The following is a 70,590-nucleotide window of genomic DNA, read 5'->3' on the forward strand; positions in this document are numbered from 1 at the left end:
GTTCATGAAGGGACTTAGAGATGGGCCCGTGAAGACCTATCTCTTCCAAGAGTACCCGATTACTCTCGAAGCTGCAATCACCCTTGCCATGCAAGAAGAGTTTAGCCTGTGGCAGGCTAAACTCTATGCAAACGTGCCGAGGCCGCAACCGCGCCCGGTAGCGAGCACGGGAGGCCCAGAACCAATGGACCTCTCGACCGCAACGGCTGCTGGTCACCAGCAGCACGGAAGTAATGTGCGATGCTTCCGTTGCGGAAGGATTGGTCACTTTGCACGGGAGTGCACAGCTCCCATGCCCCGTGGAGGTGGCCATCGTGGTGATGCTAGGCATCGCCGCGGGCCAACAAAAAAACGCGAACATCCAGTAGGCGCGGGGCGCCCTACTGGTAATGCAGTCGCGCGTGCCGACATCGGGCACGCGACACTGAGGACTGCAGCCCCCAGTGAGACCAGCTCTCACTGCAAGAAACAAGATGACAGGCCGAACCTAGTCATCTTGGAGGTTTACTCGAAGAGAGCGAGTGACTCTCTTCGAGCTTTGGTAGATTCAGGCGCGTCGAACAACTTTGTTCGACTACGAAGCCTGCCGAGACTTGACTTCGAGGAGGTAAACGCACCTCGAAGTCTTCTGGAAGTGCGACTGGCAACAGGTGCCATCGTGAAGACCGAGAAGCGCGTCGTGAACGTGCGCTTCTCGTACAAACAACGAGTGTTTGCCGAACACTTTATCGTCCTGGACCTGGACGATAAGTTCGACGTGGTAATGGGCATGCCGTGGCTTGCACGGCATGATCCGGTGATAGACTGGAAGAAGCGCACGCTCGTGCGCTTCGGCCGCGACAACGGAACAGAGAGCGATGGCCCTGTTACCGCAGCGCACGCACCAGCAGGTGCGCGTGGCTCACCAGTCGAGACAGCGCTTTATGCTGCTGTCCCGGAGTGCCCAGGAAGTGCGCGAGGGCGCGCACAAGTGAGACCCACGTCGGCAATGCTGCCGACGTCGGAAGAAAAAGCTGTACTTGTTCCGGGAACCAGTACCCACGTTCAAGCGTGTAAGGGACAGTCCCTGACCCGAAGAGGTCAGGTCGACAGCGACGCGTCGGCTCCCGGAGCCGACGCACCCTCGGTCATGAGGGGCTCCGCCAATGAATGGCGTCGAGGTGACGAAGGCGTGTCAACTCCGGGAGTTGACGCTGCAAACAGTGCGGACGGTTGCAAACCGACCGCACTGACGCAATTTGCATGCTGTCGTGCAGCCCGGCTGCACGACGAAGCGCCTTGCGATCAAGCCGGGCTTGATATCGCGCGCCCGCAGACAGGGTCCGCCGGCGAACAACTGTCCACAGCCGGGCCTGGACCAGAAAAACAACTGTGTGGAGCCGGGCTCCGCACAACAAGAAGACGGCGCATGCGGAGAACGCTGCGCAAGTCTCGTTCCGGGACCGAGACGCCACGAGAACAGTCTGCAGAGCAGACTGAGGCGGTGATGCCGGACGTCGAGACGCTAAGCGTCTTGACGCGCACCGATACTGGATTCCAGCTTCGTGAAATGGAGCTCGCTAATCCTCCGACGACGGCGTCGGAGTTGACTTCGCTTCCAGCCATGAGCTGGAAGCGCTTCACACGCGACTTGCACGATGGACGCCTCGAGCAGGTCTGCGTTCTTTCGAACAGCGAAAGAACGGAGAGCGAGAGCGAAGAGCTGAGACAGCTCTTCATGGGAAGTACCACTGAGAGTGAAGACACTCTCAGTGCGAAGACGAAGCGAGAACGCTTCGAGGAACAAGGTTGGGACTCGCTGAAGTCGAGTCCCTATTACGAGTTACTGAGGGAGTACAAAGACGTACTCCCGGAAGAGATTCCTGCGGAACTTCCGCAGGATAAGGGCATTCAGCACGAGATTGATCTTGTGCCGGGCACGAAGTACTGTGTCACGCGGCAGTGGCCACTGCCGCGAGAACAAGTAAAGGAATCGACGACTTCTTTGAAAGTCGTCGCAAAGCAGGACAAGTGCGGGAATCAAAGTCCCCGCACAGTGCTCCGATGTTCTGTGTCAAAAAGCCACAGGGCGGATGGCGCATCGTTCATGCGTATAACAAGCTGACGATGCGACGGTACCGGCACAGACGCCGATACCGCGAAAAGATGTTATCATCGATTCGATGGCCGGGAGCACCGTTTACAGTGCTCTCGACTAACGAGATGGATTCTATCAGATCCTAATGCGTGAGAGCGATATCCCTCTCACGGCAGTGAGCACGCCAAGTGGCATGCTCTGGGAGTGGCTAGTAATGCCGCAGGGGCTTACGAACGCCACTGCGACCTTCAACAGGTGCGTGACGCACTTGTTGAACTCGGTGCGCGACTTCGCGCCGAGCTACTTCGATGATGTGTTCATCCACAGCCGGGTTGTGGACGGGAAGACCGACGTAGAGATGCACAGCGTACATCTCCGGAAGCTACTTGAGCTTATGCGAAAGCATAAGCTCTATGCGAACCTGAAGAAGTGTATCTTCGGGGCGAGCGAGATACCCGTCCTCGGGTGTCTCGTAGGGAAACATGGTGTTCGCCCTGACCCGGAAAAGGTCAGAGTGATTAATGAATGGCCAACGCCTTCTAGTGTCAAGGAACAGGCAGTTCCTTGACTTGGACACGTACTTGTGCAAGTACGTGGAGGATTACGCAGGCAAGATCCGCCCGCTGTCACAGCTTCTTAAGAAGGAAGCTGTGTGGAATTGGACAGCCGATTGCCAAAAGGCATTCGATACAGTCAAGCGGGGCTTGACTGAGGCACCGATCTTGGCAGTGGCTGACCAAGATCGTCCATTCCACGTCGTTTGTGACGCATCCGACTTCGCGATCGGATGTGCGTTGATGCAGCACGATCACGAGAGCCGTGATCGTGTCGTCTACTACCAGTCGCATCAGCTGAAGCCAGCTGAGCGTAATTATCCTGTACATGACAAGGAACTGCTTGCCATGAAATATGCACTCGCAAAATTTCGAGTGTATTTGCTTGGAAGTAGACCATTTGTGGTCTACACCGACCATGCATCACTGCGCACTGCAGTGAAGTCACCACACATTTCACAGAGAAGGGCGAGATGGCTCTCATTCTTTGCGGAGTATAACTTCCGGGTCGAATACAAACCCGGAAGATTGAATGTGGTGGCCGACGCGTTATCACGTCGGCCGGACTACGCAGACGCTGCCGACGCCAATGCCATTGACGTCATGCGATCGAGCAAACCCACATCGTCTCTGTTGGACGATGTGAAGGCCGCGTACGCGCACGACGCGGACACGAAACACTTTGCTGGCCTATGGCACAGCGCCTTCTGACAAGGCTCGTCAGATGCTGCCCAAGCACCTTCGAGCGCGTGCACACCGCTTTCGTGTGCACGAAGGGCTGCTACTTTACAATGCAGTCGACGACAACGCGGATCGCGTTGTCGTGCCGAATGATCATGGCCTGCGACTCAGGATCATGTTCGAATATCATGATGCCCCGAGTGCGGGACATCTCGGACGTGAGTAGACATACGTCCTTCTCACGCGCGACTTCTACTGGCAGCACCAGTATAAGTGGGTGCGCAAGTACATCCGTGCTGGCGAGGTATGCCAACGCGTAAAGCCTGCGCCATTCGCTCAGGCTCCATTACAATCACTACCGGCTCCGTCGGAGTGTTGAAAGTCTATGGCTTTGGACTTCATCTTTGGTCTTCCCCCGGACAGCGGAGGGAATACCGGTGTTGTGGTCTTCGGCGACCGCTTCAGCAAGATGGTGCATCTTGCTGCGGTGCCGACAGAAGTGACCGCGAAGCAGACGGCCCGTCTGTTTGTCGACATGGTGTTCAAACACCATGGCATGCCGACCGACATCGTGTCGGACGGAGGCCCGTGCTTCACAGCGCACCTGTGGCAAGAAGTGTATACACCTCTTGGGAGCCAGCTTTCAATGTCGACTGCGGATCATCTGCAGACGGACGGTCAAACCGAGCGCGTGAATCGCGTGCTCGTCGATATGTTGAAGAGCTACGCTCACTCGTTCCAATACTGGAGCGAGTGCTGATCGATGGCAGAGTTTGCCATCAACAACTCAGTGCATGCCTCGACCGGGCATACACCGTTCTACGTGAATGCCATGCGGCATCCACGCCTACCGAGTTTACTCGGAGTGATGGCTCCCACTTTAAGTGGGGGAGGATCTACGACTGCAATACAGCAGCCGCAGAAAACCGCTGACACTTGCACAGGATCAGCTGCAACAACGAACAAAACGCATGAGTCTGCGCACGGCGCAGACTCCTCCAACAACAAGGACAAAGACCACGGGTCTGCGCAGGGCGCAGACACCGCGAAGAACCACGCAGAGGCCGGACCTCTAGCGGAGAGCGAGCTGAATGACTTCAGCTCGGATGCAACCATCTTCATTACCAAACGACAAGCCGTAATTCGGTTTGTCCAGGATGCAATAGCAGCTTCTGTTGATCAACAGAAGGTGAAAGCAGACAATGCGGGCAGAGGCAACACAAATGAATTCAAAGTTAGTTCATTGGTTTTGTTAGCTGCTCAAAACCTGTCTAAAGATGGAGTTTCGGATTTCGGAGCAAGTAAGCTTGCTCCGCGCTTCATCGGGCGGTTCACTGTGTTCGCACGGCACGGCAACGCTTACACGCTAGACATACCGTCTAGCATGCGCCTCCATCCGACCTTGTACGTCGGGCGGCTGAAGCCATACCTGCAGCACGAGCCACCTAGCTCGGCTGACCCGAAGCCTCGGCAGTAGCCGAGGCAGAAGCGGAAGCCTTGGTCTCGGCGACGAGCAGCCTCTCCTCTAGCACGCGGACGCGCTGGGGCAACTCCTTCATCCGGGTCCCCAACTCGATCTGGATATTCGACGCGGTCTGCGAGACCGCCGCGACCTGTACCTTTTGGTTCGCCAGCTCCTGCTTCAGGGCGGCGAATTCAGCACCCTGCAGACGCTCCACGGCGGTCACCCGGTCGTGGAGAGGCACATACTGATCAGCCCGGGGCTGATCATACCCGGGGAGTGTTCCCACCCCCGCCACCGCCGATCCGTGACGCCCGCGGCTCAACCCGCTGGATTGTTGAGCGGATTGTTGACCATAGTATCCCGAAAACGAACCCTCAAGGGGCTCGTTTTCGTATTCGTTGGAGAGGATTTCCTCCCCATCGAGATACATGGGAGCCGCGGAACGTCTTGCTGGAGGACGTTCCGGAAATGGTGAGGGCGTACGAAGAGCAGTACGCGCTGGCGCAGCGGAAGTAGTGCGAGCGCTGCGGTCATCACTAGCGCCCGAACCCTCATGTGCTAAGAACTTAGCACGGAGCTCTTTCATAGATGATAAACAGTTTTAGCAGATTTAGGAGGAACAGAACGCACATCGCCGACGTCAGGCTGGTGCAGATACGACAAGATTGTTAAGCGATCTCAAATATGGTTCTCAGTGAACGCCTCCTGGTCACCTCCACTGATGGAGCGGTGGACGACGTTAAAGTGACCGATGCGGTCACAAGGGTAACCAAGAAATGGGAATCATGTCTACAAAGGACGCCTGGCGTCACGTTATTATCCACAGCGAGTCCCACTGGGTCACGTGAATCATCGACAGGTTGACCTGCCCTTTGGGTGAAGGGCAGGAACACCCACGACAGTGCGCTCTGAGCCAGGCTCATCACCGGATTCACCTTTCGACTTACACGTTCAGCAGAACCATGGCGATATACATACTACTACTAACCAGTGCCACTACGATGAACAGATAGCGATCGCTGTCGAAGGATCGAGGAAAAGACAACACGGCTCAAGGGGCTGTCATTGCCAAAAGGATCTCGGACGATACGGATATAAGTGCAAGTTCTGAGAGTCGTTCTACAACGACTTCGGTTTCCTGCATGGATTGACGAACTAAGCAGGGCATAACAATCCAGGATGGCCAACTTGTTCGCCGGGTTGTGCACCTCAGAGGGGCACAACAAGTCCAGGACAGGCAACGAGTGACAGACCTTCAACCAAAAGATGGCAGCGACAGCATTCGTACACAGGCAGTTCGGAACGCCAGACTCGATCACCGCGACCCGGATTTGAACTCACCACTCATGGATACATACACACGAACAACCAAGTGAACAGGAATCAGCCAGTTCCTATACCGAGGCTGCGCAATATACTAACTCTCGTCCAGCTCAGCGAGCCACAGGACCCGCTCGTACGGGTCAATCGTCCGAGGATTCTACATCGGGACAGAAGCTCAGAGCTTCAGGATCCAGTGACGACCGACAAATCGGTCGGAACCTACCGAGGGCATTGCGTCATGGAGCACAGCACGATCATGAAGGACAAGCACGACAGAAAAGCGAACCCATCAGCCTCAGAGGCACATTCAGTCGACACATTGTTCGAGACCAACAAAGGCGACCGAATCATGAATGCGTGACGGTCAGGTACTACAGATCTCTGGACACAACACTGTGTCCGGTCAGAGCAGCTCAGAGCTGCCTCCCAGTCCGCGCAAGTGGCTAGCCGGAAAGATGGTCCTGGGTCCCTACCTCACATCGATGTCAAGAAAGGAGACAGTCAAGAAGGCGAAGACAGCCGGCAACAAGGCAGCTGCAAACCCATGGATCTGTCCCCGAAGAACTACTCCTGTCACTCACTCTGAATCAAACGCGCCTATGTGCTTCTAGCATCCGGCAAAGGTGACTTGGTCATCGAGCCATCGAGAACATGGTCCAATTGGTTTCAGTGCACAACAGGCTACAACCATCATGATCTGCGACGCGGCAAGTAACACCATTAAGACCTCGGCTTGGGAGTGCCATGAGCCAAGTCTCATATCGCTCGAGGGGGAACCAGCGAGTCTAACTCTCCGAGCTAATCAAGTCTACTTGCCCCATTCGCAGTGAGTCACGAAGGAGGAAAAGCTCAAGATTTCGCCGGATGGACGCCCACTACTAGCATTGAAGCGCTACAAGCCCGTGATATCGATTTCGTTCAGGAGAAATTTCCTAACGAGTCCAAGGCTGCGATGAGCAGTGTCGTAACGTCTTTACTGGAAGATGCAAAAACAAATCTAGGATGTCCTGCAAGAAATATGCGCACAATCGCCAGGCACTGCGCAGCTCCGAGAGAACGTTCTGAGATTGATTTTCCAATTTACTGCGATACCAAAGCAACGATAAGTCCGAATTTCCATTGAATGGGTGTTGATTGATCTATATCAAGGGTTACCGTACGCTTTTGACATTTCTTCATTCTAATATACCCGTTGAGGGGAAAAAGAACTCCCAAGATAGAAAAGGTAATTGTGTCACCTTGATGCCGGCTCCGGCATAAGATTAGTAGCATAGTCTGCTCGCGTTCGACACCTACCATTTCAGATTGCCGCCACAGCCGAGTCGTCGTAACTCGCAGCCTTATTGCCATGGGCGCCAAAACCTCATTACTTCAGGCGGCAGCTCATGGAGACGTCGCCTTAGTCAAGCTAGCGCTCGAGCGGGGCGAAATTGTCGATATCAAAGATGAGAATGGCTGGACGCCCATGCTTTTTGCGGCTCGTGAAGGTCACGAAGGTGTGGTGCGTCTTCTTCTGTACTACGACGCGAGCCCAGACATCCCCGGTAAAACGGGATCTACGCCGCTCATGTGGGCTGCCTTCACAGGGCGGGAGGGAGTGGTGCAAATTTTGCTCGAACATAAAGCCAAGGTGAATGTTCAAAACATGGTGGGGGCAACGGCCCTCGGTCTTGCGGCCCAAAACGGGCACGCTTCGGTCGTGCTGCTTCTTTTGAACTGTGGCGCGATTGTGGATCTCGCGGATTCGGATGGATGGACCCCACTAATGCAGGCTGCGAGAATCGGGCATACAGATGTGATTCGTCTTCTCCTCAACAACAAAGCCAAAGTGGACGCTGTAAACGCCCAAGGCAAGACAGCGCTTCAGATGGCTGCAGCAGAGGGGAACAACGGAATTGTGAGGTTGATACAAGAGTTTGTGGCTGAGCTTCAGCAATGCGAGACACTTTTGGCTGATTCAACTTCTATCGTTGATGCTGCGATGCAAGGCGATCTGAATGCAATACAAGAAGCTATTGACAGAGGGGATGATATTGAAAGTCAAGACAGTGACGGTAACACACCCCTTCATCTTGCTGTGAAGAGCGGATACCCCGATATCGTCGAGTATTTAATTAAAAATGGAGCCAAGGTTGATTCTGAGAATGATATGAAACAAACCCCGTTATATATTGCTGCGAAGCAGGGGAGCTTGGAAATCGTTCACTTGTTGATTGACGTTGGTGCTGCAGCGATCGATCGATACATGCCAACTATATCCCACTAAGTGGAGATGGTTTCAAAGTTGTTTAGCGCTCAACGAAATGGGTAGATGAAGGGGTCGGGTGGAGTTGGGTTGCCTTTCTCGAAGCAAATTTTACTTGGGTGTCAAAACAGCACTCGAAGGACATCGATAATGAGGATGAAAACGGCAGTGAACGGTGCACATCGCTTGATATACACGTATTCACACCGGGTTTTAGATAACCTCGGAGGGTTGACTTCTCCTTCATATCGAGGTGCTAGCTTTGACGAGGAAGCTTCCAAACCACTGAAACGAGAAGCTTCCCTGGTTGAAGCCGTGACCTGGGACTGTCCAGGCTTAGTATCATTGCTATTGGCTCGCAAACTACGAATGCTGTACTCACGAAAAGGGAGAAGGTCAAGCTGCCGCTCATAAAGATTTTTCTGGTGACCGCGAGCAACAGCTGCGATAACCGTACGGTGCCGCTAACACGCAATGCAACTTGTGCTGGACGGGTACGCAGACACAACTCTCAAGTGCAAATCCGGTAAAACTGCAAACCAAAATTGTGGAGCAGCATCAAGCCCCAACCAGCTGAAAAACCTTCGCAACTAAACAACGAAGAAGAAAAAAAAAGAAAACTGTTCATGACGCTCCTTTGTGTAGGATTTAGTACTCCCTAAACTTTCTACCAGCGGATCAAATCGGGTCGCGCCGCTTCACTAGCCCGACACTAGAGAGGCGCAGGCTGCATCAATAATTATTCTTCCTAGATGGCGTCCCCATCGAGTGCCAAGATCCCTGTCGGCAGCAGCACCAAGCAGATTCGTGCCAGCAAGCGAGATGTCGGCGGTCGCTCTCGGGTCATAGGCGCTTCGTCCGTGTCCAATTCCAGTCGCCGGGTCAATGGCAGCGTGGCCAACGTGAACGGAGGCGCTTCGGGCCACGGCTCGGGGCACTCGACTCGCGTGTATCTCGATGGGGTGGACGTCACCCCGCAGTCCTTGCTCGTGAGCCGCATCAAACCGTCGACTCCGAGTGGGGGCTACGACCCCAAAGGCAAAGGCAAAGGAGGTAAAGGCAGTCGCTCCAAAGCCGTCCACGGTGTCGGTGCATCCGTAGCTGGAGCCTCAATGGCTGGTGCCAGTATGCTCTTCAGCCATGCGTCATCGTCTTCAGCGGACAATGACTCGGACAGTGAAAGCTCCTCGTCCGTCGTGGCGACGGGTGCACGAGGCGCCCGCAAAGAATTGAGACCCAGTGCGGGGGATCACTCGGTGTCGAGTTCTGCCACGCCGACGTCTAACCAGGAAGAGGACGAAAATTCTCGTTTCGTTGCTGCGTCAAATGGTCCAGCGGATCCTGAAGATCACGAGGACGGCAAGGACGACGGGGTAGATCCGCTTCTAGCCAATTCGGGTGGTGCAGTGGATCGTGCCGCTCCTTTGCTGGTTAGCGGCAAGTCGACGTCGGTCTCAACGGGGCTCGCGTCTGCCAGGTCTCGTCGAGTTCCAGTCACAGTGACGCTGGCTGAGACTGCGACGGAGATGTTACTGGAAATTCGTAGTGTCTGCGTGGCGCAAGACGCACCGTATCATGCGGCGGTGACGGCCAGGAACAAGCGGTACCAAGCTGTATGTGCACAGAAGAAGGGGAGTGACAAGTTCGTCGAAGGCAGAGCGCAGACATTGCAGCTCGCGCAAAAGGCGAAAGAGGTAATGACAGCTCCGCCGGCCACGCGTGATGTGGCGTGTGTGGCGACCGATTGGGATATCTACGACTGCGGCAAGATGGAGGACGAAATCAACAACGAGACCGACGAGGTTGGTGTCAGCGAATCTGTGCCAAGTGCCGAAGTTCAAACTCAGACACAAACCACAGGGACGTCAAGTGAAGGTCAGCCAAAAGACCCAAGCGATGCAACTTCAGCGGCAGGAGCCGCTTCTTCGGGAGCTGAAGGAACGGGTGCAGGTGGTGTAGGCGATGTTCAGCTCAAACAACAAGTGGAAGAGATCGTTGGGGCAACACTAGCATCTCCGGGTTGTGTGCTGGACGTGGATGGCGATATTGTCGAGGATCTTCGAGTAAGACAGCATCAAGCTTCGAAGCCCAACCGGAAATCTCGCGATAAACATGGCCAAAGCAACGCTTTCAGCCAGAAATCACGCATGTTTGACAGCCAGCGATCGACGGTGGTGACAACTGCGGTGTCGGGAAATTCCAACGCGTCTGTAGCGATTGGTGATCAAAGTAGCGGCAACGTGTCAGCTGGTGCATCACAAGACTTCGCCGCTCTTACAGGGGGTGAAGCGAGTTCGGGTAGTGCTGCCACCAATTCCCAAGTGGGTATGAGTGTGGCTAATGCTTCACGAGGGGTACTTAGTGGAGGCCCCGGGGGAGGCAGCGGTGACGCTAAATCCAACAATGTGTACGCTCGTGCCAACACCAACGTGGATATTGGCGAGATCATTGCCCGGCAGCGTACTTCACATGTGCTAGGGTCGTCTTCTCTGCTGCTGACAGCCAACATTGTTGAGCGTGCCGTCCAGCAAAATGTGTATCACCAGCAGCACGTGCGCTACCGAGACTTCCCCACCCTCGAGATGGTCGAAGCTGCTCCAGATCCCCTTGTGCCTGCGCTAGGAATGGGTTTCCCCACGCTCAGCTCAGATGCTGCTTCAAACGGGACCAAAACTACACAAGAGCTCGAACAACTTTGGGCGTTCCGATGCGATCTCACGAAGGACCGAACTGTGTCATGTCTCGCTTGGAACACGGCTAACGAAGATTTACTGGCAGTTTCCTATGCACAGATGGGGCCTTTGAATCCGACTGAGTTAGCTGGACCTACATCGCCTGGTCCTGCGAATGGTGTCGCAGTGGGTGGCCCAGCTTCAGTAGTGCCTGCTAGCCCAGCTTCTCGTCCTGGACAAAATTCACAATCCGCAGCAGCGGCAGCCGCTGCAGCTGGGGGTGCATCAGGGGCTACCGGAGACTCGAACAACGGACTCGTTCTCTTCTGGTCACTAACAAATCCTGAATATCCCGAGCGGATTTATCACCTTCCGGTGGGCGTGACATCCATCGACTTCAGCACAGCACACCCATATCTCCTCGCTGTAGGTTTCGCAGATGGCGTGGTGTCTATCTACGATACTCGAAAAGCAGATTCGGCAGCTTCTGGGCCTTCGCATTCCACTCCTACCAGCAGCGTTCCAGGGGCAGCTGAAGACCATTCTGCAACGTATGTACCTGTGCCGATTGCAACTAGCTCGGGGATGAGTGGCAAGCACTTAGACGCAGTGTGGCAAGTGCGGTGGGTGGCTCGTGGTGGAAGCGAGAGTGTGGTCAGTGTCTCGAGTGACGGTCGCGTAGTCGAATGGAGCCTGAAGAAAGGGTTGAGCTACAGTGACCTCATGACACTCAAGCGTTCGCCGAATCCGCTGCTTGGAGGTGCAGGAACCGCCGCCACAGGGTCAAACGCTATTGGTGATGGCGTAATTTCACGACAGGCAAGTGGCCGATGCCTCGCATTTGCAAGTCGAGGTGATCCGTCGGTTTATTTTGTGGGGACTGAGGACGGTCTAGTGCACAAGTGTTCTGTTTCGTACAATGAGCAGTACTTGCATACATACATCGGCCACACTGGCCCGGTGTATCAACTGCTCGTGTCTCCGTTCTGCAGCGACTTGTTCCTATCGTGCTCCGGCGATTGGAGTCTCAAGTTGTGGCATCAAGCAGACCCACGTGGTGATGCAGCGCTCACATTCCACTCGGTGGACCTTGCTCAGGCTGTCTTGGGTGCTTCTTGGAGTCCAAGTGACGCTGCTGTATTTGCTGCTGTGGCCGAAGATGGTCGCATCGAACTCTGGGACCTTGCTCAATCCACGCTTGACCCAATTGTGCGTCATTTTCCGAAGAAGTACATTGCTGTCGTCGCCCCTGTGGCCCCACCTACTGAGAGTGACGGCTTGGATGCTACGGGTAGCTCCCGGGAAATGACCCCAAAAGGTGAAGGCGATAGCGACCGACTGGACGATGACACGTATCGCGACCCGAACGCAGCTTCTAGCTCGCTTCCTGCCGCTCCGACGATGGTCGAGGTGCCGCTTGAATGCACGACCGTAGCATTTGCGCCGAAAGCCCCCGTACTCGTCGTGGGGGATTCAACCGGTGATGTGACAGTCTACCGTGTTCCGGTTCAAGTCTCTGGCACAGCTACTACCTTTGCAGATTCAGCATCCGATCCTGCATCGTGCGTCGAGGAGCAAGCAGCGCGATTGTTACGGGCTATTCATCCGAACAAACAGGAGTAGATTCCTTGATAACCCTCAATGGATACCACCACGTTCACGAACGTGAATCGCTTGGGATATGTAGCCATTTCGCTAGTAGAAGTGAGCAACAATGACCAGCTTGAGACGGTGTAGCATATCTGCACGGTCTCACATGCGGGAAGTTCGTTGGTACTGAATCAGATAGAGCTGTCGATATTGGCGGAGCAAACTTTCAGTCCACGTTCGTTGTGGTCAACACGACATCGTCTTGAAACAGACCTGTTGGACACTCACCCCACGGACGCAACGGACCCCTTCGAAGAGCATGTCGCGTCACTTAGCTGCGTTCAGTTTGCGTCCGGATTTCAGCACACTGCACGAACAGCTTCACGTAGAATGAAGTCCACCGTGAAGTGAAGATGAGCAAACCCGCCTCGCCGCGTGACGCGCTAAAAGACATGGAAAGGTATTTATTTGCTCGCATGGAACTTAAAATTGGTCAAACACGTCGAAGGCGGCCCTATCTTCTCCATACAGCACGACCGAGTCGTCCACGGGCGAGTCCGGGTACTCGTCGAAGTGCGTGTGATCGCCGGGGCCCCCAACCGGCGGCAGGTACGGCGGCGTTTCCGTGCGTGCGAGCACGGCGTCCCAGTCCACTTTGGCAAAATATTTATGCTTTTTCACATCCTCCGACCCGCCTCGTAAGCAGCCTGCAAAAAATAGCAGCAACTCGTCGTCAGCCACCAGCTCGAAACCAACGGGGGGGGGGGGACAGACAGCAGCAGCAACAACGTACCGAGTCGCTTGGTGCGGTCCTGCGAAAGGAGCTTCTTGATGAGGTCCTTGGCCTTGGAGTCTATGTGCTTGGGGAAGTCGACCTTCCCGTCCAGGATCTTCTGGTAGATGCCGAACGGGTTCTCGTCGTAGAAGGGCGGGTAGCCCGCCAGCATCTCGTAGATGAGCACGCCGAGCGCCCACCAGTCCACCGACTTGCCGTGGCCCTTGCTCTGGATGATCTCTGGCGCGAGGTACTCGGGCGTGCCGCAGAGCGTCCAGGTCTTGTCCTCCACGATCTTGGCGAAGCCGAAGTCGGTGATCTTGAGCGAGCCCTCGGACGTGATGAGCAGGTTCTCGGGCTTGAGGTCTCGGTAGATGATGTGCTGCGCGTGCAGGTAGGCCATGGCCAGCACGAGCTGCGCGGCGTAGTAGCAGGCCACGTGGTCCGGGAAGCGGCCCTGGCGCCTCAGGTACGAGAAGAGCTCTCCGCCCTGCACGTACTCGAGCACGAGGTAGAGTCTCCGCTCGTCCTGGAAGTGGCCCAGGTAGTTCACGATGAACGGGTGCTGGATCTTGCTCAGGATCTCCACCTCGCACTTGATGTGGTGCAGCTGCTGCAGCCGCAGGATCTCGCTCTTCTTGAGGATCTTGAGCGCCCCACGCCCTTGAGCTGCACCAGCCGCACGCGGCCGAACGTGCCCGTGCCCAGCGTCGCCAGCAGCTCAAAGTCCTCCAGCGAGTACAAGCGCCGCTCCCGGGGCGCCTCCACGGGCGCCGCGGGCGAGATGGCGTCCGCCGGCGCCTCCTACCGACAGAGACGGAGAGGCAAATAAGAAATTAATTACCGATCGACCTGCAGGAATGCATAATACATTACGAGAATACTTTACGCACTTTGTCGTCGACCACGGGCCCGGCCGTCTTCTTCCGGAACATGGCGCAGCTCTCTCTCTCTCTCTCTCTTGCTCTTCTTGGTGGTGCGCAGGCTCTAGGCTCTAAGCTCTGTGTGTGTGCGTGTGTGTGTGCGTGTGGGTCTGGTGTTGTTAGGTGGCGGGTTGGTTTCCGGCGGTTATCTATATGGGGCGCGGGTTTCCGCGTCTGCGACGGTGGCGGGCGAGAGCGCAAGTGGCTCGGGGGCGGCTCGGCACCTGCGAGGCCCTGGGCGGAGCAGCGACTCCGGGCGACTGCAGGCGGCTCAGCTCTCCGACGCTTCGGGCAGCTCGATCCTTTTCTGGGCTTCCCCGCCGGTGCGGCGCGCGCTGATTGGCGGACGCGGAGACGCGCGCGGATTGGTGGGACCCGTTTGCCACAAACGGGTCGGAGGGGGAGGTATACGAAAAGGAAGATATACGAGGACCCGGGTTGAGACTGGTTGTGGCATGGGTTGACCACGATGGCGCGATTGTGGCACTTCGCGGCGTACTTGGTAGCGGCGCGGAGCTGGGTTGTGGCGGGAAGCGACTAGTTGTGGCGATTCGCACCGTCTGGGAATGGAGCAGCAGCCAGGCTGAGAGTGGAAATGGGCCGCTTTTCGACGATGGAAATGGGGAGCTCGCGGTCCTGCAGGCTTGGGAGGCCAAGCAGACAGACACGATTTCTTTCGTTGGTAGCAAGAGACTCAGAAAGGCGCTGCGTTTTCGTTGCATTATTATAGTCGAGCGATCGCGTGTTGTCGACAACTCTACGAACACGGCGATCGCACTAGCTGAGGTACTGTAATGCAAGTGCTGCGCGATCGAATTTTCGTCTTGAGTTGGTCGGTGGTTTCTTACGTCCTCGTTTTAACTTGATTCTAGTGTGAAAAAAGAAGTTGATTAACTAGCTAGTGTGAGAACTAATCGCCTAATCGTTGGTGACAGTTTTACCGTTTTAACTGTATATTAAAATAGCCCTGGTACGGCAATATTTGTACTGCAATATTGACTTTATCGTGTATCAATCAACCAAGGTGGGTTTTTTTTTCGTGTAATACAGTACACATGATCTTTTATAGATTTCAATTATTCTAATACGCTCATCTGTATAAAAATATTTTAAATACGTCAGCGAAGAAAATTCGGTCAATGTGGTTATTGCTATAAGTCCACCAGAGGCTTTTGGCGACACCCGGCCAAGCAGTCGAGCGTTCAGATGCCGGATCTTAGATTTACATGCATCCTTAATCAAAAATATGGGCCTGTTGGAATCAGGCCCCAACGAGGAACGTTCTTCGGGAGTAGGACTGGGAGGATCCTGGCAGCCGAACGTTCCCATCGACGGCAGTGCTCAGGCGGCCGAACGAGCGCGGAACACGCCGCTTCGTCGGTGGAAGGACACTTTGAAAGGCATATCTTCAGAAGCCCCTGGCATGCTGCACTAGCACTGCAGCGCCGACCGCCATTGGCCATGGTATATCATGCCCGCGCGCTGCTTTGCAATCCTGCTACGTTGCCGCCAACGACGCTCTCGCCGCTCGCGCGCGATCCGCGACGGGCAAACCACCGCAAGGTCAACTCAACGTTGCAGCCATCTAACACCGCCTGCTCGACGAAGACGTGTCCGGCGTTGCACTCGGCCCAATCGTCTACCGTCCGACGCGCGTCATGTCGTTGGGTCATGACCAACAGTCCCAAGTTGGAATTCCCAACGATGACCTCTCGCCTCTCGGTGCTATGGACCATAGGCTAAGCCTATGGTTCCACGGCACCTGTGGCTCGCGTCCACTCAGCTGCGACGACGACAACTCTTGTAGGACCTGAGTTGCCTCGCTCGACATGAGCCATTGAAATGGCGGCTGGAAGCTGGGTCTCGTCTGGCGAATATCCAGGGCGAACCGCATGCGGCGCACCCTTGAACTGCTTGCAATGCTCCGGAGGGATGACTGGTTGCGCGCGATTCACGCACTTTGCGATGTACGACGGGAGGAACGATAGGTTGTAATGCTGGAGGTCATTGCGGTAGCTGGTAGTGTGTCAGTCTAACCAACCTTCCGCCTGAAGTGCATTGGTTTGGAACATGTTCATACGGACTATGATGTGTTGTTGGTAAAGTAAAAGGTAATGTAGTATATCGCCAATGCGTGCTTAGCAATTCACGTCAGGCACAGGCTAGGCACCATCATATTAAGCAATTCGTAAATTTTGTCTTCTACTTCCGGAAGGTGGCCGTGGCAAAGATGTACTGCTAGCCACCATCTACCTGTAGTAACGATATCAGGCCTGGTATTGTTGTGCCGGGGAAAAACTTGCTTCGTGTAAAACACTCACTACGGTATAAGATAAGCGCTGCCGATTACGAGCTAGTATTACGTGTGGAATAGGATAAATAAACGTAGCGCCGAAGAAAAAGATACCAAAACCGTTTTTTTAGCTACTTTGGTCTGCGTTGAAGACCAAAACGTTAGCTAACCAGCAAGACCGGCGATTGTGTAAATTTGCTCCACCTGCAAGTCGAAGTTGGATTTCTCGTCCATAATTAGCGAGTCATATTAGCCAATTTGCATTGAGGGAAACAGGATGACCATGAAGTAGTTGCAACTTTCTTTTTTTCTAACCAGTACGGTCGGCATTTGTGACTTGGTGGTCTATTTTCAAGTTACATGACTTCACAGTGCCTCGACTACCACGTGGAGCTAGGAAATATTAGTAGAACTGCAGTTATAGGACGGAGCTAGAACAAACTCAAATGGTCCGCTTAAATCTTCAGTAAGTACAGAGTCACTCGAGGTGGCCGGGTACTACCCGAGTAGCGAGACATCGAGCGCCAGGAACACACGCACGGGCTTTAATGTAAAGCTCGGAATCTTGACTAAACTAGTCAAGGTGGTCGGGACCGAGTCGAATTTGGATCGATACAGGCATGCACAGTACTCTAATTAGCTAGTAAACGAGATTCCATTATTTAGTTAATCGATTTTACTTCTTCTTTCTTCTTCAAGGTGGTGGGCGGTCACCACGGTTCTTTTTTAAAGAGGGGCTATAGTTTTATGTGGTACTGTTCGCTAGAACCTGCAATTATATATTTTTCGTAGAGGTCTTATGGTCATGCATGCACGATAAACGAACAGATTGAGGCGTTTCAGGTGGTTAACTCGTTCTGTCGCATCAACACAGGTGTGGCCGAAGGGAGTTCTGCTCTCGACATCTTCACAATAGAAATAATCCAGTAGCGGAGGTCAACGCATTTTGGGCAGCGTAGTGGAGAATGTGTTATGTTATATAAAAGATATTTCATCAAAAGTATCACTATCGTGCTTTTGAGGTTTTTTAGCGCCGAGCACAGGTCGAAAGCACGTCGTCTTAGCTTCCTCTCGCGCTATTCACCTCATCTTACTCGAAGTAGAAGAGATGTTGTGGCCGATTGCCCGAGACAACAAGACCCGATGACCAAAAACTATGTTTTTGTAGTAGTCAGAAAGCTAAAATCCTGTGCTATCCGATAAACCAATCAGCGACCTCTGAATGGTGCTAAAACATTCTAAAACCATTCCTAGAAGATCCTAGATTGCCATTATGAAATTACCAATCAACAGCTTTCAGCTTCTCCACGTGAGCAGCGACGTCTTTCAGATCCTCAAGAAGGGGACCGCCCTCGGGGACAGGAGGAGCATTAACTGCACTCACGGGAGGCGCGGTTTCTTCTTCACTCGAGCTGCAGTCGCCTCCTGAGCCATCGATCCAGCTGCTGTCAGACATGCTTTCAGAGTCCGTTTTGTTTTTGCTCAGAAACTGGACTCCTCACCAATCACCAACTTTCAAGGCCAATTACAAAAAAACTCAAATTTATATTATAAAGGGGGAGATGGACGAACAAGATTGTCCTAATTGGTTGCTAGTCAGTTAAGGCTCTCCCAATTGGGGATTGTCGAGGTCGAGGCCGTAACAATCCCTTATTGTCGCCTCACAACAAGAGTCAATGTATTGCAATACATGATAATTATTGTAGAAGTTAGTAATACTATAATAGGTTTCAATAAATAGCTGTTCTCACGGGGGGGGGGGGGGTATGCAAGCTCGTCATTTCTGACAGGGCTCTAAGGTCTGGGCGTCCGATTTCCAGGTCCTCCTGGGACGATGTCAAACCCACCATGAGAGAATTAAAAACACGACTTTACCGTTGGTAAGCTCGAGAGAATTATCAATTTCACTCTAAATGGAGACTATTGGGAGAATCTCCTATTGCCCCACTGCAATTATGCCCCTTTCAGAATTACAATACATTTTTAATTACTAGCGGGGGTGTGGGGGGGGGAGCTCCGCCAAATTTTATTCCCGTACTTTCTCGGGACCGATCCATTAGCGTACTTTTTTCTCGTTATTTCTCAAGTAGTTTTTGCAAAGAAGGTGAAGCGAGAAAACAATCAAAATGCCATCACCCTGTAATTGCTTGTTGCAGTTTCTGGGAGCTCAGTGTTCGCCGATAGCTATAATAATAGTTTAGCGAGGTGTTCATGATAACAGGACTGGAGGCATCGCAATTAAAAGAGCTCGCAATACATAGTACAGTCGAAAGCATTTTCAAACTGGAACATGTATGTCCTCATACGGTCTGTGAGCCCAAACATATGTAGAGCCGTTAGACGAGCAGTAGCCTTCCATGATCTCGGTGTGATCTGTTTCCTCTTCTTCAAAGAACAGTGCACCGTATCTTCTCACTGACTAGTGGGTTGCGAGGAACTATTTGACCAACAAGATACACCTGAGATTTGACTCATGTTTTCTCACGCAATAGTTGCTGACGTTATTGAGCATGATCGCATTCTAGCTTCTCTCTTGCAGAAAAGTGAGAGGCGGATGTCCACTCCAGGTAGACGGCAAAATCTGTCTAAAACCACTTTGTGCAGCCTGCTACCACTAATTTAGCACGTTAGAAATGTCGGTGGATTAATTGCCATACCATCCACCAGCGACTCCCTGTGGTGCAGACCCAAGTACATGGATATCGTAACAATCGAACGTTGTCTTATCCTAAGATGTAATAACGGTGGGAGTACGCTATCTTGGAATGACGAACAACGTGACGATCGAGGCCAAGTCATGTCGTTAGCGTTTGTTTGCCGTGGTGGTTAACGGCAGCCCACTCTGCATTTTATTCCTCCGTCCCCAAGTCAACTCCTCGGACGATGCACTGCTTCACGCTGCCGTGCTGGTCTCGCAGTGGGTGTTGGTGCTCAAGTTCCCAACGCTTGCGATGGGCCTAACGCCCGCACCGTTCCACCGCCAGGAGGTATTGTCATTGACATCACGGGCACGCACAACAACAGCTACCAGACCGTGACGGATGGGATGGCTTACCTGCCCAACACGACTGAGGAGCACACCATCTTCCTCTTCCCGGGTGTTTACCAGGAACAAGTGCTGATCCCCAAGCTGGCTGGTCCTTTGGTGCTACAAGGCTACATGTGCGATACGATGTCGTACTCAGAGAACACGGTGACGATCACGCACACGATGGCGCAGAGGGATCTCGCTCCGGAGATCAAGAATTCGCGCAACGACCTTGTCAGCACGTTGCGTCTCAAGTCGAGCAGTGGCGTCAAGATATATAACACCAACGTTGCCAACCCGACGGGCAAAATTGACCAGCTCGGCCAGGCGGTGGCCGTGTACGTTGATGCCCCCAACTACGGCTTCTACGGTTGCAATTTTACGGGTTGGCAGGATACGCTTTGCGCGCACAAGGGCAGAGAGTTCTACGCTCGCTTGTACATCAGCGGTGCTGTCGACTTCGTGTTTGGAATGCAGGCAAAGGCCTGGTTCGAGTCTTGTGATTTTGAACCCGTTGGACAGGGGTGGATCACCGCCAACGGCAACTACAACAGCTCTAACCTGTCGGAGTATGCGTTCAACCGTGCTCGCGTCTTCGGGTCCAGCGGCAATGGATCGACCTACTTTGGCCGCCCGTGGTACCCGTACGCCCGTGTTGTGTGGCTAAACAGCGAGCTCAGTGATGTGGTCAGCCCGGCAGGTTGGTCTGTCTGGGACAGCGCTACTAGCACGGCCAATGTCACCTTTAAAGAGTTCAATAACCGCGGTCCCGGCACGGCCACCGGTCAGCGAGTGTCTTTTAGCGGCCAGCTGAATGCCTCGGTGGCTATCACGGAACTCCTCGGGAACGGATTCGAGTCAGAGTGGTGGGTTGATACCAAGTTCTTGTAAATCCGTGTGTCAGCGCGTGTCAATGCAGCAAGAAACAACGAATTTCACCTTGTCGTTTGGAGCAGATCAATGTTACAACAACAACCTATTTCGTGCTCTGATGTGTGCTAATTAATTTCATGTTTTGTGCGCTTGTTGTTCGAAACATGGAAAAATTAGGTGGCCGATTCCCGGTCAATAGGTACTGTACCACCGGTGTAAAAATTCCTAGTTGTAAGAATTTGATGTTATTTATAAATTTCACAAAATCGATTTTAAAACGTGTTTTTGCCTATCCCACAATATATATAATCGAAATCTGTGCGTAGGGCCCCCTTTCCTATATTTTGATATTTTCATGGACTGGGGTTTACAGTCTGCGGAATGCAAGGCTACAAGGATACTGACAGTGCGACTGAGCACCATGGTGCGCAACTGCTTCGCTACGGTTTGAACAGTTTTGTTGTTTTGTGTTAAAGCGCTGTTCTAGTGCGTGTACAGCATGCCCCCCCCCCCCCCCGATCCACACACACCGCTTAGAGATTGCGTCTGTAGTAAACTACATTCGACGAATTTTGCGCGCATAATACTTGCATTGTAGTCGTTTTTACTCAACAGTGGCGCTGACGGTATACTCTGTTATTATCATTATTCTTCACTTCACTGGAAAGGCAGATTGCACGATAGTACATATACTCCTGCATTTCTCGAGGCATTACGATAAAGACTGCGCACCGAGAAAATAACCGATATAGTGGATACAGTAATGATGCTCTAGACTGGAATCGAGGCAGATGACGCCTTTGGATGATACAGCAAAGTAAATCAGGTTGGTAGGCACTCAATTAGCTCCTAACAGAAAAAAAAGCAGCATTCCGCTGAGTCTGCACTGATCAGCTCTATTCTCTGGAATTTATACTCAGAGTTCTTCGAGGACGCCACTCGAACCTGAACTAACTTTTACTTCTTATGCTTTCAAACGACTCAAACTTCGTCACACGTGGTTATAGCCCCGCAATCTACAACTTCGTAGTATGTAGTTGGATCGGCAACGGTATCTACTTGTAGTGTCTCTAATGGAGCCGCAATCCTTACAGTTTTCTACATGAGATTCTCTAAAAGAAGCCGCTGACTTGAAGCAGGTCAGTACAGGGAACTAATTTGAGCAGGAAAAAAAATTCTGCGCGAATTGGCGTGAAAAATTCCATTATTTTGCGACCGTACATTTGTAGTTTATGAAAAAAGTATATTGCGGATTTAATAAAAAAAAATTGTACAAATGATTCAAATAATAACAAAGGTGATGTAGTGGGGAAAATGTGCTTCATTTTGGTTATGGTTCAAAGTCATGAGTTTTTTGCTTGGGAATCAAGATGCCGGATGGCTGCCCCCAAGTGATAGCGGGTGGGAAAGAAAATCCTACCAATACGCAAGCTACAGAGGCTACAGAGTGACAACGTTGCCGGCCTGTCATCTGAGCTTCATCTTCGACTTGGCTTGCGATGCTTGGGGATTATCCCTGCCGCTGCTGAGCCGGGCAGGGAATTGTTCCCGGGCGCTGCAAACCTAATATGCCAGGGGGCGCAATCTTCTCGTAGGCTATTTCTGTGTCCAGAATGTTGGCACTCTTGCTTAGGTAGTCAGAAATGCATCAGGAAATTTATTTTCGTAGCGTAGCTAGAGTGAGAAGTCAACGAAGAGCCCATTAAAAAGTTTTAATCTTGGTGCGTAGTAAAAGGTAGAGTTGGTCACGCTTACCAGTTTCACTTTCAAATGTATGTATAGCAGCGTTTGGGTATAAATATTGCAATACGCGTATTTTACACCTGAGTTCATTTGTTCATGTATACCTGCTAAATATATATATATATATAGTACAGAATTAAATATGCGATATTTCTAACTGCATTGTATTTTTCTTGATCGATCGTGAATTATAATAATAATCCAGAGCTTCTCCGTGTCCGTGTATACACGCCGTTAGTGTGTCTTCTAATATTGCCAAAATGTTTTAGAAAATTAATATTGTAGCTGAAATCAGCAACTTACAATACCTACTGGAGCGCCTCAAGAAATGTTGGTAGGGTGAGGCGATTCTCACTGGAGAACCGTTGCTGGCTGGTAATACTGTTTACCAGCCAGACCTGGTATTATTCAATACCAACCCTACTCTTCTCAGCACGGATCGCAGTTTTCGTGCGTACAGAAGTAGAAGTATGCAACTTGCATTACTGGTTGCAGATAGACTTGCAATTTTCGTAGGCTAGGAATGAGCGAGTTTGGTAAGCCGTTCAAATAGTCGAGGCGGTCCCCGAGTCTACACCAGAGTTTCAATTTGCTAGATCCAGGCAAAACAGCGAATGGCGAAAATTCAAATATCCGAAAAAACTTTTCAGTTACTATTTAACTTCACATGTCGAGTTTACATAAGAACCATGACAAACCAAAACTTACCTGCCAAGCAACTCTGCTCTGTGGTTTACGTATATTTCGAGCAACTGTGATTCGAATCATCATTGTGCCAGTATTGGCGGCATTTGTAGTTCACCGCATTCTTTTCTACCGATCTTGCTGCAATACCCACTCTTGTGCACCTACACAAATGGGTCTTAGGCCTAATCAGACCCCAACCAGGAACGTTCTTCAGGAGTAGGACTGGGAGGATCCTGGCAGCCGAACGTTCCCATCGACGGCAGTGCTCAGGCGGCCGAACGAGCGCGAAACACGCCGCTTCGTCGGTGGAAGGACACTTTGAAAGGCATATCTTCAGAAGCCCCTGGCATGCTGCACTAGCACTGCAGCGCCGACCGCCATTGGCCATGGTATATCATGCCCGCGCGCTGCTTTGCAATCCTGCTACGTTGCCGCCAACGACGCTCTCGCCGCTCGCGCGCGATCCGCGACGGGCAAACCACCGCAAGGTCAACTCAAAGCCGCAGCCATCTAACACCGCCTACCCGACGGTGCTATGGATCGACGGCGCCTGTGGCTCGCGTCCACACTCAGCTGCGACGGCGACAACTCTTGTAGGACCTGAGTTGCATCGCTCGACTTGGGCCATTGAAATGGCGGCTGGAAGCTGGGTCTCGTCTGGCGGAATTCGTATGCAGTGCAAGTTGCACTGCGGCCTCTGGAATGACTGCTGGGCGCAACTCCGCCGCGAATAAAACTGGCATAGGTTGCAGAGGACGATACACCTTTGCCGAGGACGAAGAAGCTAGTCCGGTGTGCCTAGTGCCAAAATGTGGGCCACAGCCTCGAGCAGTGCTCGACGAGTACAAATGTTATACACTTAACGTAAATGACGCTTTTTGATGGTATGTTTTGAATTGGTTTCTTCATTGCTTCGCATTATTGCGCCGCCGCAGCGTCGCATTCTTGCTCCAAATAATATAAAGGCACTTGCGGCCAGTCAGTAACTCACAGCCAAAAGAACCATCTAGGCTCGAGTCTGCAGTCCACCCGAGGAAGACGAGTCCGACGAACTCTACGTACACTCACTAACGATCATGGCCGACACTTCACACCTCGGTGCTCTCGTCACTGCGGCTTGAATCGACGGGGCCGGCAGCCACGCGAGATCCCTCCTCCTCCGGCGGGGGTGGTAACGTTGGACCAGAGTAACCACGACTTCTATCGCTGCCCCCTGTGTGTCGAATCTCGGCAGATAACGTAGACGACGATCGTGTCAAGCGGTGCAGCCCCGACGCACCGCTTGCCGTGCTTCCGAAGGACGACAGGTTGGCCGCCGACCAAGCACTGAGCGAGGTATCGCGCGTGTTCCGCATAGTCTGGCGCTCAGTATCTGACTCGAGCACTGAGCTCCACGAACCGCTAATGGCACTGCTGCTCGCCATGGACGATCCTGCTGAATACAACGCAGACGTCCGCACATTGCCTGCATCCCCTTCAACGCTGAAACTTGGCATCGATGGCACCCGGCTTCGCATGCTGATGTCCGCTAGCGGGTCACAGTGGCTGGCGTTCATCCTGTAGCCGCGGAGTGACGGCACTTCGTCTGAGCTTTCGCCACTAGTGGAAGATGTTCCATCGAACTGGTTCGTTGGGGGCGGCACCGCCACCATGAGAGCCGTTCCGTTGTAGCCGCTCTCCATGAACGAGTCATCCTGCATGAAGGTCGGCGAAAGCCGCGCAATCGAGCGGATGTCCACGTTGTAGCCGTACGGAAGAGGACTTTCGTCATCATCGTCTGAATACTTCTTCCGACTGATAGCCACGAAAAGTACAAGTACGCCCGCGATGCCTGCAATGACACCGACGATCGCAACGATCGAGCCTGTGCCCAGGCTGTAATAAGTGGCGGAACTCGTGTTCACGTCCGACACGCCGCCAGGGTTGAGAATGCCTCCGAACCCATTGCTTCCATCTCTGCTGCTCCCGCTGTTGCTAGTACTTGTACTGGATAGTTTGCTCGGCCCTCCCTTGCTGCTGCCGTTGCTGCTGTTGCCTGTATAGTCATTACTGCTGCTGTTGTGTGCACCCTGTTTCTTCTTGTCTTTCTTCTGCTTGCCTGCATGACTTGCGTCTGAACTTCCAAAGCTCAGTTCGTCTGAAGACCCGTTCAAGCTTACATCAGCGCTTGAGCTTGCGTGAACGTGACCTGGATTCATTGCCTCGCTGTCGCCCTCGCTCCCGCTCTCCGATGACACTATCACTGTTTCATTTTTGCGGCTTGAATCGAGGGAGCCTGTCGAAGGCGACGCTGTTGCACCTGCGGCTGGAGTCCCTGCAGACGCGTCCGCGCTACCAGTGCCCCCCACTGGGGGGCTCGTTGTAGTCAACGGCGCCGCGGTGTTCTCGTTCGGTAATACCACCGCTGCGTCCGTAGAGGTTGATCCTGTAGCTACTGGCGCGTCAGTCTGATCATTAGCGATATCGGGCGGCGCAGCGGACCCCGAACTAGTTTGTGTGGGCGGCGTTGGCGTGCCTGTTGCTACTGTGGTTGGAGCTTGTGTCGTCGCATCTGGTGCTTGAGTCGCTGCATCTGGTGCTTGAGTCGCTGAATCTACAGTTGTCGGTAATGTCGTCGTAGGAGTCTCTGTTGATACCGGAACGACCACAGGGGCATCGGTTGACACAGACACCACTACGGGGGCCTCCGTTGCCACAGGGGCATCCGTTGATGCTGGCGCAGGTGCATCGGTTGCCATTGGCGTCGTCACAGGAGCATCCGTTGTTACTGTCACCGCAACGGGTGCATCAGTTGCCACTGGAACTGCTACAGGAGTTGTCACTGAGACCGTCGCGGGAGGCGTAGTCACGGAGACGGTCGTCGGCACCATAGTTGGCACATATACTGGCACGGATACCGAGACGGTCTGTGTGGTCGGTGCAGGCGCCGCGGTCTCCTTACTACTGTACGCTGCGGATTCGTTCCCTGTCTCATCCCCTGTAGTCGCAGGAGCTGTTGTCGGCGCTGCTGTCGGCGCTTCCGTTGGCGGCGCTTCCGTTGGCGGCGCTGTTGGCGTCTCCGTGGGTGTCCTCGTCGCCGGCCTCTTGGTCAGCGAAACCGGTCGAGTGACTACACTCGGTGTCTGCGTTGTCGGTGTCCTAGTAATCGGTGCCGGTGTCCTCGTAGTCGGAGCCTGCGTCGTCGCCGTCTCCCCTCCATCCGAACCTCCCAGTGACACCGTCACGGACACCGAAAATGACGGCCCTGTGGAGGGCGTCTCCGTCGTGGCCGTCGGCACTGAGTCCGCGATGGCTGTGGGGGTGCTGCTGTCGTCACTGAAGCTGGCGGCCGTCGTGTCCCCTCCCGCACTCGTGGTGGACGTCTTCTGCGACAGCAGGTCGCCCCCCGCCGACGCGGAGACGCCGCCCCCGATCCTCAACGAGACGGAGGCCGACGGGTTGCTCGTAGAGTCCTTCGTCGCGGTGTCCGCTGGTGTCGTCGTGGTCGTCCCCGTCCCCAGCAGAGTGGACGCCAGCGCGTCCACCACGTTGCTGGCCGTGTCCACCGCCGCGTCCGCCACGTCGGCCACCGTGTTTGTCACTGCGTTGTCGAAGGTGATGAGGCGCCTGGGCGGCGCGGGCGCCGCACTGCAATGCGCCGCCGCGGCCGCCAGCACGCCGAGCGCCAGCATCGCGCGCCGTCTCCGCGCCATGGCTGCCCCGGGCCGCGGCGTCGCTGCGTCTGCTGCGCGGCGGCGGCGGAGATGGCGATGGCGGAGGCGGTAGCGAGGCGTGGTCGCTGCTTGCTTGGCTAGTGCGCTGCGCGTCTTGGTGGGGCTCCTCTCCTCCCTATTGCCCGCCCCTCGATAGTGCAGGCACGACGGACGATCGCCACGCAGTGGTGATACGCTAAAAACTGTGCCTATTCGCTGACTATCTACGGGATAAAGTGCGCGCTGCGTATGTGGTTATACAGGTGGACTGAGTATGGGTTGAACTAAGAATGGTTTGGAATGATTGCAAAGGGGATTCGATTTGGGCGGGTGCACTTTAAAGCGTATTGTAATTAGCCCTAGCCCGCGATCTGGTTTGGCGGGGCTTTCAGATGGGGCGGCGCAGGGGTTTGTGGCTTGGGACCCCGTCTCTGAGGAGCGTAAAGGGCGCTGCCGTGGCTGAGTCGCTGCAACACTGGCGCAAAGCTGCTGCAAAGCTTTCGCCAGTGCCTGGGGGAGGCCCGCGCCTCTGCATCACCTGCGCTTTTGAGCGGCTGCTGCCACATTCGTGAAAAAGTCCCGCTCGGTGGCGTATTACGTGGGAGACACAGTCAGTCACCGAAAAGGCGTGGACCACAACAGATGTAGCCATCTCGGCCCATGCGACGTGTGCCAAGTGCAACTGCCGAGCCTCTCGGAAACGGTTGCTGAGACTGCGTTTCGGAGCCATGCAGTCCACCACGCTTGCCAGCTACAAGCGTAACCCGCCAAGCTCTCCTCTACGTAGTAAATTGACGCTTAAGGGCCATGGCGCCGACCTCCAAGTCTGCCGCCACGGGGGACAAGAAGAAGAGCAAGAGGAGCAGTCGGCCCAGCGCCGAGGCGACGTCGCGCAGCAAGGACAAGGACCGCAAGAGCAAGGACAAAGACCGCAAGAGCTCGTCCAGGAGGGAGAAGGAGAAGGCTGCTACAGCAGCGCGACCACCACCTGAACCTGCTGCTGTTGCGGCCCCGGTGACTACTCCACCGCCGCCGTTGGTCCACGACCCGGACGCTATTCAGTTGTTCCGGCGGTACGACCGCAATCGGTCAGGTGTACTCACGCGGCTCGACTTCCTACAGCTACTGAGAGACTACGCGGACCCCACCACCGGCGGCTGGGGGGCTTCGTTGTCGCGGCCGCCGCTGTCCCTCACGGACACGAGAGGCATTCCGTTAGGCTACCAGCGTGCCGAAAAGAACTCGGAGTTCGAAGCGGGGCAGCTCTTCGAGCGGTACGATAAGGACCACACTGGTGCACTTACATTGGACACATTCCATGTCTTCTTCGCGGACTTTAAGCCACAGCTGCGGGCTTTTGCGGAGGAGAGCAACTACAGAGCGCTCGCACCACCACCGGCTACAGTAGCCCCGGTGCCGGTGCCGGTGCCAGTTCCTACCGAAGTTCGAGATGCTGCAGCTGGGGACGATACCCCGCCCCCAAGCCCGAAAATGATTCGAGCGCGATATCGAGCGGCGCTGTGGAAGCTGCGCAAAATCTGCAAGGAGGAGCTTGTTGGCCAGAGAGAGCGCGTCGTTCAGCAGATAAAAGCCATTCGCGACGATATGGCAAGTCGGGAACGAGACAGCAGAGACAAAAGGCGCCAAAGATCTTCCCCGTTCCCCGATTTTGACGACGATAACACTCGCGATGAAGGAGGTCTCAACGGTGCTGGTGATCACGAAACTGCAAAACAAAACGAGTCCATGGAGGAGGACTTGGCCCAATTAGACGAGATTATACGATACGTGCGGCGATATTTAAACAAAGGTGCGCTCCACCTACCTGTGAACGTTGAGGGCGTGGTGACTAACCGGTTGTGTCGCCAATCCAGGACATGATGTATCACGCCGCGAAATGGAGGCATTCATCGAGCAAGCTGATAGAATCGAAGACGAGGCGCAATGTCTCGCCATGAAAGACTACGGCATTGTGGAACAGCACGTCACGTTCAAGAAAGAGAAGGAGAATGAGCCGCCCGCTGCACCGACATCGACTTCGGCATCCGTTCAACCGTCCTCACTGCCACCGACGCAGTATCAGAAGCAAACGGATTTGGGAAGCCTTTTGCGTGTAAAAGATCAAATGATCTACCAACTGCTGCAAGAGCGCACAGCGATGCGTAAAGAGCGTGCCGCTGTGGAAGCAAGCTTAAAAAAGCTCAGCGATGTCAGTACCCGTGAGATGAAGAAGTGGGCACGATTAACGGACGACATGCAGGCCGAAATCGAGCAACTACGCTCGCAACTACTAGTAGTACAATCGCAACAGCGGAACGCGATGACTTAAAATACCCAGCCCGCAGGACTCGATGTTGTTTTGAAGCGGAGCTTAGGAAACAGAGTAGTAAGAGAGCTGGTTTGGAAGAGCTCATTCATTCAAAGTTAGCTCGGTTTCTGTCACAGGACTGGAAATGCTTCGTGCTTAGTACCGTCACCGGTTTTTTTTTTAACTCTTGCAATCGCTTCGTTCCGACCATTTTGTTTTTCTTCATTTGCTGATCTTCCTCATCCAAAATCAAGGCACTTCATCGAGAGCTCTAATTTTTCAATGAGTGTGCACGGGGTCGAAGAAGTCCTGACCCAGCCAGTAGCCAGTCAAGTTCATGTACAGTGCCTCGCCTTCTTCATCGCTCGCAGCATTGTCAATGAAACCGTGCCTTTGTACCTATTTGGCGACTGACGGGTCGCAGATCCGAGCTGCCACTGAGCATCCACGAAAAGCTGGCAGTAGTCGTACCAGTGTCGGTGCTGAATCTGTCCTCGGACTTGATCACCACTTCGTGAGGCGCCATACCCTCCTCGATCCACTTTATCATAGGAGTCACGAGATCGAACTCGGACGGACCTTCGCCACCGGCGCAGTGTTAGACGCAGGGGAGCAAATACAATCGCTCGAAACCTTCACGGCTGCAGCGCCCATGTGGACCTCAAGGCGATCGTACAGCGCGGCGAGATTTGCGGCTCGGCCCAGCCGTGCCACAGAATGAACTTGCCACCAGCCTACTCGAGGCCGTCAAATCGGAGTTCACGGAATACAGCAGCAGGTGACGCGCCCGCTGCAGGTCGATGGTCAAGTTGGCGAAAATGAAGTCAGCCAGCAGTTGTCGCCCGGGTACTCCTCGAAAATGTGGTACTTGATAGGGGCCAGCGCCATTTCAGTGACGGAGAGGTAGATCGGCAGTGGTGGTGGAGGAGGACATTGAATTGGTTTTTGAAAAATGCGTAATAAGTTACAGCAATATATCGATCACCAATAATAAATATTTCAATAAATATAAAAATTATTGGGGTTCAAACGGTACAATCATTGTGAAACTCCCTACCCTTGAGGTCCTAGTAATATCACACCTGTGATTGGGCAGGAAATCGGCCTCACACCTGGTCAAGTGTAGCAGAGAGGTTGCCGACACTATTGGAAGGAGAAATTAGCGAAGTTCATCGGTGTTAGTCGTTCGATACGATACTCACACCTTGAAAAGCGCAGTATATTTATTATGGCTACAATTTTATAATAATAAGATATTCCGTCAATATAATACTGTAAATATTGTATTTATATTATGGTTTTCGAGCACTGGAGGAGGACACAAAGACGTGCGAACTGCATAGTACTGTTCATGTAGGTCCTTTAACAGTCAGAATTGCTAACAAAGAAGAAAATACAGGTGTTCGCGCGAGATGGTCGGCGCTACCGTCGAGGCGGATTACGGTTGCTTTGCTATCGAGTGCCACTCAAGTGGATCGATGGCCAACATAATATGAAGCAGCGGGGCAAATGCCTCGAAGCAGCTATGAGTTGTATCCAAAGCCTTAAACATCTGCTCGTCCTGCTCCGACAGGCATTCAAGTTGTGGCCTTGAATTTGATGATTGTGCACTCCCACTTTGTCCGCCTTTCATCGGCACGACATCGCTTTCATCTTGTCGAAGAGGATCTTGGCCTTCAGATGCGTTATCTCCCGATGTGAGGGTCGTCTCGGGTTGAAATGAGCATACAGTGGTGATTGCACTTTTCCGAGCAGCATCCCCATCAACATTTTCGATCGGTTCACCCGTATTTTCAGCCGAAGTAACTGTTGCTTCATGGGTGTTTCGAATGGCTTTGGCAGCTTGCAGTAGTGCTGCACCCCAGAGCTCTTCCATCTCCGCCCTCGAGCAACTAACGAGCTGCTGCTGCTTGAGATCCTTATACGCTTGATCACAAAGCTGGAGTGCTAGACGGGAAAACGTATGTTGTGTTAGGACTTGTGCAAATGCCTCGGAGCTTATGGAGAGTAAGTCGCAAGCTCGCATAGTGCGCACGGTGTACCGGCTGATGCCGTAGGAAAGAAGACCCCGCTCACCGAAGTAGCTTCCACCTCGCAGACCAACGGCGTTATCCAATACCGAGTGGCTTTGCATCGTTAAGTGGCCTTTAACCACGAAGTACATGGCTCGCACAACATTACCTTCCGTCACGACATTTTCGTCGCGCGGGTAAATTTCAAACTGCAGACGTTCTGTCAGGGAAAGCGTAAACGCATCGATGGCGGTGCTACCACTCCAACACACCGGAGTGAATACTTTCATGACAAACCAAGTGACTGGTTTCCTGGAAACCTCCAATACGCACGCAGAGCGAATTGCGCGTGGCATTTCTCTCAGAAGCTCTTCGTAGTTCACGCCAGCATGCGAAGACCAGAGAGATGTCATGAAAGCACCCGCACGCACTTTCAGTTGGTTGGCGATGCGTAAACGTGCCAGATACGCATTGACGGCAATACTGTTTTTCCGAAATTCCACCTCAAGTCCAATGTAGGAAATGAAGAGACTGGCCAGCTCGCCGATCACAAAGGACATCACCATTAGTCCAACAAATGAAATCCCAATATGAAACGCGTACAGTGTTGCCGTCTCGGGTGGAGGGTTATAGGATTTCTTCACGAACGTCGTCATTGCGAAAAACAGTCCGCGCAGAAAGAGAAGGGCGAGTTGAGCTGAAGACGGATTCTTCGTGTCGGATATCTCCAACTCTTGGGAAGGAAGCCACGCTTCCCACTCAACTCCAAAACCTTCATAAACAGCTACAGCAAGGTAGGCACAGGCTGCCCAGTACATCGCCAGCAGGTATAGAACGCACACATGCCAGAAGCGAGTAGTCTCGCTAGCAATGCTGTTGCGGTTTAACTCGTCTAGATATCTCCAGATATTTAACATTTTCATGCAACGGAGAAGTTTTACCCATCGACTGCAGTCAAACACAACTAACATATCGTACAGAGGGATCGCTGCTATAATATCCCAATGCATTCGCTCCTTCATGTACACGCTGCGCAATTTCTCGTCATAAAGTTCCATGGAAGTCGTCGACTCCTGCACATGCCAGCTCACCCAGACATCCAGAGCGAAAACAAATTTGCAGACTAGCCCAAGCGCGTTCACAAGAGTTGCAACAGACGTTTTGCGTTCCATGGGGTCTATCGTGAGCTGGTAGGGGATCTTAACTGATATGTACAGCGTGCAGCACACGATGAACCGTAACCAACACAGATGGAAAGTACCTTGAGCCGGAATTCCATGAACTAGGTGAGCGAGGAATCTCACGACAGGCTTGAAAAGTCTTCGATTTACATCAAATTTCCGATTTTGGTAGCTTTGTCCACTGTTGCTGCGGTGTAAACCAGCGTAAAATCGTTTTTCCTTCATTGCTTCGGCTCGTTCGTTTACAATGTCCGAGCGTGATAGCAGTTTTCCGATTGTCGGTATCCTGTGTCGCTGTTCCTCACGCGAGATCTGTAGAAGCCGTGTCTGCTCGCGATGGATGGTTGCGATACGAAGCACTTTTTGCTTCCATCTTGGATACCTGTCGAACACAAGCTCCAGAGATTCACGTGACAGTCTGTATAAAATGCATGATGTTTGTGCCTGGATATGTGCATCGCGTTGCCCATCAGTGAAAAGACTGTTTTCACCGAAGTAGCTACCTGCTGACATTTCGTTCATTTTCTTTGGCCTCTCTTGAGTAGTGCTGGTACCAATGTCATCTTGCATCGGTCCGACTTTAGTTGATGCGATGTGTCGACTCCGTTTTCTAGCCAGCGATAGCTCTGAAGCTAACTTGAAATTGTCCGCGTGAGATGGCTCCTGGGAAGGAACAAGAACGTCCACGACGCCCGCAAAAATGAAATACATGTCACTCCCATTGTCACCGCGGCGAAATACAAACTCACCACGCGACGCCAGTACTTGCGTGAACTGTGATACTAGCACGCGAGTTATTGTTATGTCCATCCCTGCAAGAAAATCAACTTGCTCGATCATCGGTCGAAGATACACGAGACGGATGTCAGTCAGCAATGACGGGGGTAGGCACTGTGCGAGTAAGCTTTCTTGTGTAATAGTGTGAAACCGTTTGAAGAACAAAAACGCCTTTACGCGCTCCTGGACCGTGTCAGACATCCGGAAATTGTCGAGCATTTGGCGTACCGCATTCATCTTACCTTTGAATTCCCTGCTCTCTGAACTCGTGAGCTCAATGACGTCCATGAAGTTACCTATCACGTAGGCGAAAAGGAACATGCCCGATATCATAGTGGCCACGCTGAAAAGACATTGCGCAGTAGTTGTCGGGAACTGAGACTCGCTGGAAGCAGACATCAGCCCGAAGGACCAATAAAGTGACGCCATGTACTGCAAAAGATTCGAACCTTGTTCCAACCTTTTTGACGGTAGCCACAGATTCTGGCCAAACGTCGGGATCTTGCTATCTGGCATACTTTCGTTTATCCAGTTTGGTACTGCTTCTTTAGATGCGAAGTCGAACCAGATGCACCCCAGGAAATGAGAAAGCACGAAAGTGTAGTAAAGTAATTTGAACAGCCGTAGTTCTGTTGTGCGCTTTAGATATCTTGTCTCGAGCGCATGTAGCTGTCTGGGCACCTTGAACAGCCGCAGCAATTTGTTAATATTCACCAGATTCCATTGCTGTCGCGCGGATATGCACCAGTTTATGACGTACAGCGGTAGTAACGCCGCAATATCGAGAACGAACGTCCACGACCGCTGGTACTTGTGCTTAATGCGGGGTAAATCCATGATTTTGTTTCCGTACTCATAAAATCCGAGCCGTGAACGAATAAACATATCCAGAATAAAGGAAACCTCGAGAAAAACTGTTAATGCGTCGGCATTCGCGTGCCCGCTATGCAGAGGGAAGCATGCTTGAAATATGACTAACACCGATTCCGTGGTCATTACTACGAACACCCAAGTCTCCCATACCATAACGAACATTGAGTCTGGATCATACACTGTAGACTCCAATAGAGCTTGAAAAATCTCCAGCACTCGCGCTCTGGATTGTATCTCGCGGTGTGTATCTTCGTTAGTGCGCATCTCCCTGTTCAATAACTTGTTGTTGGTTAACCGACGCTCCAGTTCGAGAAGTTCACGTTTTAGCGCAGGAAAAATACTCTCCATGACACTAATTTGCTCTCTAGAAACGAACAAGAAGACACAACCACTAGCTGCACTCACATGCTCTGTGTAGCCATCGCCACGTTCCTGCTGAGTTAAAACCGCTGTACCAAAGAACCCCCCACGAGGGATTACCGATGGAGGCCCCCCTCCTTTTACTACGCACACTTCCCCTTCAAGAAGAAAATACAACCCTGTGACGTAATCTCCGTGGCGATACACGGTCTCCCCTTGACCGAACAAAATAAATTCGGCGTTTTCAACTAGGACTTCTTCAAGTTTGCCCCGTACTGGATACACGCCTAGTAACAGCGCCAGCGTCTGTAGCACTGGTGTGCAAACACTTCGGAGCAAGTCCAGTCGCATTGCTTGCGGAAAGTCTGCAAGAAGCTCACGAATGACAGCACCGCGGTGCGAAGCCCACCAGTAATCTAGAAAAGATTTTGTGCGGTGATGAATAGCTAATGGAGCCTTCTGTCGTCGAAGAAACAGTTGAACTCGAGTGCTGGTCTCGAAAAATTGCTTCTGCTCGAAGGCCGAGGCAGTAAAGCGTTTCTGAACGTTATCGACAACAATGCCCGTTATCAAGAACCCACTCAGCATAAACGTCAGAGCCGCCACCAACTGGACATCGCTCGCAGGCTCCACACTTTTCCCCGGTGAGGCAAGCACGCCAACAGCGTAGTAAAGCGAGCGAGAATATTCCATTGCGCCAATAATTTGTAGCGTACTTGAATTTGCACTCTCATCCAGCATCGTGCCTTCACAATTTTCCAGATGCGTAGCATTTAATCGACGTAAGCACAGACTGGTGGGGAGTACCCACGCTGCGTCTTCATTCGGATCGAAACCCTCTATGTAGGATATGCCGAAGTAAATGCATGCGACGACATGAAACGTTATGAAGCATAGTAGGGCAAGCAATGCGAGCTGTTGTCTGTTATTAAACGTAACAAACCCTCCGATCCCGTTCAGGTAGTTTTTCAAGTGATATACGCGCAGAAGGTGGGGAAGTCGCATGATTCCGTACCATTTCATGTGCAAATATTCGTATGGAACAGCGCATAACACGTCGAAGGTCAATCCCCCACGAAGATATCGCTTTGCGCTCAGCTTTGGATCAAAAACTCTACCGGAGTCCGCCTCGAAAGACAGATTCAGGTTCATCCAAACATCAAACAGCAGGATGCTATTCGAGATCGTGTCAGCGGTTTGACTTATCCACGACGGTCGTTGCCACAGCGGAAAAAATACTTGAAGGGGAACCACGACCCAGAGGTAACATAGATTGCACAAAAGTGTGAGTATCCACCACATCCGGGCGCGAGATTGGTGATCAATGCACTTTCGAAGCAAAAATAGTTTCCACACGCCGCGGTGCGTGTATGCGCGTGGCAATTTAGGCTTTTCAAAGGAATTGTCTGAGCTCTGCGTCATTGTCCGCGCGGAGTGCTCACTACCCACTTTACGTTTCAACTTGCCCATCAAGGGCGAGAAGCTTGGTTCAGAACCTACTGGGCTGGGGGTTCTATAGCTAATTGATTGGGAAAGATCCTGCAACAGTGGGGCGCTGAACCTCTTTATCGATGAAATCCCCAACTGGGAAAAAGACATACCGGAGCTCCCTCCTCTTGATCGCGTCTTCCCCACTCCCGGTACACCTGACGATGTAGCAGAAGATCGACGGGGCTTCACATTTTTGGGTTTGTCCAAAGGGGTGATCAAAGAAGAGGGTGTGGTACCGGGTGCACGATCGGTAAGGTCATCACTGATACTTAGGCGTTTAACGATCTCTTGGACATGGACAGAAATCACCGAAGCACACTCGGGATATCCTTCCAAGACGCGCTCACAGTGAAACCGCGACAATTTATACACGATCGCATACGTCGTGGATACGATAGTGGCAGTTCGAGGAAGCGAAGAAAATACCGATATCTCGCCAAAGCACGAACCTTTTCGAAGCTCACGTACTGTTACCGAGTCGCAAATGGTAGCGAAAACCCCCGAGTGAACTACATACATGGCGTCTCCATAGTCACCAACAGAAAAGAGTGTCGTCTGAGCTGGTACGGCGATCATTTCCAACAGACTCGTCATGGCTATCAAAAAATCATCACTGCAACCGTTAAAGAGCGAAACCTCGGCGATCGTTGCCTTGAGGAGCTCCACCTTAATGTCGTTGGCTATTGACGGACACAAGAGCTTCACAGTGTCACGGTCGCTGGAATCCGTGTCTGTGTAATAGCGCTGTAGGCAGAAAGAAAAACAATGTTAGACCGGGTTAGCAATTACAGAAGCAATTATAATTAACGACATACTTTGAGGTACTCGATAGCTTGGGCCTTCTGGCTTTCTGGAACACTGTGGAATGAGAGCACGTGCATGAGTTGATTTATGCGAGCGCTCATGGCTTCTGAGTTTCCGCTCTCGCACTTGGAGATCACGAAAATTGTTGCGCATAGTGTCGTGAAGAGTGAAAACCCACAGAGAGCGACCGCGATAGTAAAGAGGAACTCGGCGCTGTGGTGGGGTAGCTTCCCTTCAAAAAGACCTGTCATCACTCCAACACTCCAAAACAACGACACTAAATAGTGGTGCCGGTGCAATGAGTGGCTGTCCAAAGAGCCTCCAGGTAACCAGTGGTCCGTGTTATTGCTGTCCTCCCCAAACCTATAACGTACACAAGCCAGCACGTGTGCCAGATACAAAGTCGATGCAAGGACCTTGGCGAATTTTAGTGCCACAAAATATTGCGAGTAGAGCTCGTCCAAATTCGACACGAGCAGCGGCAAGCGTGACCATCGAATGAGTTTCAACAGCGACACCCAGGGGACTATTGGTTGAAAAAGTAGCCCAAGAAGTCGAACTGGTAGGAGTGCTACCAGGTCAACCACAAATTGCCAGGAGTACACGTATCGCTGTACAGTTCGCTTCTTGTCCCGAATCAGATTGCCGTCAGAGTAGTAACCTGTGCAAGCTTGGATGTACAGGTCCAACGTGAAGACTGTTTCGCATACAACGATGGGCACAGAAAACTTCGAGATAGCACGCTCTGCTTCAGGGTGAAAGGCTGTGCCGTACGGCAGTAGGAACGCTTCCAGTAATATACACAGAAGCAAAAGTTGTTGCCAAACCTTAATAGCTGTCGCGTTGGGGTCGAAAGCATCTTGTCGATCTTCTGCTAAAACTTTCGCAAAACGGGTATGGAGGCTGAAGGAGCTGTGCACTTGCCCAACGGATCTTCGACTTACTGACAGCTTCCATGAGAGCTTATCGCTATTCTTGCTCCCTATGCTGCCCCTACTCGCCTTGCTAATCGCGCACCCCTTGATCATTTTCGTTATACACGCTACTTCGATGCACCGAGTGCCTTGCCGTCCGCGTCGATAAATAAGAATGAGGACAAGGATAGCAAAAGCGACACAACAAGCCTTACCGTAAATCTTTAAACGGAAACGCAACTCCAGTTGCTACATGCTTGGCTCGAATTAGTCAGCTAAACACACTTGCTGACAGGGTTGCCAATGGGAAGGTACGGCTTTACCATAAATCACTTGCCCAAGATACTACACAATGTCCGGCTTTGTGTAGTACCTTGAGCACGTGTTTTATTTTTATTTTGCTGTTTTTAAATCCAGCAAGTGTATTATTATCCTAGAAACATAACCATGCTGCTGAGCATCGCAAGAATTGAGCACCACGTACTTATTCCGATGCCCACCGACTTCGGCGTAGCCTTAGTCACCCAAGAAAGGGGTAATATCGGTGCTATTTAGCGATTTGATCCGCTTGGAAGATATCCCGCACCAGCCAATCTTCGCGGGAATTTATCTGCTCATAAGACCGTTATTAAATAATAATAATAATAATAATAATAATGGATTTTATCGGAAGTCAAACTTAAAATCAAAACAATACAAAGCCGTTCTTCGCCCGGAACAGCTCTGGATGTTGCGGTGAGCGTGCGAAAAGGAGTATACTATCCTTTTATGATAATACTGTGAAGCAATAATACTAGATCGCTGTCACTTAAATCGGGAGGGCTGTTCGACTGAGCTTTGAATCCGATGGTTGCTAAGGGCATCTCCAGCGGCAGGTCTTATCCTGAGTCTTAACGGCGACCCTTCGCTGGTATTAAGACCTGAGTTTTAAAATAAGACCTGGCGGCCCTTTGGATTCTCCAGCGGAAGGTCTTAACTCACAGTCTTATTCGCCCCTGTATCCTGCCTCGCAAACCACCAAGACCAATGGCGGCATTTCCCTCGTTGGTGCCCGGTGTTTTTGACGGAGAAGACGACTCGGATGACGAATACTTTCGGCTGTTCGTCTTACCAACGATACTAGCTGTTACCAAGCGCAAGCACGGGGGCTCACAACCCGGGAAGCGTGCGGACAAGGAGCGAAAGCGGGCCAAATGGGGGGAGCTGTTGATGGCAAACTACTTCGGTGAAAATCCAACCTATGACGAGCGTACGAGACCACGCTTTAGAAGTGCATGATGTACAGAGCTAATGTGCTGTGTTGGTGCAGATGATTTTCGTCACCGGTTCAGGATGCGCCGCTATCTCTTTGAGCGAATTGTTGATGCTCTAGTGGAGAACAGCAAGAGCAATTATTTCACTCAACGGTCTGATGCCACTGGTCTCCTTGGCTTCCTACCTGAGCAAAAAGTAACTTGCGCTCTGCGCATGCTCGCTTACGGTGCCTGTGCAGACCTGCTTGACGAATTGATACGCATTGGTGAATCTACAGTGTTGGAAACGATGAAAACCTTTTGCAACGCCATAATGCGAATTTTCGGGCCCGAATATCTTCGTAAACCGACCCGATTTGATTTGGATAAGCTGCTAGCAGAGAATGCTGCACGCGGGTTTCCGGGAATGATTGGAAGCCTTAATTGCATGCATTGGTCGTGGAAGAACTGTCCAACTGCTTGGGCTGGAGCATTCAAAGGCAAAGAAAGTCAAAGACAGTCATTCTTGAGGCAGTGGCATCGCAAACACTGTGGATATGGCGTGCGTTTTTCGGATCGCCAGGCTCTAACAACGATCTAAATGTACTGGAACGATCGCCATTATTGGATGACTTGGTGAATAGTACTGCTCCGATAGTGCATTTTCGAGTCAATGGTGCAGTGTATGATAGAGCGTACTACTTGACAGACGGAATCTATCCCGCATGGGAGATTTTTCAAAAAAGTATCCCTGAGCCAAACAACCAAAAGGGTAAGAAATTTAAAACAGTTCATGAAGCAATTCGAAAAGATATTTAACGTGCTTTTGGTGTATTGCAGCAACGAGTTCGAATACTTGCTGTGCCTTGCAAACTGTGGAGTGTCAATGCAATGGGTGAAGTTGTAATGACATGCATAATTCTTCACAACATGATTATCGAAGATGAAACCGGTGACAGTACATTGAACAACAACTATCTGTAAGAAGATGGTTGGGTGAGCCCAGCGCCACCAGCCCCCCACGGAACATGCCCCGTCGCAAACATCATACAAGAGTTGCTTGCTGTGGAAGATGAAAACTCACACTTCGCTATGAAAAACGACTTGATTGAGCACATTTGGCTAATGTTTGGTGATAGCAAATAGCAAAGTTACCGTGGTCGTGGATGAACTAAGTCAAAGCCGCTGCATCCAAGACGAAAGATGCGTTCGGATTGTTTCCTTTGGCGGCTGAGGTTTGCGTGGCGTTGTACAAGTGATTGCACGACAATTGCTCGTTGGTGTCTTCGCCAACGTGGTTAGTTGCACCATGATTCTCCACATGCTCCAACAAGCCAGTATTCACGGCCACCATGGCCTTACTGCCAGCAGCACGAAGCTTCGCAAGAATGGCTTTGCGTCGTAGGGCAAAATACTCCTTCGACTCCTCGCTGTCCGGTGCTTGCATGAACAGGCTGTAGTGAAGTTGCTGCTCCAATATATCTGCCTTTTTCTCTGACGCTTTTACAAAGCGCAAGTGCACGTCCACCGGTAATCTGGTGGCGCTTTGAGCCTTCTTCTTAGCTGCTTTCTGCCCCCCCTGGACGCACCAACGAGCCGTCTACAGCTGCTTTGCGTTTTTTACCGGCCTGAAGAGATGTAGTCGTTTTACCGCTCCACTTTGGCTTGTTGCGCAGCTCTTTCCAAGCAGCAAGATACTCGAACGGTTGTTTCGTGCGCTCTTGATATATCTTGGCCGTGTTCTCGATGTACGTCTGCTCACTCCAACCCGAACGCTCTTGGCTTTGCAGCTTCATGTAGATCCCCTCGAATTTTGTCACTTGTGGCCGCATCTTCTTCCAACGACCTGCTATGGGCGTGGTTCTGCGTTGGCGCCTACATTTTCGAGCCACTGTTGGTAAACGCGCTCAAAGAATGTTGCCTTCTTCTGACCGGCTCCGCATATTGGGTCTTCTGAAGTCGCTAGCCACGCGAGACACAGCTGAAGAGTCTCATGCTCGCTCCACACCACGCCCTTCCCCACTGCTGCTGCAATCCTCCCCGCGACGATTCGAATCTGCACCCATCCCGCGTTAAAACCCGAGTCTTATTTTAAGACCCGAGTCTCATCCTTTGGGACCTCATGAAGTTAAAACCTGCTTTAAGACCTGCCGCTGGGAGCTTTAAGACTAGGCCAAGTCTTAACTGCGCTACTTTTAGGATAAAACTGCCTTTAAGACCTGCCGCTGGAGAAGCTCTAATAGAATTGGGTGAGATGTATAATACGCAAGAGCGCCATGGTGCGTGACCCCCAGTGATTGCCTAGTTCGGCAAGATGAAACTGTACGTGACGAGCTGCGGCAGAAGTGGATGAGAATTTCGCAATATCCCTATTTTGAAGTTTTTGTGTGCTACAGTGTGTATTCCAGCCGAATTGATCGTCGATACATTTTCTGGCGTCAAGTGGAATTCAAGAGTTATGGCGGCCAAAGACAGGTAGTAAAATCACGATTAGTAATATACAATAATAATAATATACTACTAGTAATAATAATATTATAAATACCATTTAAATACGTTAGTACTAATATAAACTTAGTAGGACAAACATTTACGATGTTAGTACTGAAAAACTACTAAATCTCCTACTAAATTCCAGGTTGAAGTTCAAGGTCAATATCTTCAAAGGACACGTACAATGGGTGGCAAACGGGTGGTTGTCGAGCTGTTCTGTCGTATTCTCCAGCTCATTTTGCGTTTTCCTCCCTGAAGATCGCAACTGGGTCCGATGAGGTGCTCCAAAGCCGATTGCTGTTTGCATGATGTGACGGAAACGGCGCCGTGTTGCATTTGCAGTCATCCTGTTCATCATGTCTGCAGCAATGAACTCTGGGTGAGGCTGATCTTTCCGAACGGTGCGACTAGCACTACCAGGGTCCATGGTTTGCCAGCATCTAACGCGGCCACCTCTATGCGTAATCCAGAGTGCGTTCTAACCATAAAGAATAAAGATCAACCGGACGGTGAGCCCTCCCCAGCAAGCCGTCAATGGATATCTGTATCGAGTTAGGCTGTGAGCGAAGCTACTCTTGCGGAACCTGACATCCGTGCTCAAGCAGCAGCGAGGCGGAAATCCGGTGTTGGGCTACCGGCCGATATTGGCCATTACAAACCCTCCTGTACTCAGGACGCCCGTTACTCCTCAACAGCTTTTCAAGCCTTTTCGACAGGTTCGTAATTGAGAGTGTGCGAATGAGGCTTGGTAGTTGAGTGAGTAGTTGGAAGGAAATCCGAAAGTGAGCTCGATTTAGGTTAGTGTCATTGCTAGCTAGCTGTCCCTACTGTATGCAATGTTCCCTAGTAGGTGAGGCTTGTAGATGTGATCGAAACGATCACGGCTGCGGTCGAAACAAAGTTGCCAGTCGTAAGGCTGATCTCCCTAGCCACGGCTGCAGCTCAAAACGGTTGACTCAACATATGCAAATCATAAGCACCCAAATTGAAGTTGTCGTCCAATCACATTCCAGTATCAGAGATAGTCCAGCCAATCAGGTTGCGAGATCTTCCCATCTTCAACCACAGACCCCGATGGCACGTGCTAGCACGCGCAGGGTCTGCCTCGCGGAAGGGATCCAGTCGATCAGACAGCGAAGTGCAACCTCAACATTCGTCTGTATTGAGCCCTCTCCGCATACACACGAGCAATCAGCGAGCTTAACGCCAGCTAATTCGTCATCAGAACGACGTAGATATTGAACGGATGAGGAAATGCGAACGGAATCTGTGGTAAGGGCGTTTTAGTAGTTTGATTTTACTATTAACGGAAATTACGGAATAATACCCCGGGCACTATTTAGTAGTACCCCTCACAAAATCTCGAAAGGTTACTCTGTATTACCAAAAGGTTACATCGCTACCTTAGCTTACTCGTCGATCAGTGCAGCATCATCAAGAGCGTCGTGCAGCTCGTCCAGGTTAAAGTCGTCCATATCCTCGTGGTCCTCGTCAGCGGCTTCCCAGCTTGTACAGAATTGCTCACCATACACGTCGTGCTTCGCAACGTGCCAGTCCAGGTAGCTGTCTGCAAACCCAGCAGCAGAGACTGAGTTAATGACAGTGTTGCTGTCAGTGGCGGTGTTGGGGTGCTGCGAACGTGTGCAGACAGCGCTAGCGAATGGCTGGGGCTGCGTTCTATAGTGAAGTGAGGTGTAACAAGATGACTGGTCATCAGAGCAGGGTAGGGTACGTGAGTTACTGTAGGGTTACTACCGGGTTACTCTGAGAGGGTACTATTTGGGTAGAGGGTATTAATCGGGAATTTCCGTTAGTAACTATATTTAGTAATATCACGTTTCCACGCATCCACATAGTAATGTTATTGTGGTTAGTAAATTAATGTCTCCCGAATTATTAATATTACTTTAGTAACGAGATCGATATTACTACCAATCCCTGATGGCGGCACTGAACCGAATGAAATCTTTAATACGAGGGTCGTCAATTAAAGAGATAGCAAACAGGGGCTAACATAGGTGACATGTATTGCTGTACCAACTAGCCCACCACTCGAGACATCACTTACCTGCAGCTTGTACAGCACCTCCGCTGCACTGAGTCGCTCATTTGGGTCTACGCTCAATCAAGACTCACCAAGTTCAGCCATCTCTATCGACGAGGGCCCCGACGACGATAACTCCACGCGAAGTATCCCCATTGCCACCTTTTGCAGGATCGCTGTGTCCGACAACGGCCGATTGCCACACCCTCCACCTTCACGAACGCGTACTGCAGCGAATGCACATCGAGCTCTGACAGCAGCACGCCGAACGAGAACACGCCAGCCTTGCCGTCGTTGATCTCCCCGAGCATGACCTCCGGCACCATCCAGCGCGTCGTCCCGACGCCCGCCGTCATGGTGCAGTCCAGCCGCTCGCGAGAGATGCCGAAGTTCGTCATCTTGGCCGCCAGGTCGCTGCTTAGCACGACGTTGCGCACTTGAGGTCGCGGTGGATGATCGCCGGCGCCAGCGAGTGCAGGCACATGAGCGTGTGGCACACGTGCAGCGCGATGGTGATTTTCTCGCGGTCGAAACCGACCAGGTGGCCCGACTCGATGTACCGATCCAGCAGCGAACGCAGGTCGCCGCCACCCATGAACTCGAGCACCACGCACAAGTCCGACAGCGAGTCCCACGCGACGCCGACGAAGCGCATGTGCTCCCATGTGCTCCCATCTTCGCCTCGAACAGGAACTCATTCATGTGGCGCATATCGCCGCAAGTTTGTGGAAGCAGCATTTTCACAGCGATGCGCTCGTGGTTGAAGACTCCGGTGTACAGTTCTCCAAACGCCCCAGAAGCTGCTGTACGTTAACTTTGTCGAGCGGAATACGCTTGGCAGTGATCACGTCGTCATTTCACAACCCGTTCTTGCCTGAGGGTGTTTCGTCGTTCGAGGCAGTATCGCTGGAGACCAAATTTCGCGAATGCTGTGGTTGTTGCACGTGCTGGTGGCTCACGGGCGAACGCTGCCGATGACTACAGCGCTATTGGATTGATCTGGTACCATGTTGCTGGCGTTTGTATCCACTTGAGCGATGACGACGGTAAATGAATACTACGATGAACACACACAAGGTGCACAGATGACATTGATGGAGTGTCTATGTAGCCACTTACTCCAGTTTGCCGTAGCTGCCCGACTGCAGTCCAGTGTTGCTACTGGTTGCAACGATTCTGGAGCTGTAGACAAAGACCCAAACACGCGACGCCGCCGAGTGACAAACGAGTGTCCCGAGAACACTTGGCCGAAGCTCTCTGACCGATGGGCTGGTTCGCCTGCGCCTCTTCCGCTTGCTGACCGACCAAACGACTGCATGTTGCCTGAACGCGGAGAATATCCGTGGATGTCGCTCGAGGGATCAGATAAATTACCTGTCACAGGTATTTTACTCGAGTACAAGTTATTTGAAATAATAGGTCTTGTAACTAGTTGGCCAGCGCACCCCATGTCGGCAACAGCGACCCATCTGAACGAGATAATTTGTACAGCCTTCTACTCTGCACGTTCTTCGTCGCTTCTTCTCTTCTTGGGTCGCAGCAGATTCCGACTCGATTGTGGTAGTGTTGAGGATAAAGGGTATCCCGCACTTGTCCAGACGACTGAGAAGCTGGTCATTGAAAGATAAGTCCAATCCAGCAGCAGCCGGAAGTGAGAGTTGACTCTTGTGTGGGTTCCGACTTCGATGGCCCATGGGAGCTCTGTGCTTGTTTCCGCGACTCGTCAAATGAGCTGCCCTCGGCAACCTCGTGTGGGCCGCCTCAGCGCCGATCCAGTGTTCGATCCCGAAAGCCCGACGTGATAAGTCTTCCAGTGTTTCCTCGGGAATAGTTTCTAACGGAAACGGAAACGGAAACGGACCCTCGGTAGGTGTCGGGGTATCTTTCAAGGCGAATCAATAGTAGCGGCCATGCCTCGAGACTCTTTCACCCGGGTCGATAGCCCCGGTGACCCATTAGGTCTTGATGCTGGTTGTAAGCAACTAAGTCTGTATGTATATTATCTCGCGTTGTGTTTAACTTGTTTGCAGGATTACACCACATTCAATGATACGGATGGTAAAAGGAGGCAGTCGATGACGTTGAAGTTCCTGCAACTCGTCAATGGAAAAAGTCAAGACAAGCTACGAGTGAACGGCGCAGCACGTTTTGACGAAATTAGAAGGTTTTACTTCTGCAAAGTCACGCACCGACTTCAACGCCAGGCTGCTGACGCCGACGAGGAACACTGGCGCCTGAAGTCGCCGTTAACAGAGCGCCGCGTACCATGGTATTTGCAGCAAAAAAAAACGGCTATCCAAGTCGAATATTCTTTGGGGGCCAAAATAAATCTAGGCTAGCCCTATGTTTCGCGAAGGCTCTGTTGTCGGTGGCCACATGACAACGACGACTGGATTAATGGACAAGAATACAGACGGCACCAGCAACAGCTCTCCCTCCCACGACTCCGACGATGCACACGTTGTCAAACTGTCTGCATTTGCAAGTCCATTATGTTCTACCATAAACCGTTCGTGATTTGCCTCACTATGGTGACAGAAGGTACGACGTTCTGGCTCTGTTTTTGTCAATACACCGTTTTCCGAGATTGAAACGAGCAGCTCAGTCAAATTGTATACTGTATGTATTTGTTGCAGTTCTAGCGCGAGGCGCTCTGCGGTGCATCTCCACGGAGACCATGACAAAGCGTATACCCCGTTAGACCGAAACGATACAAAGGCTACATAGCTTCCTGTCGTCATGTCAGAGTTCACAATGCACGTTTGTCTTTGCTCTTGGGTGCATGTGCGTGAGTTTGGAATAGCATTACATGTACAGTACGAAAGCCACGATACATGTAATACGTGCCGCACATACCCATCATCTTAGAAACGTAAACTCCTTTGGATAAATGTAAGCGCTTAGTCACGGGCTCTGCTGTGAATGCATTTCTGCAAATCATCACATCACAAGGCCACGGACCACAAGACATTTTAAATAGCTGGGTAGTTGGAGCCATCGGAGGCTAGTAAGAGTAGGGACACCAAGTCCTGGGGTGCAATGTCTGGGCGTGAACTAGTGAATCCACATATTAATTAGTCTGTGTTTTGAAGACTCAATGAAACACTTCCGAAAAGTGTTTCCCCAGTCATGAATATACAATATAAATTATATTCATGTACATATTATGTCCATATCTCACGCTACCGAACTGTTTTCTCTCCACGCAATACGTGTTCACAGTGACCACAAGTGTCGCCTCGTATTGCGTGGGGAACGTTATGCGATCTCTTATCGAGATGAGTCGGTACTGCACGAGCGTATGAACTTAGTCATCACCATTCCACAATCGGCCGTCAACCGAGCAAATACAGCGAACAATGTACAGCACCTCGCTATACCCGCCCAACAGCTCACGCTTCAGTGCTGACGTCATTAGCGCGGTGGTGCCGCAGCGCACTACACCTCTCTCATGGGCGTTCGACCGTCACGGATTAACACCTCACCCCCACCAAGACCACATCTTCGACCAACAGCAATACTTCCAAGCAGCGCCAGGACGCGCCGACAACCCGCAACCAGTTACATCGCCGAGCTTCGTAACCAAACCAAACCAACATCGTCAGAGCCCTAAATGCTCGTCCTCCTCCCAACGCAACACCGACGTGGCAGACCCGGTCGCGGTTGCGGAAAACATGTTCAAGATGCGGATGGCGGAGTATCGCCAGCGACGACGGCCATCAAGCAGCGCTACAGACAGAGGATCGTCAAGAAGGCGGATCGACTTGAAGAACATGTCGCGCGACTGCGCCAGGAGATCCAGAAACTCGAGCAGAAGCAGTGCGACATCGCGAAGGGCGTCGTGCAGAAGACCACTCCCTGGAAGGTTGTCGCCGACTACTTCCGAGTCTTTCGCCACGGATACATCGCCCCGACTACACAGCGGCATGAAGTGTCCTGTGACTCACCGCGGCTGCACCCTGGTGACAAGGCTGACGTTCACAGGCGATTTCTACAGGATGTCATGGCACTGAACGTCGTTTTCAACGGGGGACGGGGTGTGGAGGCGTTGCTGGAATACTGGGGATTCGTGTCGCTTCACCACGACGAGCTGAACATCCAGCTTGTGCGCATGGAGGCGGGGCCAGAAGGCTCGACCATCGCCCATGTGCACGCGCACACAACCATAACCGCAAATATGTTCGGAACCGCGCTTCTCGAGGATGCTCACGACTGCGAAAAAGAGACCCTCGCCTCCAAACTCATCGGCCAGCACCTTGTCGTGCCTATCGTGCCTATGGTCGTCTGGTTCGGTTGGGATTCGACCCTGGACCGTGTCGTCAGCATGCTGTATGAAGCAGATATGCTGACTTCGCTGTTAAATTTGCTGGGGAGCGTGAAGGATGTTGCTAGGGTGCTAAACAGCCCACTTGACTTCCACCACTGCAGCAACCGCCAGACGCACAAGTAAGAAATGAATCGTTGCTCATTGCAAATGATTAACCAATCAACCTAGCAATTCAGGAAATAATTTGCATGTACCTACCTCATGAGCGAACATTCATCACGTTTTAACAAATCGATTTATTTTTATGGCAACTTCGAAGCAGTATCGTGCCAGCAGGGTGTCGTACTACCTCCGTTCGGAAATAGATGACCATTTTTTTTTTTACTAGCATGAATCCGGCAGTATTGTTGCTGTAAGAAGGATCGCCTTGCAACCCCGCTTAAGGATGTGCCACATCGACGGTGTCAATGCCAAGGTCCTACAAGTCACAAGACACGGCATTCTGTACCTGGAGCGTACAAAGCTTGAGACTAACAGAACAACCACAGTTGTTTAACATTCATTAAGCTGACTCGAACTAATCAGAGCCACCTGACGGAGTTGGGACGGAAGCGGGCGTCGTCGCGGAATTACCAAACAGCATCGTGAGCAGTTGGCTCTCCTTGTACTCGACGGCATACCGTTCGACAATTTCGTCTACTAATTTCTTTCGCGTTGGATATGGCCGCACATACAGCATCGTCTGTAAAGCAACGTAACATGTTAGCGCTGTCATCACGAACATCAGCGGAAAAAGCGATGATCCTACCTGTGAGCGGCACACCCTATTCGCGTTCATAGCAGTTTGGCGCACAAGCCGTGCAAGATCAGCCTGGTGCACCACCATGCCTGACTGCAGCGGCCCGAACGGTGGCACCTTATCCTTCGTGTGAATCTTGATCAAGAAGAGCCCACGTTGAGCCTTTCGAAGCGGGTAAATCACAATTTGCACGTCATTGAAGTGGCTTGTAATAGTCGACGGGTCATATGCTTGAGTTGCATTGTCGCTCCAGACGATGTGTACGTAGTCATTACCCACATGTCGTTTTTTGTCGATCTGCTGCGGGTCCGAGACCTTCGTCGGCATCATGGTGACCACGTGGAACATCACTTCGCTATGCGAGGTCGCATAATAAAGCGTCGTCTTTCCGTTCGATAGGCTTTTTGGGTTCGTGTCTAGACCACCCACAAAGCCACGGTGGGTCTGCATATTAACCTTCCAGCCTAGCTGCGACAAAAACATCTCGTACGCGCGACTTCCCTTTTCGTTATGGAGGATCTCTTGCTGCAAGTGTTGCTTCTTGCCCACATAAATCACACCAATCTTCATGGTTTCGCGCGTCGGGCTCTTGTCCAGGTGCTTCAGCGATCGCTCTAGCTTCGGCCCATGCTCCAGCAATTTTAGGGTCGACTTTTTCTTCGAATCACCATCGGGAGACGGCAACAGACCAGCTTGTGACAAGAACAGCCGGCAAATGTCAAGCGCGCTAACACGACTGTCCTTAAGGCTACTGTTTGACACTTCGATCAGATGATCAGCAGAAGTCACACCAGGCTTTGTCATCTTGACTAACTGCTCGTCCGAATTTCGTTTCTGCAAGGCCAGGTGGGATACACGCGCATTTACTTCCATGATTGAGAATGAGTCGAAAAGCGCGAGTTGAGGTGGAATCGACGGTGTGCTTGAGCTGCCTTTACCGTTGCTTGCACTGGTTGAGCCTGATGTTGATGCTGCAGGTTGGTCCAGCGCTGCTACGTACTTGTCCAACAATCCCGACTTCTCGAAGCCTTCATACTCTACGAACGCCATCGCGTGCTGGAACAGGGAGCCCGGGAGACAAAACTTCGGAGTCGAAGGGTCATCCGCAGTTGCCGCAGCCGCAGCTCGCAAGGCGGACTGGGCTTTGTGGATTTGTTCTTGAATATCCGATACGATGGCAGTCGGGATAATAAGCTTTTTTCCTCCTTCGACCGTTAAGAATTCCCAGTAAATGACACTGGCCTGGCCCAAGCGATCCGTCGGGACAGAAGAGCGCTCGTACTTCTTTACAGCATCACAAAATTCCACAAGTTCCTTTCCGCCAATATTCTCCTCCTTTGTCAGGAAGTTCTTCAGCTGTGAATAGCATTCTTCGTCGTGAATAAGTCGTTGCAGAAATGAAAATCCTGTTGCTTCAGCAGAGTCCATCAAAAGAGGGTTCGAAGAAGGCATTAGGTCCATCAAATTGTATCGCATCATTGAGTAGCGACCACCCAGGAGTGTTTTATCAGTCGTATCACCGCCACAGTCGCGAAACACCATTGGGATGCTGTCTAGAACCAGATCCAGCAAACATCGTTCATCATCCAAGCTGCCAACATTGGGCTCATTGATCGACATATCGAAAAGCCCGCAGATTGTAGTTGTGGTACGACGCTTAAACTTCGATTCAGACTGTGGAGGGCAGTGACAAACCACTTTTTGTGGTTCAGGGGTGGGTTGTGCTGACGCGCCCGTGTTATTGCGTTCTTCGTGCTGTTTCGCAATGCGCTCGAGGCGTTCCTGACGCTCGTCTTTATTTCCACTTCCTGGCATTTTTTCGACCTCAGATGATCGTGATTTATCCTTTTTCTTGGAATCATTCTTATCTTTACTGCCCTCACTTGTGGATGAGGAGCTTCCGTCTTCGTGGAACACATAACTGCTCTTGATCGGGCACACATTGTTCGACAATATATCTTGCTCCTGGTCCCATGAAACCTGCCGCGCTTCCAACTTAATCCCCGAGGGGGTATTGCTGCGTCCACCCTTCGCATCGGACGGAGCAGCCTTGGTTCGAGGCTTCTCCCCACCACAGGTTTTGCATGTGCCTCCAACCTCATCCGTGTGTTTGAACTCCACCTGCACAGCACCAGTGGGACGGTGCAAGGCTAATGAGTCTGTTATCATATCAGTCTGCAGGGTCAGTTCTCTCTCAACGGGAGCATCATTATTGGTGCTTTTGTTTGCTGCAGAGCCTGCACCGACCCAACTTGTCAGTGAATGGGTACCACGCGGCATTACACCTGGCGTGATCTCCCACGTGAAAAGCCCAGTCATATCTCGTACGATAAACCGCGCGCACGGCGAGTCAAGGCTGCCCACAACGCTAAATACAATCGAGTCCATGAAAACAAAACTTAACGCGGCAGGCGGGGTCTCATCGTCTCCATTGTCACGTAATGCGTCCAATTCCGTTAGCTCTGAGCAATCGGACACCATCTGATCGACCCCTGCTGGTGACGGGAATCCATTGATGTGATGCAGCAAGTGCATCAGCAGTCCCTCGGCAGCCACAGCTGTCTCTTCAAAGCACTTTAACCATGCATGCCCCGGTTCATTATCCAGTGATGCGCGCATTTGCAATCCGAGGAACAAAAGAGGCATCGACATGCGTCGCTCAAGTGTACGGGCACGTTCCACTTCGCGTTGCCATTCACCATCGGGCAGCGTACCCACCAATGCTGCCTCAATCGCACTGAAAATCAATTTCTTCACGTCAGCATCCTGTAACACCTCCGTTCGATGCATGAGCCAAAAGCGTAGGCACTCGAATATCGCGCTGGTCTTCTGTACAATCAAACGAAGAGCCGGGATTTCCTGTTCCTTTTGCACAGCTAGCGAAGTTGCTTCGCTTACAGGGCTGTTGGCCATGGGCGATGGAGCAGATGCAGGGGCATTTGGAGCACCAGGCTTCAGCTTGCTTTTCAGTTTGCTAAACGCATCTGTAGCTTCCCCTGGGTTACTGGCAACTGAACCCTCAATTCGACTCGCCCTAGGATTGTCACTACCACGGCGAGCCCCTCCACTGGGGCCTGAAATACGAGAACCGCCGGTTAAACTGGATCCTGTAAAAGAGGCAGACTTGGTCGCTGAGCCACTGTGCTCACTAGCATTATCCGCAGCGCCCATACGCTCCATTGCAGCTTGAACCTCAATGGAAGCCTCTTCAACCTGCTGCTGAGCAAACACCGCCAGTGTCATGACAATACGTGCAACGAGGGAAGGTTCAAACGCGTTAATTTCCTCGTGGTAGTCAGACATGTCCTGCAAAATCGTGAGTGCTGCCATAGAAATCGAAAAATCCACGTTTTGACACACATCCACGAGATGCACAACCCACTCGGCTAGATGAATGGGATCAACGACGTGTCCACCATTCGCGCTTGGCTTCAGATTCATTACCACGAGACAGTAGAGCCCCCACAGCGCACGCTTTTTGATATCAACGACATCTGTAAAAGGAAGCTGGGCGATGCGCACAAGAATACGACCAATAATCACGTGGAACTCATCCAGCGTTTCTGGAATCTCATCAATGATGTCTTGCATCAAACCGACTTCGTCAATGCTGCACACACCCTGAATCTTTTGTTTCCACCGCACAAAATCTTGGTCGGGGAACCGCTTGGGCAATTCTAAAATAGCAAAAACCACGTCAAGTGCAGCATTCAGCTCATTATTCCACTCTGACGACTTCACCTTCGACTTCTCTGCACGACTCCAAATGTTGCCTATAATGATTTCGTCAACCGCATACAAATAGGCGGGCACAAGTATGTTGAGGCCCTCAAGATTCAACGAGAACAAAACCGATGATTTCTGCAATACGGTGGACACTACCACTCCAGATGGAGAAGTGATGCCCTTGAAAAGCACACGGGCAAGGGTCGTAAGGTGACCACGCGTGATCGAGTTGATGCAGCGCACCGAGCACAGCTTGCACAAAGCAACAATCGCGATGCAACGCGAATTCTGGAAATCTGGAGCCTCCAGTTCACATGCAGGCAAGAACCACTCGCCAAAAAAAGCGAGGACCGTGGACGGACTAATTTGCTGCAGCTCCGATGGCTGAGCGCGTTGTGCTCCGATCGCCGAGTCAATCCATAGCTCCACCAGCTGTAGCATACCTTCCGTCAAGCTGAGATGCATCGATGGTGGAAGCGCAGTTACCGTGGGGGGAGGGATAAGGTGTAATACACGATCGAGCAATAGTGTCGCATCGGATACCTCTACTACAGTCATCATCAGAAAATTGGCTGATGACTGCAGGTATCCCTGTTTCAGCTCCCGCAAAGTTTTTCCACTTCCCGGCATTTTATCATCCTTTCCACCAGGACCGTGCTGAGGTAGCAGCATAGCCCCTTCCGGCGTGACTTTCAGGTATGAGTATCCCTTGTCCATCACGTACATGAGCAAACAGCTTGAGAACCGGAGCTCACGCTTCCAGCAGTTGATCATTTCAACGCCTACAACCTTGGCGTCCGCAGGATTGACAAGCCACCGGCGAATCGCAATAGTAAGCTCCATCCACATCTGCGCACCTGTGGCCTTCGCAACTACCGCAGAGTGCATCCAGACGTGCAAAACTATCGAGAGCATAGCGGTGAGAACAGGACGGTTACTCGGATCGCGTAACATTGTGCAGTTGTCAATCGTAGATAGCACAAACTTGCGTAGATACGTAGACGTGTAATCATCGAGCCGTCGCTGGGAAACGAGCTCCAACAATTCGATGCAGTGCAACAGAATCTTCGAGTCATCCAGCTGCACCGACGGGTGGAAGAGCTGTGATACGTGCGAAATCATGGCGCGGGAGCATTCGTTCATCTGCGCCTTCATTCCGGACGGAACGTATTGCGCTCCGGTGCAAATACCCGAGTAAAATTTAATCGCGTCCACCACCAGCTCCGAGTCGCGGTAGGCAAACCGCTGGCGGATCGTTTCCATAATCACTTCTGAAAACTCCCGTCGTGACCACAGCACCTCCATAAAGTCCTCCTTCGATCGCAGCTTGTAAACCCACCGCGCCACCACGCGCTGGAAGCTTCCGGGGCAGTGGTGGAAAAAGCCCAGCGTGTCCCCTTCCTCTTTCAGCTTCACCTTGAGACAAATCTTCGGGTACAGCAGCGGCATGTAGAACTTCATGATGAGCTCCGCCCAGAAGATGAATCTGTCGCTGCTCCCGCTGGGCTTGCCGGTGGTCGACAGGGGCGCGAGTTTGTTGTGTCCGTCCTCCCTCTCGAGACTCAAGTCCATCAAAAACTTGAGCATGTCCACGGGCTCCTCGGCCTGCGTGGGCATGGGCCTCATCCAGCCTTCCACGTGCGCCCCTTCGTTCAGGAACTTGTCGGGCAGCATGACGCTGCCTCCGCCGTAGGGAGAGAAGTCGACGCTCTCCCTCAGCAGCTCCAGGTGCGTGTTCTTGCGGGTGGGCATGGCGTGCGAGAGCATGGCCGTGCCCCTGGCGTCGTCCTCGTCCCCGTCGATGTCGATCTCGACGCCGTCGCTCATGAGGCGGATGCTGCCCGCGCGCGAGGCCTGGAAGCTGGCCGTGCTGGTGGCCGGCATGGCCGCCAGCTGCTGCAGGTTGCGCGTGGCGTCCGTGTAGAGCGCCAGGCAGCGGAAGGCGTACTTCTTGATCATCGAGTGGTTGTCGCGCTTGAGCAGCTTGGCGAAGAGCAGCGTGAGCCCGTTGTTGTTCCAGCCCTCGCGCAGCCGCGCCGCGTTGTTGCGCAGCAGCACCTCCAGCCCTTCGAAGACCTCGCTCCAGTCCTCGGCCTCCAGCGGCTTGCGGCGCTGCTTGCGGAACGCCGTCTCGTGCGGCGTGTAGAGCGACTCGAGCTCCGTCACGCAGTCGCTCACGACGCCGAACACGAGCGTGTTGTTGCCGGCGTCGGCCCAGAAGTCGGCCACGGCGGCCGCGTGCTCCGGCCCGGCGTTGGCGGCGCTGGCGGCGCTGGCCGCGTCCTTGGACGCGCCCGACAGCAGCGACTGCACGGCCACGGCGATGTTGCCGCCGCCCGAGGCCGCCTCCGCGCCCGCCGGGTGCTTCAGGAAGTCCAGCAGCGTGCGCAGCCGCTTGCGCGGCGGCCGGTCGGGCGCGAAGAACTTCTGCAGGCGCTTCAGGTCGGGCGCGTCCTTGCGCCCCGGCGCCTTGGCGTCCGCCACGCGCTTGGACGCGTCCATGCGGAACTGAGTATGGCCAGAGGGGGCGAAAAGCGCGCTCCCGTTGGTGTGGACGACACCACATGTGGCAGAAGCCCATCTGCCACAAGCTGCACAAAACACCGAAATCAGGAGTGATGGTCGTGTGTGGCGGAAATTGCGCAATTGCGCACTCCTCGCCAAAATTGGCAGGCAGCATGAAGGGCGAAACCACCGCGCGCTACGTCGCGACGTGCGCCATTAATACGCTCGGAGGCGCTGGCAGGTAACTACCGTCGAGGAGGGGGGCACTGTTCATGAGTCACGGCAGTGCGCGACGATGCCTCACCGCAAAGTGTACGCGGCGACGGACGAGCAGGTGGTGGCCGCGGAGGAGCCCGTCGACGCGAGAGCCAGTCTCACCGCCGTGCAGTTCCAGGTCCGCAGCACGCTGCGGACGACGTCCAGCCGCAGCCTGCTCAAGGCCTGCAGACGCCTCTACCGCCGCAGCGCGCGCCCCGTGGCCAGGCTCTACAAGCGGCTGCCCTGGACCACGAGGCAGACCCTGAGCGTCGCCGTCAGCCTCTACGCGGCGCTCTACGTGCTGCTCACGGTGCCGTTCCGCATCGCCTTCTACTACGACCCGTTCCGGCGCCAGGAGGAGCAGAGCGTGCACCGGTGGACGCCGGAGCTGAGCATCTTCACGCCCCTGGACCTCGTGGCCGACGTGATCGGGCTGCTCGAGTTCGTGGGCTTCTATCGCGTGTGGAAGGACTCGTTCTCGCAGCTGTCGGAGGAGGTGAGCTTCGAGCTGGGCAGGAAGCTGACGAGAGACGCCAACCGGCTGAAGCTGCCCAAGGCCTTGGGCCGCACAGCGTCGGGCACGGGTCTGAGGAGAGGGAAGGCCAAGTGGACGCTCGCCTCCATCAAGCCCTTGTCGTCCATCTCGGGGGCGGACGTCACCAAGTCGCACCGGAAGTTCATTTGCGTGCGCAACGTGCAGCTGGCACTGGAAGTTATCGCGCTCGTGCCGACCGACGCAATAGCAGTCGCGACTGGAGCCTACAATGCGCTGCACCTGACGCGGATTACGAAGCTGTGTCGAATCTACAGGATACGACACTATCTCGAGCGAGTGGCTAATATTTACTCGGATCGTGGGTGGGTCCAGCACCTCTCCTCTACAGGCATTGATAGTCTCGTGCGCAATATCGGCTTGTGCGCCGGAATGTGTCATTATGTGGCATGTGGTTACATGCTTCTCGCACATGCTCAATGTGGCGTTTCTCTTGAATATTGTGACGAGAACGTGGAGACAAGCTGGGCCGTGCGAGATCGCCTTTTCGGTGCAACTGTAGCCCGGAAATACGCCCGAGCACTGTATTGGGCGTCCAGGACGATAGTTTTACTCGGGTATGACGACGCTACTCCCGTCTCGGATGCTGAGACGGTGTATGCAGTGATCGTGATGCTCATGGGCGCGCTCTTCGGAACGTCGGTGCTGGCAACCTTTCTTTTTATATTTCGAATACGGAATGCACGATATGCAGCGTTCGCGACACACGTAGATAATGCCCGTGAGTACATGCACTCGAAAAACATCACGCATGCTGTTCGGCGGCAGGTTACTGCGTATTTTAGCTACTCGTGGAGTACCCACCACAGCCTTGACAGCGAGGAAGCACTGCGTATCATGCCCAAACACTTGCAGTCAAAAGTTGTCGCGACCCTCAAGGCTACCCGCGTCAAGCAGGTGTGCTTTCTCATGAGAGAAAGCGTTGAATTCATCAACCTGCTCGCGCTCGCACTAGTGCGCCGCGTGTACTCGCCTGCCGACCAGATCACCGAGCCCAAGTTTAATGCGCAAATGTTCTTTGTTATTCGTGGGAAGGTGGTGCTTTCGGCGTTCAATGGACATAACCCTAAGGAGTGCCAGACAGGAGATTTTTTCGCCGACAGCTGCCTGTTGTTCCCGGAGAAGTATGAGGAAAAAGCCGTCGCGAAGACATTTTGCGAGCTGTATGTCCTCGCCAAAGCCAAGTTTGATGTAGCCATTACCTTTTCACACAGGGGTAATGAAGTTGCTGTTCGTGCCCGAATGACCGAGACATTGGAAAAGTACGCAACACAATTGCGCAAAACGAAGAAATTACTGGGATTGCGCGGTGGCCATGGAAGTGGTGGCAGGAACTCGCACGGCGGAAGCACGCATAGCACTGCCGATGAAGCGTATTCCAGCGAGATGAAGCGTCGTGTAAGTTGGCGGCTCCCCGGTTCAATTTTTCGTGTGTACTGGGAAACTGCTCGTTTGATCGCTGTTGTCTACGTCGCCTTTGAGGTGCCTTTCTTCTCTGTATTTATTGCGATGTCCGATGACCAAGACATGTTTGCTGAGCAGCCCGAGTTCGGCGTGCGTTATGCATTGACATTATTGGTGGAGGTGTTTTTTGCTGTCGATCTTGTCTTGCGTTCACGATACTTCGCCTTCTTGGATCAAAGCGTTATGTTGGAAGTCACGCAGCCAGATCTCATTTTTGCTGCTTATCAGAGTAGCGGGTTCTATGTGGACCTGTTGGCATGGCTGCCTGTTGGTGTGGTGTTGGATTCGCATCCGATCACTGCGGCACGAGGGCGCTTATCGCTCATTCGATTGCTTCGTCTACTACGAGTGCGCGAGATGCCCGGTTTGCTCCGTAACATTAGTGATTACCATGGTGTGAGCTCGAAAACCCACCTAGTCGCCTCTCTACTGCTGGGCGTAACACTGATGCTGCACGTTGTTGGCTGCGTGTGGTTTGAAATGGCCTGGATTGCACGGGGGTCAACACTTGAAGAGGCCAGTTCGGAGTTAATGTCGGAACTGTCGCGTGAGGACTGTCTTCAGCAAGCCACGCTATTTCAAAACTGTTCGTGGGTAGAGTTTGATTGTTATGCTCACATTGGAGCTGTTTTTCCTGCAGAAGACGCATCTTCCATGTACAAGTTCTCGTTCGCCTACTTACGCTCGGTGTATTGGGCCGTTGTGACGTTGACTGCAGTAGGCTACGGTGACATCGTAGCGTATTCAACTGCTGAGAGCTACTTTGCAGCGTTGTGGATTTTTGTGGGAGGCATAATAAATTTCGGGGTAGCGGGAGCGATGTCAAGTACGATTTCGAACGTGATGGCAACACGACATCACCACATTGAGAAAATGAATACGCTGAACAGTATTCTGGAGCGTATGGACATCTCAGAGAAGCTAAGTGGCGAGATTCGACGCTTTTATCACCATCAGTTTGTGGAGCACAAGCATGCCTACGAGTCCCAGTTGCTATCTCACTTACCTGATCAGCTTTGCTACCAGATATCATCCTTGTTGCATTCTGAAGCCGTGAAGAACGTACCACTTTTTGATTCGGGTAGCGCGGAGTTTCTCCACGAGATCACAGGCAAATTTCGACATCACAGTTACCAGCATGGAGAAACAATTTGTTTAGAAGGTGATGTTTGCCGCGAGTTCTTCGTTTTTCTGCATGGAAGTAAGATTAATATGTTTTTCCGCGTACGAAAGGTACCTGTTCGTGCACTAAACGAAGGCGAGTGCTACGGTGTCAGCGAATTTTTGCTACGGAAAGCACATAGCGCCACACTTGTAGCGGCATCTTTTGTCCAGGCGTCTGTTATGACTCGTGAGCAATTCGACATCATCCAACGCAAATTTGCCAGCGATCTCAATGACATAAAAGAGGAAGCTCAAATTATGTGGTTGGATCAATACAACTCTATGCGGCGTGTTTTACACAATCTCGAGCGCCTTAAACTTCAGCCTCACATGATGCAAACATCCACTCTTTTCTGTCAACACGACATCACGACGATAGCGCCCGCGAAGAACGGTGGTAAAAGCGGGAGACGTGGGGTTCGTGATATAGATGCCGCTCGCGGCACGATCACGAGCATTTGGAATGCTGTCATCACATGCTGGAATATCTACAACGCCATTTTTGTTATTTTCCGGATATGCTTTCACGCACACCTCCAATTCTCCAGAGGCTTAAGCACCGTTGTGTGGCTTGCTGATGTCGGCTGCGACTTCTGTTTCGCGTTTGATATTTACCTACGCCTTTACTATTTTGGAAACCCGGAGGTAGGCTTTGAAAACCTTTTGAGCAGACACGAAAAGGATACCCATTATCTTCATAGCTCGACATTTAAGTGGGACCTGATTGCATCGTTGCCACTTTATGTACCAAAAGCTAGTGGTTCAGTGGTTGCCAGTCTGTGTCGACTACCGCGACTTGTACGCTGTGTGGATCTTTTCGTATACCTGGATGATGTAATAGTTCAGATTCAGCAACACTTCGCGTCTCGCAATGTGTCGGCTTATTTGAGCCCTGCTAAGCTGCTGATTATTCTTGTGTTGGTAGCACACTGCGTCGGCTGCATTTTCTTCTTGATATCCGAGAACGAATGTGTGCACGTTGAACAATGCTGGATGGCTCAAGACCATTTGCTGCTTGAATATCACAACTCGATTCCGATTCTCTACGCCAAGTCATTTTATTGGGCAATTACTACTTTATTGCTCGTGGGCTCACGTGAAAGTGTCCCTCGTGATGCAGCTGGTACGCTCTGGACAGGGCTTACTTGCTTGTGCTGCACATTCATCATCGGTCACATCGTGGGGGAAATTTCCGAACTCATTCTCGAACTCGGCAAGGAGGCCAAGGAATACAAGAATCGAATCGCCAGCTTCGACAGCTTTGCAAAAGAGCACGAATTGCCTGAGAACCTGCGTGAGCGTATCGGGTTTTTCTTTCATCTCCAATTTGAGCACACGGAGGGACTTGATCTACATAGCACTGTGCAAGATCTCTCTGCAAATCTTCGACTAAAACTTATGCTGGAGATTTATGGACAATCCATTGCATTGTTACCTATCCGAAGCTTTTTAACAGGGCTACAGATCAACAACCTGGCGCTACGTATGCAGTCGGAGCTGTTCATCCCAGGGGACGATATCTTGGTGGAAGGTACTTTTGGAAGTCGTCTGTGCATAATGCGGAAGGGGCTCGCGGCTGCGTTTTGGACAAACTCAGTGACAAACGTGGCTGTTCTTATGGAAGGCGCACTGTTCGGCGAGGTTGCCTTTTTTCTCTCTAACCAGCGAAGGCTAGCGACAGTGCGGGCGACTACCTCGTGCGAAGTGCTATACGTGACCAAGCAAGATTGGAAGGAGCTATGGACGACTGACGGTGACTTATCGGACGCCCAGGTACAAAAACATGCTCTACACGCTATCCTTGACTGGGTTCGTGGTAGACTCTTGCGTTACCAGCGGAGTAACCTGCGAACGGCCAGTAGAGCTAAACGTCTTCTTGCAACCCGACAGAACGAAGCGTGCCCCAGTTCCAATGCTTCGACACCAAAATCGGGTTTGCCAGGAGCTCCAACTATCATCCGACCGCTTGCTTCGACGAAGAAAGCGAGTAGCAGAGTGTTTTTGCCCTCCGAAATCCAGTTGCTTGAGAAGAAAACGAAATATCTTCTGACAAAGACCGATGCCCTTGCATCTCAATATCGGGAAGCTCTTGGTGCATTGCAATCGCGGCGACGGGCGTCCTCAGTGATATCGAATCGGAGTACACGCCACAGTTTTTCACGAGGAAAGGTGCATGGGAATTCGAATGATGTATACCGAAGTGTTATCGGAGATAAGCCTCGTCCAGTCGGCAGCAAAAGTAACGACGTGGCTGATATCCACATGATTCAATTCATCGTAGATCTCAATCCGGTCAACAAGCTTGTGCGTGAGAGCCTACAAAACAAACACGTGCGCCGACTAGAAACGGAGAGCTGGGCACGGTTCAAGATCCTAGCAGCCGTGCGACACACTGTTGACACGCTACTGGATGATCTCATTCCACCTGACGAAACTTTTACACGTCCAAGGTCAAGTGTGAAGGGTGAGAATGATCAGCGTCCACAAGTTAGAATCCACCCATCTCGAGGCCTCGTCAAACGGCAATCGTCCTATTCGTTTCAAAATCCAAGCCAAAGTACCCCAGCAGAAGACGCCAGTCGAAGAGCTATGGCGCTTGACAATGCAGCTAAACTATCAAAAGTTGCGCATAGCATTGGGCTGACAGGTTCTGGTGAACAAAATGATTCCCTTCGTAAGCGGCGATTCTCTGTTGTAGTCATGCAAGCGGAGATACAGAAGCAGCGTGATCTTTCAAAAGATGCCAAGACAGCGACTACCCATAGCGGTATAAGACGGAGTCACTCGTTGCCGTTGTTTGGGTGCAAGTATTTTCAAGGTTTGACGCACGAGGGTAAAACAAATTTGAAGATGCTAGATGGAGAGGCATGGAGGGGAAATATCGATTTTGCTATCATACAGCGGTGCCAGCGTCCGCAATATGCCACACAACTTCGACTGTACCACCAGTACCGCCAGTGGAAAAATCCAAATTTTACCCCGGGTACTTCTATGGCGCAAGTCCCAAGCATGGTCACTGTCGCTAAACGGCTCAGCGACGTAAGACCAGTTACCCCTCAGACGCGTGGAAGTTTTCAGTTTCTGGACCCGATTCGTCGGACCAGCAATGGCCAGCGTCCTTCATTGATGGGGATAAAGTTCCAACTAGTGAATGAGCGCACAGATATTCTTGACCCTACGTCGAGAGCGTTCCTCAGACGAATCAAGGAGCTCGGCAAAATATGGGACATTCTCATGCTTGCTGTAGCGATTTACCATCTCACAATTACACCGTTCAAGGTTTGCTTTGCGACTGATTTGACTGAGCTGCCACATTCTATTCTGCACACTTGGTCAGGATTTGAGATCTTTATGGACATCCTGTGCGTCATGGACTTGAGTTACAGATTCCGGTACGCTTCGTTGCCAGTTCACAGCATGGGCGCCAACTTGGTAAACTCAACCAAAGGCGGGTTTCAACGAGTTTTTCTGTCAAACCCAGCTCTTCGTGCCGACATTTTAGCCATGTTGCCGCTAGAACTGCTACTTTTTGCCGGAGAAGTCCGAGTGCCGCTAGCGTATACGACCTTAGCCACGGAGGTGGCTCAGAATGCTTGGTGGACCTCACGCTGGTTATTAAGGTTGAATCGCTGCTTGCTTGTGCAGCGTATTGAACCGCTCTCGGAGAAGCTGTTTCAGTACCTGGTTTATGACTGCAAAGTGCCAGTAAGTGATGCAGCATTATACTTTGTGCGGGGCTTGGCATCATATCTCGCGATGGGGCATATTTTGGCCTGCATTTGGTTCATAACGAGCGAACACGCGTTCCATCATTATGGTACATCGTGGCTATCAACATCTGGAATGCTAACCTACATTGCTGATGCAGTTACAACAGTCGAGGAAACAGGGCGAATGCTCACCGAGCAGGCTACAACTTTCTGCTTGGATAGCACATCGCTGTCGAGAAAGTACTTGAGGTCCTTGCTCTTCTCGATGGAGTGCATCTCGACTCTCTTCTATGGCGATATTCTCTCAATGAACCCCCTGGAGCTCGTAGCGGAGATTGTGATCACGCTTTGGAGCATCTACATTTACGGCGCCCTTGCAGGTGCTCAGGGCGAACTACTAAATGCCCGAGCACGGCGTAAAGCTGATTTCGAACAGAATTTGGGCGAGCTCCAGCATTATTTGGTGCAAAACGAGGTACCGAAGAAGCTCAAGCGTCAAATCAAGTCTTACTATGCGCGGGTATGGCGTCGACGTAAAGGAGAGAGTGAATTTGCTGCTGTGATGAACGTCTCCCGCCTTCTGTACGAAGACGTTGTGTTGGCCACTCTTCGAGGTTTTGCCACAAGGGTTGCGGCATTCCGGGCGTTAGATGAACATTTTCTTCGTGGTTTACTGGTTTGCTTGCAATACGTGGTTTGCTCCGAAGGTGAAGAAGTCACCGTGAAAGGTGACGTCGACCACAGCATGTATTTCATCGCCAATGGTCGTATCCTGGTAAAACTCGACGCTGCTGAGTCCATTCGTGAGCGCGGCGAGTTTTTTGGCGAGTTAGCGCTGCTCTATGGAATTTCTCGCCTTGAAACGTGCGTAGCGCTCACTCTCACTGAGCTATATCGGCTCGACCAGCAACCGTACGAAGAGCTACTGCAGAACTTTCCGGAGTATCGGGAACGCAATAAACTAGATTGGACGAGCTGCAACGCTCCGGCCCCCGACCGTAATATGCTTGAGGCATTGGTGCGGTATTTCCAGAGTGGATCCACGCAAAAATCCACGACAGGAGTCCCGCACCTGGATACCCCTATAGTACCCTTCCTCAATGCTAACGATGTTGTGGCAAACGCTGAGCGCATTAATGCCGACGTGCCGTACTCGCACATTTACAAATTCATGATGAATTTGCTGGCGCATTTACACCGAGTTGATCCGTTGGAGGCACGAGATCTCGTACTTCGCGGGCGTGCTGGGGCTCGCAAACAGTTGAAGACGCTGCTAGGTTTACCTACGTCGCGCGAAGAGATAGCACGCAAGCACATGCCACCTCCGCCTGTTGGCATCGAAATGGTTAGCTCGTATCGGTCTCGAGGTGACGACGAACCAAACGCTCAGTGTACAAGTGTGACGACGGCCGTGAGCACGAAAGCTGGTGCTCACACCCCGCTGTTGATGCATAGTATATCTTACTCCAATCTGACAGGTTAATGTTGGCGAATGTCAGCCGACTGCGAGATTCACTGGGCTGTTCATAGGGTCAACGAGACCCACTGCAGCAACATAGCACGTAACTCACGTCCTGCTCGATGTTTGATACCCGAGTCTGTCAAAACTAAAGCAAATAACAAAGCGACCATTGTTGTGCGTGTAGTTCATCACTTGGACACGACAATGGAATGTCTACAAATTGGTCGACGTCACTGATTCGACTGTTCGTTGCTGGAGTTTCGCGGATTCCAAACTTAGGCAAGTGGTGAGCTTTATTTTGGCGCCGGAGCTTGCCATAATCCCGTGGACAAATGCGACGTTGAAACACGGTCCAGCCCATTTTAGTGCGTCCCAGCGTCCACTTCGACACAAGCAGTGCATGCTGCGAACATGATCAGAGGAAGCGCGAGGAGTAAGGGGAGTGCGAGAAGCAAGGTCAGCAGGAGCAGTGAAAAACAATCATGGATACACTCGCTCACCAGTAAATCTGCCGGTCGTGTCCACACTACATTCAGTCTGCACACCCGGCTAACAAAAGTTCTTGCAGAGGACCGTCAGGATGCCTTCGACCCGCACTCGACGGTCGTGAAGATGTGGGAGCAGTCCCTTCTGTTGTGTTTGCTGCTGGAAGCCATCCTACTGCCTTATATTCTAGCATTCCAGCCGGAGGTTGTGGGAGGGATCTCGATATTTTTCGTGTTGATCATTGTGTGCGAACTCGTGTTCACGGTGGACTTGTACGTTCAAGCTCACATGGGCTACTACTCAGACGGCAACCTGATTCGAGACAAGAAACGAACAATACGCCGATACGTTCGCTCTCGACATTTCGCACTTGACGTGACAGCTATTCTGCCTATCCAGATTTTTGTGATAGGTTTCCCCCGCGCCGTGGCGAAGCTATTGTTCGTGACGTTTCTTCGATGGTCACGGCTGCCGCACCTTGTGTCAAGTCTTGACGAGTTCTACGCGAAACAGTTTGTCGTGCTCAAGCTTTCGAAGGTTCTCGCATCTACACTCTACCTAGCCCATGTTTTGGCTTCCATACGATACAGCTTTGGAGAAGACACGAGGCAAAGTGATCCATGGCTTCCTGCGAGCTCGCTGTATCATCATCTCCCGTTGCATAGACACTATTTGGCATCACTATTTTGGAGTGTTGGAATCATGACCGGCCTGTTTGAGGGAGAGCTGCCTCGACACAACACGGAGTTTCTGTTTACGATTCTGGTAGCACTGTGTGGATTCTCGATGTTCACGACGTTGTGTGCAACGATTTTCGTGATTTCTAAATGCGAAAATGGCAACACAGAAGCGGTAGGGGCACGCATCAACCAATTGGTGCACGTTCTGTCCTTCCACCACGTCCCGGACAACCAACAAGCCCAAGCGATCGAATACCTTCAGGTAGGCTTTGCATGATGCTCGTATGATCGCGGCGGGCTCGGGATGCTGGTAAGCTTGAACTGATAGCTCTCTGTGTGTTTTTAGCGCTACTACACTGACGCGGAGTCGACAGACCGCGAGACTGCAAAACTTTTATGCCCTTCAATAGCCAACGATATTCAAGTAGAACTTCTGAAGCCAACTATTGCCGAGGTCTCGATCTTTGGTGGTTGCAGCGATCAGTTTATAGTCGCCATTACAAGCCTTTTGGAGATGATAGCCGTGCCGGCTCAGACAACACTGTTTTCAATCGGAGATCATGGCAACGCTATGTACGTCGTTCATTCAGGAGTGCTCGCCATTATTGTCAAATCGGTGACGGTGCGGGAGATTCGAAAGGGCTCGTGCTTTGGAGAGCTATATGCGTTTTCGAAGTTCCCTGCCAGGCCACTGTGATGACGACAACTTATGCGATCTTGTACAAGCTTTCGAGGTTTCACTGCGAACGTGTGCTCGAAGGGTACCCGGACTGTGCTTCTGTGATTGCCGTCCACGTGAAGTCGATGTTCAAACTGTTGAATATCAGTGAAGAGAACATAGGGAACAATGCCTCGACTTCGATCATCACCCCGAGAACATTAACTTCGCGTCGGACTTCTGTTACAGCTGGAAAATCAGCGTTAGCTGGAGGACCTACACTACTTACAGTACCGTCGAGGAGAGACAGCAAGGTGATGCCTTCACGACGCGAGAGCATTACGCAAAAACTTGCAAAAGCCACTGGAGTTATTGGTCCTTTGCGACGGGATATTTCGCAGTGGAGTAAGAGAAGCATGCGCAGCGAGCGTATTCGAGATTCTAAGCCAGACGCCGCGCTCAGTGCAGATACATTTCTCTCACCAGCGCTGAGATTAGATACCGATCCGGCATTAGGCTCCCAACTTCCTACGACAAACGCGACTCAGCAGGGCCCTAATATGGGGTTGATATTCGAGCGCCACGGGTTATGGCGTCTTATTTTACTTCGAAAATGTATCGACCACCAGTCTGCAGTGCGCCTGTGGTGGCTGGTTCTGCTGCTGTCAAATTTGTGCTACAGTTGGCTGTTGATCCCTGTCCAAGTCACTTTTCCATTGTGGCAGCGACCGACATGGGTATTTCAAACAACTGACGCCATTGCAAACATTGTCTTGCTGTTTGACCTAATTTTAAACCTGAATTTGTCCTTCATGGCTGACTCCAACAAAATTATGGATCCAAAACTGAGCATGAATCGCTATTTAAAAAGGGATTTTATTTTCGACCTGATTTGCGCTTTACCCTACGAATACGTTCAGATGGTAAAGTATGGGCTCATGCGCCTGCCACGCCTCCTACGAGTATTTCATCTGAAGGAGCAGTTAAAAGAAATCGAGAATTTTATCCAGCTAAATAGCCGGCGACAATTGCTGCTTTTCATCATTTTACTCATAATGATGTTTCACGTGGTGGCCTGCATATACTTTGGTATTTCTTACATCGAGGGTTTTGACCCTGATGAAAACGAGGCGTGGGTCTGCCCCACTAGCCTCTGTTTGCGCAGACTGAACGCAACTCACATGGAGAACTGCAACGGCACAATCCTTAACGAGAGCGTGAACCGAGATGGGTTAGAAGAGCTCACCGCCATGGAATACTTCCGTTCGCTGTACTATGGTGTTGGGGTGCTGGCATCACCAGGAAAAACTGTCGAGCCGACAAGTGTTAGGCAATTGGTCGCTGCACTCATTCTGATGCTGGGCGGGTTTTTAATATCGGCCATTGTGGTGGACAACGTCCAGAAACGCTTCACTGCTTCTGCCTTCGAGCAGAAACAGTTTTTCGAGACCAGCACTCGTATTCAACTGTTTCTCCGCCGACATAAGGCCCCACTTGCTATCCATCACCGCGTCAAGTCGTTTCTGGATTACTGGTGGTCTTCGCACCGTGGTGCGGTAATACGCGAGCTACTGGCTGATCTCCCTCGATCGACTAGATTAGAGCTACTCCGAAGCATTTGTATGCCAGTTCTACAGACTTTGGCGCTACTGCAGGGCGTACGTTCCGTTCGGGACAAACTCGAGGAAATCCTGGTTGAAAATGCTGAATTCATTCTATATGGCCAGGGTGAGACGGTGTACCGTCATGGCGACTACGTTACTGGAATGTTTTTCCTACTCGAGGGAGAGGCTAGCGTGGTGAAAATGGGAGGGCCACCGTCTGAAGTTCCTCCTGGTGGCTTCTTCGGCATAGCGGCACTTACCCAGAAGGAGCGGGGAGAGGGATACACGGAACACGTGAGCGCCAACAAAGGCTGTATTCTGTTGTTTGTTTCTCGAGAACAGCTGCAAGCTATGGAGGCAATTTTCCCTGTGTTGAAAGTTGAGCTTCTTGCCCTTGATCAGCGCCTGCTCAGCATGGCTTGAGTGTGAACACGTATAAAGAGACAGAGAACCAGATTGAAGTCCCATCACGTGTATTTCTACACAAGATTCTCTCTGGGCTAAGGCAGTTGAGCACGGTTGTATACAATCCCGACTCGGTATTCATTCTGATGTGGGAAACGTGGGTGTTCATGGTAATGACGACGCAGTGGGTATTGGTGATTTTTCAAGCGTGCTTTCCGTTGGAAGGCGGCCACAAAGATGCTGATGCGCTTATAATTTTTCTAGAGATCTCTTTTGTTTTGGACATGTACATCCGTTCGCGACTAGGATACTATGAGTACGGAAACAAAATCATGATCCCACAGCGTATTAAGCGCGAGTACTTGAGGTCCGGAGCTTTCGTATCGGATATTGTAGCATTGCTACCTCTTTATGCTATTAACTGGAGGCTGCCTGTTGAAAAGCGGTGGGACCTAGTCAATATCAACAAGCTGCTGCGATTATTTAAAGTTTCTAGACAATTGCACGCTCTGGAAACACGGTATCTTAAGCGCACAACTGAGCTCCGTCTTTTTAAATTGCTCTACTATACATTCATGCTATCGCATTTTCTAGGCTGCATGTGGTTCAATTTCGCATCGAAGGTGGCGTTCCCTGATTTTGCTACTAGCCCAACGAGCAAACAGACAGCTTTTGGCGATAACCTATGGCTACCACCTAAAATGCTGGAGCATGGATCTCACATGCTACAGTATATGGCATCTCTGTACTGGTCGTTTGGATTAATGTCATCTTCAGGTGAGTCGGAATACCCACAGACCACTGCTCAGTGCATTTTCAGCGTAGTGACAATGACCTCCGGCGTCTTCCTGTTCGCGTATGTGATCGGTAACTTCACCGACATAATTGAACTCACGAGCTCTGAAAACAGAGAATTCAACGTCAAGATGGGTGCAGTACGACATTTGCTAGACCACTTTAAGATGCCAACTGCTCTGCAAGAGCGGGTCAAGACATTCCTATTGTTCAAGCGATTCCACACAATCACGCAGGAGCATCTGCTCGGTCAATGCCTTCCGCCGTCTTTGCTCACCGATATCCGCCTCGTGTATCTAAAGCCTATGATTAACAAAGTGGACTTCCTCGCTGGGATGGAGACGTCTATCACTCGAATACTGGTTTCCCAGTTCACGCAGGTGTTGGTTTCGCGGGGTGAATTTGTTGTCAAGTACGGTGACAGTGGGAGCGACATGTTTTTCATTTTTACGGGTATAGTCGAGGTGCTGCTGCCCTCGCGGATAGCCAATCGCCCGAGAACTACCTTCAAAGCAGTTGCCAATGTTTTGGTAAATCGAAAAGGAGATGGAGACAGCAGCGCGCCAAGCCAGGTTGGCCCTGTGATGCCTGATATTGGTAGAAGTTTGCAGCGAAACAACGTACAAGGTGAGCTGAAGAAGGTGACTGAAATTTCGGCGGGCAGTTATTTTGGCGAAAACGCACTCTTCACCGACGAGCGACGTGACGTGTACATCAAGGCTCAGACATCCTGCATCCTGTACAGACTGTCTCGTGAGTCACTGGATCTTGTGTTTGACAGGTACCCCAAATGGGAGCAGAAAGTTTTGCGCATCGCTAATATCAACCGTGAGCAGGTACGCCTATCCCGGCTTTCGAGTGAGGAACAACGAAGAGGAATGAATAATGCTAGTGGAAAAGTGCTGTCCCGATCTGACATTGTAAATGAAAATGCTGAGAGCTTGAAGCTGAAACGAAACCATACAGGGTTGCAGCACAGCAACACTGGACATGGCAAACAGACAAGCGTGAAGCTGACACGCGTACTTAGTCGGTTCGTTTTGAAGCCTCTTCTTGCATTAGGCGATGGACTCATTCACGGGGTCGCCGTCCAAAGCACTTCCACTTGTTCTGGGTGCGCTTTATCGTGTGGTGCACCACGTACGTCGCTATCATGGTACCTTACGAGCTCACGATGGATTCGATGCAGCGGGAAACCGTAGCGGCTGTGTTTGTGAATACTGGAGGGCTATTATGCGAAGCTGCCTTTATCCTGGACGTGTGGTTTAGCTGGCACGTGCACAGATCACCAGAGTCGATGGAGCTTTTGGTCGTAAAGCTCCGTAGTGTGTACATGAAAGAGCGGATGATCTGGGATATCCTCGCGGCGATTCCTTTCTACGAATTTCTGTCTGTTTACGACTGCAGCGCGAAGTTTAAGCTGCTACGATGCATCAAATTCTTAAATCTTGGAAGCTACCTGTCTGAGCTAAACCGCCGCAGTGTTGCTAGTGAAGTGACTCGATTTTGGCACGTGTGGATGCTCTATTTGCTTGTGATCTACTAGGCTGCATGCGCGTATCTGGCTGTATCTATGGAGGTTGGGAGTGGGAAGGGTGGCTGCCATCGAAGGAGCTAGTGATCACGAACCCGAAGAACCCATCCAACGAGCAGCTTACCCTCCGTCTTTTGCGTGGCTTGTTTTTTGCTATGGTGGCCTTCGTCAAGAAAGCCTACTGCCCAGAGCCTGAAACTGGATCGGTCTATGCCTTCCACATCGGAAAGTTGTTTGTCGGCCTCATCGTCATGTCTTACGTTATCGGTGAGCTTGCAAGTCTTTTCATTTCGTACATCGGCCTCGAGGTGAACTTCCGCAAGAACTTCATTGCTGTCGAGCTGTACGTGGCACGATTACGCCTAACTGATAGACTCAAAGCGCGAACATACGTCTTCATGTCATCATTTTGGTCGTCTCATGCCGGCGTGAACTACGGCGACCTTTTGGCAGAAATGCCGCGTGATATTCGTACAGCCTGCGTGCTTCACGTATCCAAGAAACCACTTACTTGGTTTATCATGAAAGTCGTCGCACCTATTTGTTGGGAAGGAGGCCAAAGCATTGACGCGTTCACACGATCTCTGGCGGAGAAACTCTGCTTTGAAAGCTACCCCCGCGATGAACACTTCGTGGCCGAAGGCAGCATTGTTCGAGCCATGTACTTTGTGCTTAGAGGTCACCTGAATATGCACAGTCGGCTGCTGTTAGACCATCCAGTTGGTCTTCGAAGCGGCAGCTACTTTGGAGAGCGTGGGCTGTTAGGTTGCAGTGTCAGCATATACACTGTGCATACCGTTCGAGCCTGTGATATTCTTTCTCTAAGTTCTGAAGCATTTGCTCAGATACTACAAGAACACCCCTTTTCACGGCTTGCACTCAAAATTTGCGCTCGTGCTTACAAGTATCTCAGGGGGGCAGCATCTCGCCTCCTGCTCGAGAAATGACATGGAGGAGCACTGGGGATCAGCTCTTTTACTTGCTTTACAAGCAGTTCGAACGAACCCCCAGCCAACCCCGACCTCTAGTCCGGAGTTAGCTGAGAAGCCCGACGAAGAGGTTACTTCGAACCCGGAGCTTACAGCGATATCCTCCTTTCAAACCGAGACGGTGGCTTCTTCTGATGACAGGTATTCGGAGAGTCTACACTCCCTTCAACGCCAAAACAACATGAATCATTCAACAGCACGTGAGGATACTCAAGTTCCCCACAGCACTCATTCGGAGTTTGAAGAGCAGGAGGCTCACTTGACCACAATGGCCAAGGCCCTGAATACAGCCCGCGAGTGCTTTGAAGCGTTTGCCCCCTTGCTTCACATCGTGCTCCCGACTGATCCGTTGGAATGGAACGCGAGGTTCAACGCGCCCAGTGTTGGTTAGCCAAACGCATTCGATTAGAGCGGAAAAGTG

At 51.9% G+C, this 70,590-nt stretch overlaps 9 protein-coding genes across 9 annotated transcripts in view; 4 read left to right on the forward strand and 5 right to left on the reverse strand.

Moving 5' to 3' along the window:
- Positions 1-9,097: 9,097 nt before the first annotated feature.
- On the forward strand, positions 9,098-12,640 carry IUM83_02494 (Axonemal Inner Arm I1 Intermediate Chain Dynein; the record flags this gene model as incomplete). Its single annotated transcript, XM_067926419.1, has 2 exons — positions 9,098-10,408; positions 11,945-12,640. The coding sequence occupies 2 exons, from the start codon at positions 9,098-9,100 to the stop codon at positions 12,638-12,640; spliced, it is 2,007 nt and encodes a 668-aa protein (XP_067796560.1).
- Positions 12,641-13,090: 450 nt separating this feature from the next.
- Positions 13,091-14,317, reverse strand: IUM83_02495 (AGC/PKA protein kinase; the record flags this gene model as incomplete). Its single annotated transcript, XM_067926420.1, has 4 exons — positions 13,091-13,314; positions 13,401-13,995; positions 14,067-14,186; positions 14,276-14,317. 4 exons carry the CDS (start codon positions 14,315-14,317, stop codon positions 13,091-13,093), a joined length of 981 nt encoding a protein of 326 aa, XP_067796702.1.
- A 9,700-nt stretch (positions 14,318-24,017) lies between these two features.
- IUM83_02496 (Myb protein G) lies at positions 24,018-26,600 on the reverse strand (the record flags this gene model as incomplete). Its single annotated transcript, XM_067926421.1, has 1 exon — positions 24,018-26,600. The coding sequence occupies one exon, from the start codon at positions 26,598-26,600 to the stop codon at positions 24,018-24,020; it is 2,583 nt and encodes an 860-aa protein (XP_067796701.1).
- Positions 26,601-27,428: 828 nt separating this feature from the next.
- IUM83_02497 (EF-hand domain pair) lies at positions 27,429-28,950 on the forward strand (the record flags this gene model as incomplete). Its single annotated transcript, XM_067926422.1, has 2 exons — positions 27,429-28,431; positions 28,496-28,950. The coding sequence occupies 2 exons, from the start codon at positions 27,429-27,431 to the stop codon at positions 28,948-28,950; spliced, it is 1,458 nt and encodes a 485-aa protein (XP_067796503.1).
- A 13,525-nt stretch (positions 28,951-42,475) lies between these two features.
- IUM83_02498 (TKL protein kinase) lies at positions 42,476-43,508 on the reverse strand (the record flags this gene model as incomplete). The annotated part of the gene is made up of 2 exons (XM_067926423.1): positions 42,476-42,633; positions 43,301-43,508. The coding sequence occupies 2 exons, from the start codon at positions 43,506-43,508 to the stop codon at positions 42,476-42,478; spliced, it is 366 nt and encodes a 121-aa protein (XP_067796705.1).
- Positions 43,509-43,528: 20 nt separating this feature from the next.
- IUM83_02499 (TKL protein kinase) lies at positions 43,529-43,765 on the reverse strand (the record flags this gene model as incomplete). Its single annotated transcript, XM_067926424.1, has 1 exon — positions 43,529-43,765. The coding sequence occupies one exon, from the start codon at positions 43,763-43,765 to the stop codon at positions 43,529-43,531; it is 237 nt and encodes a 78-aa protein (XP_067796671.1).
- A 2,958-nt stretch (positions 43,766-46,723) lies between these two features.
- Positions 46,724-47,560, forward strand: IUM83_02500 (uncharacterized protein; the record flags this gene model as incomplete). The annotated part of the gene is made up of 1 exon (XM_067926425.1): positions 46,724-47,560. One exon carries the CDS (start codon positions 46,724-46,726, stop codon positions 47,558-47,560), a length of 837 nt encoding a protein of 278 aa, XP_067796681.1.
- Positions 47,561-47,954: 394 nt separating this feature from the next.
- On the reverse strand, positions 47,955-54,404 carry IUM83_02501 (uncharacterized protein; the record flags this gene model as incomplete). The annotated part of the gene is made up of 2 exons (XM_067926426.1): positions 47,955-48,119; positions 48,186-54,404. 2 exons carry the CDS (start codon positions 54,402-54,404, stop codon positions 47,955-47,957), a joined length of 6,384 nt encoding a protein of 2,127 aa, XP_067796603.1.
- A 298-nt stretch (positions 54,405-54,702) lies between these two features.
- IUM83_02502 (Voltage-gated Ion Channel (VIC) Superfamily) overlaps positions 54,703-70,590 on the forward strand; it is a gene marked incomplete at both ends in the record, with an annotated part of 18,537 nt that continues 2,649 nt past the window's right edge. Inside the window, 2 exons of the mRNA XM_067926427.1 lie at positions 54,703-56,434; positions 69,193-69,523. Of these exons, the coding sequence (XP_067796682.1) occupies positions 54,703-56,434; positions 69,193-69,523 (2,063 nt within the window). The remainder of the gene's footprint in view (positions 56,435-69,192; positions 69,524-70,590) is intronic.

Source organism: Phytophthora cinnamomi (assembly GCF_018691715.1).
Source record: "Phytophthora cinnamomi strain GKB4 chromosome Unknown Contig16, whole genome shotgun sequence".
Lineage (NCBI taxonomy): Eukaryota > Oomycota > Peronosporomycetes > Peronosporales > Peronosporaceae > Phytophthora > Phytophthora cinnamomi.